Raw genomic sequence first — 70,255 nt, 5'->3', positions numbered from 1 at the left:
CCTTTGCACACACTGTGCCCTCTGCCTGCAAGCTGTTCCTTCCAAAAGCCATGTGGCAGCTCCCTCTCCTCCTCTGTGTCTTTGCTTCAATGTCTCCTTGGTGAAACCCGCATCTGCGTTGTAACGAAAAGCTGAAGCCCTCCTCAGAACTAACAGCCACTTCCTCTTCTAACCTCCAGACAAGAGAGCCTGGGACTCCCTCCACAGTGCTCCAAGGATGAGAGTCTAGGATATCCTGGCCTGCCCACGACCTTGTCCTCAGCCTGGCCTTTCCCCAGCTCGCTCTGCCCCTCCCCGCAGGAGCTCAGAAATTCGCCTGGCGCACAGATGCCAGACGGGAAAATTAATTGGGCCTTGCTGGGGCTGCTCTCTCCGCTCCCCCTTCAATAACAGCCGTAAAGCGGGATTTATGCGGCCGCGCTGGCTCCCGATGGAAACTGGGAGGAGGGGCAAAACATTCTAGAAAAGTCAATCCCTCGCCCAGGGAGCGGCTGGCGGCTGAGGCTCCGGGACCAGAGCCATCTCCCTGCTGCCCTTCCCTGGGTTGGGTGGGCAGGGAGGGAGGACATCGCCCCGGCTCTCACACTCTCTGGTTGGGAATCACATTATCTAATTATAGCTCACATATGGGCCGGGCGTGGAGTGGCTCACGCCTGTAATCCCAGCACTTTGGGAGGCTGAGGTAGGCAGATCTCTTGAGGCCAGGAGTTCGAGACCAGCCTGGGCAACATGGTGAGACCCCCGTCTCTACTAAAAATACAAAAACTAGTCGGGCGTGCTGGTGGGCACCTGTAATCCCAGCTACTGGGGAGGCTGAGGCAGGAGAATCACTGAAGCCTGGAAGGTGGAAGTTGCAGTGAGCTGAGATTGCCCTACTGCACTACAGCCTAGGCGACAGAGCAAGACTCTGTCACAAAAAAATGAAATAAACAAAAATTACATCCCCCATGTAGAAGCGCCTATTGTGTCAGGCCCTGTCCCAGGTGTTTTTGGAACATCAACAGACTTAAAATTAGGAGGTAGGAGTTATTTTTATGTCCCTTTTACCAACAGGGAAACAGTGACACAGAGACATCAAGCAACTTGCTAAAGGTGGCACAGCAAGAAAGCGGCAGAGCTGGGATTTGAACCTTGGGCTGTTAGATTCACAGCTGACATTCTCAACCACGTAAGCACGGCCCAGTGTGGCTTTTCTATCTCTGGCCTCTGCGCTGCAACCCCTCGAGGCTCCCAGAGTTGGGACGGTTGGGCTGAGAGTACGAGGAGGTGAGGGGTGCAGTTTGGATTTGAGCTCCGTGGTGGTGGATGTTCTCTCTTGCGTCTAACAGTGTTGTTACTGAGGGCCTCCTCTTTTTCTACTCTGGGTAAGAAAGGAAGGGACATCTGGGTGTCCCCAGCTTCCAGACTTGGCTATTTCTTTTCTTCTGAGCCAGTTGCTGCGGTTACAGTTGTCCCTGGCGTAGGGATTTGTGGGAACTAGTAAGTCAAAGGAATGACACAGGCAGTTGGGAAAAACACAGTCACATCCTGATTTAACTGAGGGCTGCTGGCTACAGAGGATTTAACCGACGGCTTGGGAGCTGTTGCACGGAGCCTGCTTGAAAGTCTTGCATCTGCTGATCCCTCTGGTGTCCGTCGCTTTTCCTTTCCTTTCCCTCTTCAGTAGCGGCTCTTCCGGGCATCCCTGGGGAGGTCATGTACGATCTGAATTCAAGTCCCAACTCTGCTGTGTGACCTTGGGGAAGCGTCTTCCCTTCTCTGGGCTCAGCATTCTCATTGGAAACCCGGGGCTAAATAGCAGTGGGGTGTGCAGGCGCATGGGGCAGGCATAGACAGCAGAAAGTCCACCCCGGACTGAACACTCGGTGGGCTTTTAACTATTTTTCTTACTGTTTTATTGTCGCTCTCTGACTGCAGAGGGAGGGGGTGGGGTGGGGGTGGGGAGGCTGCCATCTCTCCCTGGAGCCATTTCCGCAATCCCCGGACCCAATCCAGGCGCCGCAGGGACAGGTTTGATGGACATGTTTTTTGCACGGAAAAAAAGCTGGAGGAATTGTATTTTGCCAAAAGTGTCAGCCGGAGAGAAAATATTTCCTGCATCTCCGGCGAGTGTTGACGGGCAGCAGCCAGCGTGCTGCTGGGGGGTGGGCGGGTAGGGGGCTGCACGTATCCTGGGCTGCTGCCCCCACCTCGGTCCCAGCTGCCTCCTCAGCCTCCGAGGCACCCCCTGCAACCCTTCCCCCACCCCTCCTGTCCAGCCCCCTGCCTAGCTTCTCCCTTGGAACTCCTCCCTCAGACCCCCCAACTGCTCTCTCTCTCTCTTTCTCTCCCCTGTAAATATGGAATGAGTAAATGATATTGGAGCTGTGATTTGCAAAATGAGGCGTTTGCCTGGATGAAGGGGTGAGCAGGAGATACCACCCATGCCAAGGCCCTGGGGCAGGACCAGGCCTGGCGTGTTGGAGGAACAGCAAGGAGTGTGGCTGGAGCAGAGTGAGGGGGGGAGAGAGGGAGGAGGGCAGGGCAGGGAGGGTACAGGGCAGGGTGTGCCCGGCTTTGTGGGCTGTGGGGAGGACTTTGGGTTTTATTCAAGGGGTAGTAGGGAGCCCCGAGGGGATTTGAGCAGGGGAGGGACATGATTTACTTTGGGAATAAACAGATCCCTCTGTCTGGGGACATGGGTTCGAGGGGGGCAGAGGGATGGCCTGGAGGCCGAGGAAGAGAGCCCTGTACCCCTCCTTGGCTCAGGGCACTGGCAAAGGGCCAGAGGACTCAGAACCAACTCTATCGGCGACCCCGTGGGGACAGGGGGAGGTGTCTGCAGAATCGCTTGAAATTCAAAAGAAACCAGTTTCGGTGGCTCCACGCCTGAAATCCCAGCACTCTGGGCGGCCGAGGTGGGTGAATCAACTGGGTTCAGGAGTTTGAGACCAGTCTGGCCAACATGGCAAAACCCTGTCTCTACTAAAAAACCCCACAAAAATTAGCTGGGCGTGGTGGTGGTGGTGGGGCGGGGGGGTGCCTGTAGTCCCAGCTACTCGGGGGGCTGAGGCAGGAGACTCGCGCGGACCTGGAAGGCAGAGATTGCATGAGCTGAGATTGTGCCACTGCACTCCAGCTTGGGCAACAGAGCGAGACTCCGTCTCAAAAAAAAGATTCAAAATAGACCAGACTGGGGCCTCAGTGAGGGAGGGTTTTAGAGCAGCAGAGAGATGCGTCCAGTGGCCTTCACTTCAGCGCTGACAGAGAAATAACCAGAAAGGACCAGAAACCCCTCACTGGGGGCGGCAGGCTGTCTCCCCGAAAAGGAAGGCTATGCAGCCATGAGGAAGGGTGAGGTCAGGTGTGGGAGTAATGAGGACTCACATCCTGGACACGGGGATGGGGGCCAGAAGAGAGAGCAGGAGGACACCAGAGGAGAACATTCTAGAAGCATCCACACCAGGACGTCAAGGGGTGTTACCCCTGGGAACGGGACTGTGGCAGGGGGGTAATTTTGCTTCACTTTATTCTTTAAAATATTTTTGGTAGAGATGGGGTCTTGCTATGTTGCCCAGGCTGGTCTTGAACTCCTGGCCTCAAGTGATCCTTTCCCCTTGGCCTTCCAAAGTGCTTGGGTTACAGATATGAGCCTCTTCTCTCTCTCTCTCTCTCTCTCTCTCTCTCTCTCTCTCTCTCTCTCTCTCTCTTTTTTGAGTTGGAGTCTCACTCTGTCGCCAGGTTGGAATGCAGTGGTGTGATCTCGGTCTCTGCAACCTCCACCTTCCGGGTTCAAGTGAGTCTCCTGCCTCAGGCTCTCGAGTAGCTGGCATTGCAGGCACCACCATGCCCAGCTAATTTTTGTATTTTTTAGTAGAGACGGGGTTTCACCTTGTTAGCCAAGTGGTCTCGATCTCTTGACCTCATGATCCCCATGCCTCAGCCTCCCAAAGTGCTGGGATTACAGGCGAGGGCCACTGCGCCCGGCCCCACCTCTTACATAAGGGCACCAGTAGTTAGATTTCGGGCCACGCTACCTCCAGGATAATTTCATCTCAAGGTCTTAACTGATGACATCTGCAAAGATGCTATTTCTTTTTTCCCTTTTTCTTTTTGGAGACAGGGTCTTGCTCTGTCGCCCAGGTTGGAGGGCAGTGTGGCACAATCATAGCTCACTGCAGCCTCAGTCTCCCCGGCTCAAGCAAACCTCCCACCTCAGCCTCCCCAGTAGCTGGGACTACAGGTACATGGCACCATGCCAGGCGAATTTTTGTAGTTTTTGTAGAGACAGGGTTTCACCATGTTGGCCCAGTCTGGCAGAGACGCTCTTTCTAAACACGGTGGCATTCTGAGATTTTGGATGGATGTGAATTCGCTGGGGCAGAGGAACGCGCTTTTCAACCCACTATGCCACGGAACAGAACAGTCCAAGGATTCTGTCCTAAGTGTTGGGATGTGGCCACCTTTGGGCGTCACCGTTCTGTCTGCCCTACCACCCTGTCCATCTGACTTTGTGCCTCCCCTGCTCAAAGCCCAGCCATGACTTGCTATTTCCTTAGGTCAAGACTGAAACTCTAGAGCTCTGGCCAGGCACAGTGGTTCACGTCTGTAACCCCAGCACTTTAGGAGGCTGAGGCAGGAGAATCGCTTGAGGCCAGGAGTTCAAGGCCAGCCTGGGCAATATAGCGAGACCCCATTTCTACAAAATAATAATAATATAAATAAAATAATAATAAAACCTCTCACTGTGGTCCTCAGCGTTCTGGGGTGTCCAGAGCCCACTATCAGGTCCTTCTCCCCTGCTGCTCTCCCCAGCTCACTCCACTCACATTGTCCGCCTGGTGTTCTTCAAACAGGCGAAGCTGTTTAGAAGCAACTCAGCCTGGAATGCTGAGCATCCAGCCTTCTTGCTCCAGATCAACTCCAGGCCGCTCTCACTCAACTGGAACTCCAAGCTCACGTCTTTAGAGTAGCCCAGACCACCTGGGCTGAAGCAGCCCACCCTCCTCCACCTTCACTCTGTAAACACCTGCGCCAGGTTCTGTCCCTCCTCTGTCTTCAGCCCTCCAAGGCTCCCACCTCCCTCAGAGTCAAAGCCCACAAAGCCCTGTCTCCAGCCCACAAAGCCCTGCGCCACTTGGCCTGTCCCCTCCCTGCCCTCTCTTCCTTCACCTCTCCCCTTCCTTTCTCTGCTCCAGCCATATGGGCCTCCTCGCTGTTCCTCCAACACGCCAGGCACGGTTCTGCCCCAGGACCTTTGCACAGGCTGTGCCCTCCGTTTCCAGTGCTCTTCTCCAGCCACCACACAGCTCCCTCCCAGCCTCTTTCAGTGTGGTGTGTGTGTGTGTGTGTGTGTATGTGTGTGTGTGTGTGTGTGGTGGAGTTTCACTCTTGTTGCCCAGGCTGGAGTGCAATGGCACCATGTCAGCACACTGCAACTTCCACCTCCTGGGTTCACATAATTCTCCTGCCTCAGCCTCCCGAGTAGCTGGGATCACAGGTGTGCGCCACCACATCTGGCTAATTTTTTGCATTTTTAGTAGAGACGGGGTTTCGCCACATTGGCCAGGCTGTTCTCAAACTCCTGACCTCAGGTGATCTGCCCACCTCGACCTCCAAAAGTGCTAGGATGACAGGCATGGGCCACTGTGCCCAGCCCCTCCCCGCCTCTTTCAAGTATGGGCTGAGATGTCACCTGTTCAGGGAGGCCTCCCTTGCACCTCCCACCTCAGTTTATAACTTTCGCTCCCTTCCAGGGAATCTGACAGCCCCGCCCCTTCTTCTCTGACAGCCCCGCCCCTTCTTCTCTGACAACCCCGCCCCTTCTTCTCTGACAACCCCGCCCCTTCTTCTCTGACAGCCCCGCCCCTTCTTCTCTGACAGCCCCGCCCCTTCTTCTCTGACAGCCCCGCCCCTTCTCTGACAACCCCGCCCCTTCTTCTCTGACAGCCCCGCCCCTTCCTCTCTGACAGCCCCGCCCCTTCTCTGACAGCCCCACCCCTTCTTCTCTGACAGCCCCGCCCCTTCTTCTCTGACAGCCCCGCCCCTTCTTCTCTAACTTGTGTTCATTACCCAGCAGGCTGCATAACTTTTTCTTTTTGAGACAGAATCTTGCTCTGTCACCCAGGCTGGAGTGCAGTGGCACAATATTAGATCACTGCAGCCTCCGTCTCCGGGGTTCAAGGGATTCTCCTGCCTCGGTCTCCCGAGTAGCTGGAATTACAGGCATGCACCATCATATCCAGCTAATTTTTGCATTTTTGTTTCTTTGAGACAGTATCTGGCTCCGTTGCCCAGGCTAGAGCACAGTGTGCGATTTCGGCTCACTGCAACCTCTATCTTCCAGGTTCAAGTGATTCTCATGCCTCAGCTTCCCGAGCAGCTGAGATTACAGGTGCCCACCATGACACCTGGCTATGTTTTGTATTTTTAGTAGAGACAGCGTTTCACCACGTTGGTCAGACTGGTCTCGAACTCCTGACCTCAAGTGATCCACCCACCTCGGCCGCCCAAAGTGCTGGGATTACAGGTGTGAGCCACCGCACCTGGCCTTAATTTTTGTATTTTTAGTAGAGACGGGGTTTTGCCTGTTGACCAGGCTGGTCTCGAACTTGTGACCTTAGGTGATCTGCCCACCTTGGCCTCCCAAAGTGCTGGGATTACAGGTGTGAGCCACTAATAACTATTTGTAATGGTAACTGCTCACAGCTCATCTTCCCCACTGCATGAAAGCCCAAGAGGGTAAGGGCCAGGTCCTAGCTAAGCCTGCAGCCCCAGCCCCGGTCTCACCAGCAGGAGGGAATCCTGCAGCGTTTCCATCCATCCTGGAGCCTCTGTTTTCACGTCTGCCTAATGGGTCATGTGCCACCTGTCCTGGGGTCACTGAGTGTCTTCAGCCATCCCCCAAGACTGCAGAAGCGCCCAGCCAGCTGGGTCCTGGCACACAGCAAGTGTCTGTCTCTCACCCCCTCTGACCATCACTCAGACCCGGTGTGGGAGGTGACAGCCCTGCAGATGCCACTGGCTTGGGCGGCACTGCTGGGGCCAAGACGCTGTCACATTTGGTAAATTGCAGGCACCAAGGACAGGCAGGGACGTGACTGGAAATATCTGGAGTTCCAGAGACCCAGGACTGAGCCGGGAAGTAGATGCCTGAGAACCAACTCTGCCCCTCTCTGGACCTCAGTTTCCTCACTGGCAAACAGAAAAGGTCTCAAGATCACTGAGGCATCTTGGAATTCCTTTGCCCACATCCTGGTATGGAGTCCCTCACTAAGCCCTTTCATGGCTTTGAGCCTCCATATATAAAATGCAAGGATAAAAAAACAAGAAATAAGGTCTGAGCACAGGCAGTGACCTTTCTTGAACTCAGGGATCAGTGCTCAAAAAATGGTAATAACTCCCCCCCAACCCCCGCCCTGCCTCGGCTAGGCACAGGAGCTCGTGCCTGTAATCCCAGCACTTTGGGAGGCTGAGGCGAGCATATCACCTGAGGCCAGGAGTTCAAGACTAGCCTGGCCAACATGGCAAAACCTCATCTCTTCTAAACATACAAAAAAAATTATCTGGGCGTGGTGGCACATGCCTGTAATCCCAGCTACTCCAGAGGCTGAGGCAGGAGAATCACTTGAACCCAGGAGGTGGCGATTGCAGTGAGCGGAGTTCATGTCACTGCACTCCAGCCTGGGTGACAAGAGTGAAACTCCATCTCTTAAAAAAAAAGAAACAAAAAAAGCCCTTGTGATAGCTAATTGAACACCTGCTGTATACCTGGCTCTACTCGGAGAACTTGGTAAGAATCTTGGATCTGGCCGGGCGCGGTGGCTCAAGCCTGTAATCCCAGCACTTTGGGAGGCCGAGGCGGGTGGATCACGAGGTCAACAGATCGAGACCATCCTGGTCAACATGGTGAAACCCCGTCTCTACTAAAAATTACAAAAAATTAGCTGGGCATGGTGGCGCGTGCCTGTAATCCCAGCTACTCAGGAGGCTGAGGCAGGAGAATTGCCTGAACCCAGGGGGCGGAGGTTGCGGTGAGCCGAGATTGCGCCATTGCACTCCAGCCTGGGTAACAAGAGCGAAACTCCGTCTCAAAAAAAAAAAAAAAAAAAAAAAAGAATCTTGGATCTGCTGTCTGTCCTACAGTAGCACAATGACGGGATACTATTAATATTCTTACCCCCATTTTGCAGATGAGAAAATTGAGGCCCAGAGAGGTAAATACACTCACCCAAGGTCACACAGTCAAGAAGTTTCCGAGGCTGAATGGGACCTGGGTCTCTTATCCCAAGACTGGCTATAAACTCCCACACTGTCAAATGAATAGATGAGTGCCTGTTAATCTTTTGGGAATGGAGAGTGTGCTGGCCACTTTCCCTAATGACACAGGGGCTTCAGATTTCCCCCAAGAACTGGGTGGTGGTCCCAGACCTCCTATCACCCACAGCTTCCTCCCTACACAGCCACCCCCTTGCAAAGATGCAGCTGTGGACCCTGACGCCTTCCTCTCGCTGGGGCAAAAGCTCCCCTCCTCCCCGAGACCCCCTCAGGCAGGTGAAAGAGACTCGAAGGGAGAGGTGGCATCTCCCCATGTGTCCACCTGCAGCCTCCTTCAGAGAAATGCAAAATCGAAGGGAATGAGAGAGCCGGCCACAGGCTGTGTGAGCCTGCGCGAGCATATGTGAGCGTGAGCACGGATCTATGAAAGATTTAGGTGGCGCCTGGTGTGTTATGGCCATAATTAATCTTGTGCCTCGTTGTCGGAGCCAATGACGTTCAGAAATTACTTTTTGTGGCCTGGGTGAGGCAAAAGCTGAGGGACCCAGACTCCTTTTTACCCAGGGATTGGGGTAGCAGGGTACGGATGTGGGGGAGGGTGATTGGGGAAGGGGGAGCTGGCCAGGCGTGGTGGCTCACCCCTGTAGTGCCAGCACCTTGGGAGGCCGAGGCGGGCAGATCACTTGAGGTCAGGAGTTCGAGACCATCCTGGCCAACATGGTGAAACCCCATCTCTATTAAAAATACAAAAGATTGGCTGGGCATGGTAGTGGGCGCCTATAATCCCAGCTACTCGGGAGGCTGAGACAGGAGAATTGCTTGAATCTGGGAGGCAGAGGTTGCAGTGATCGGAGATTTCTCCACTGCACTCCAGTCTGGGTGACAGAGCAAGACACCATCTCAAAATAATAATAATAATAAAATTAAAATTAGCCAGGTGTGGCGGTGTGTGCCTGTAATCCCAGTTACTTGGGAGGCTGAGGTGGGAGAATTGCTTGAACCTGTGAGGCAGAGGTTGCAGTGAGCCGAGATCACGCCACTGCACTCCAGCCTGGTCGACAGAGTGAGATTCTGTCTCAAACAAATGAACAAAAAGAGCCGGGTGTGGTGGCTCACGCCTGTCATCCCAGCACTTCATGCAGGTAGATCACTATGTCAAGAGATCGAGGCCATCCTGGCCAACATGGTGAAACCCTGTCTCTACTAAAAATACAAAAATTAGCCAGGCGCGGTGGCAGGTGCCTGTAGTCTCAGCTACTCAGGAGGCTGAGGCAGGAGAATCACTTGAACCCAGGAGGTGGAGTTTGCAGTGAGCCCATATCACGCCACTGCACTCCAGCCTGGCAACAGAGCGGAACTCGGCCTCCATTAAAAACAGAAAGAAGGGGGAGCTTCTCCTCCCCCCGACGTTGGTCCCTGCCTCCGTTAATGTCATGAAGTCCCCAGCCCGTGGGTGCCCTGTGCGCAATGGGTGCCAGGCTAAGTGTTTTTGGAGGAAGAGCTCGTTTCATTGAGCGTTTATAGTTTTACTGAGCTGTAACTGGCATTTGAGAAAGTGAAAATATTTAAAGTGAGGGTTTTTTTGTTGTGGTGGTTTTGTTCTGTGTTTTGAGACAGGGTCTTGCTCTGCTGCCCAGGCTGTAGTGCTGTGGCGCGATCACGGCTCAGGGCAGCCCTGACTTCCTGGGTCTAAGTGGTCCTCACGCCTCAGCCTCTTGAGCGGCTGAGACCACAGGCACGCACCACCATGCCTGGCTAATTAAAAAATACATAGATTTTTTTGTAGAGATAGTGTTTTCTGTTGCATTGCTCAGGCTGGTTTGGAGCTTCTGACCTCAAGCAATCCTCCCACCTCGGCCTCCCAAAATGCTGGGATTACAGGCGTGGCCTCTAAACTCCTTTTTTTTTTCTTTTCTGAGACAGTCTTGCTCTGTCACTCAGGCTGGAGTGTAGCGGCGCGGTCTCAGCTCACTGCAACCTCCGCCTCCCGGGTTCAGGCGATTCTCCCGCCTCAGCCTCTCAAGTAACTGGGACTACAGGCGTGGGCGACCATGCCCGGCTAATTTTGTATTTTTAGTAGAGATGGGGTTTCACCATATTGGCCAGGCTGGTCTTGAACTCCTGACCTTGCGATCTGCCTGCCTCGGCCTCCCAAAGTGTTGGGGTTACAGATGTGAGCTGCCATGCCCGGCCGGCCTCTCAACTTTTTGACAGCTCTGTTTATAGATGAGAAAAATGCGGCCCAGGACGGTTGTGACCATGAGGTCATGAACCATCTGAGGGGGTGGATTATCTGTACGCATGTATCCATAGAGCCATCAGCGGCTTTATGTGAATATGCCCATCCCTAACACAATGAATACATTTCTCGCCTTGTAACCCCTTCTCCTCCCCCCTCCCCCCTCCCTCCCCCTTCCCTCCCCTCCCCCTCCCCTCCCCCTCCCTCCCCTTCCCCGTCCCCTCCAACCCTTTCCAGGCACCTGCTGGTCTGTTTAGAGTCCCTATCCGATGAGTCTGCATTTTCGAGATGTCACCAGTGAGTAGTCTTTCACGTCTGACTTTTCTTTCTCAGCATACTGATTTCAAGGCTCAGCCCTGCTGTTGGGTGGATCAGTGCTCTCTCCCTCCGTGTGGCCGAGGAGAATCCTGTGGTCTGGATGGACCACTGCTTTTTGTCCCTTTAGCTGGGCATAGGCACTTGGGTTGTTTCCAGCTCGGGGCTGGTACGCATGAAGCTGCCGTGCACAAGTCTGTGTGAGTCTCGGTGTGGACTCGGGCATTTCTCTTGGGTGAATAAATACCCAGGAGCGGCGTGGCTGGGTCCTAGCAAGTGTGTGTTGCACTTTTTCAGCAGGTAAGGGCTGTGCACTTTAAACACCGTGATAGGCCACGTGGGGTGGCTCACACCTGTAATCCCAGCACTTTGGGAGGCCAAGGAGGGCGGATCACCTGAGGTCAGGCGTTGGAGACCAGCCTGGCCAACATGGTGAAACCCCGTTTCTACTAAACGCACAAAAATTCAATGGGTGCGCCGTAATCCCAGCGACTCTGGAGGCTGAGGCAGGAGAGTCACTTGAATCTGGGAGGTGGAAGTTGCAATGAGCTAAGATGGCGCTCCAGCCTGGGCGACAGAGCGAGACCCCCTCTCAATAATTAACAAACAAATAAACAACACACACCATGACAGCGTGGAGCACCTTGCTTCCTCCTTTAGACGGCGCAGTGACTATGGGCATAGCACTTCTCAGAGGGGGAAACTGAGGACAGACCATGAGGGTGAGGAGCAGGGACTTGAGCCCAGGACTGTCCAAGCCCAGAGAGGTGAATACACTCACCCAAGGTCACATAGTCAAGAAGTTTCAGAGGCTGAACTGGACCTGGGTCTCCCTGAGCCCAAGACTCGGCTGGAAACCCCCACACTTTCAAATGAACAGCTGAGTGTCTGTTAATCTTTTGGGAAAGGAGAGGGTGCTGGCCACTTTCCCTAAGGATGCGGGGGACTCCAGGTTTCTCCATGAGTGGAGTCGTGGCCCCAGGCCCCCTACCACCAACAACTTCCTCCCTACACAGTTGCCCCCTTGCAAAGGTGCAGCCATGGACACTGACACCTTCCTCTTGCTGGGAGGAAGCCTCCCCTCCTCCCCAGACCTCCTCCTCAGACCTCCTCACCTCCTCCGTCCAGCAGGTGAGCTGGAAGCATTTGTGGGCACCTGGATACCTTTGGCTTCTGTCTTTCTCTTTTTTTGACATGGAGTCTTGCTCTGTCACCCAGCCTGGAGTGCAGTGGCACCATCTCAGCTCTCTGCAAACTCCGCCTCCTGAGTTCAAGTCATTCTCCTGCCTCAGCCTCCCAAATATGGGATTACTGGCATGTACCACCATGCCCAGCTCATTTTAATATTTTAATTTTAATTTTATTTCATTTTTGAGACAGAGTTTCGCTCTTGTTACCGAGACAGGAGTGCAATGGCGCGATCTCGGCTCACCGCAACCTCTGCCTCCCGGGTTCAAATGATTCTCCTGCCTCAGCCTCCCGAGTAGCTGGGATTACAAGTGTGCACACCACCACGCCTGGCGAGTCTTTTGTATTTTTAGTAGAGACGGGGTTTCTCCATGTTGGTCAGGCTGGTCTCAAATTTGAACCTCAGGTGATTCGCCCGCCTCGGCCTCCCAAAGTGTTGGGAGTGAGCCACCATGCCTGGCTAATTTTCGTATTTTTAGTAGAGACGACATTTCACTGTTGTTGGCCAGGCTGGTCTCGAACTCCTGACCTCAGGTGATCCGCCTGCCTTGGCTTCCTCCCAAAGTGCTGGGATTACAGGCGTGAGCCACTGCGCCTGGCCCTCAGATACGTGAAGAGGCATGAATGCTTGCCGTTGTGTTACAGTTGCAGTCACGGGCGCTGCAGGTTCGTAGCCTGAGAGTCCTAGGTTACACAGCAGAGGTTGCCCAGGCTGAAGTGCAGTTGGCATAATTACAGTCACTGCAGCCTCAAACTCCTGGCCTCAAGCAGTCCTCCCACCTCAGCCTCATGGGGTACAAGTAGATGGGACCACAGTAGATGGGACCACAGGCATGTGCCACCATGCCCAGCTAGTTTTTTTTTTTTTTTTCTTTTTTTGAGATAAAGTCTCGCTCTGTTGCCCAAGCTGGAGTGCAGTGGCACAATCTCGGCTCACTGCAATCTCCGCCTCTCGGGTTCAAGCAATTCTCCTGTCTCAGATTCCTGAGTAGCCGGGCCATCACGCCCAGCTAATTTTTGTATTTTTAGTAGAGATGGGGTTTCACTGTGTTGGTCAGGCTGGTCTTGAACTCCTGACCTTAGGTGACCCACTCTTCTCAGCCTCCCAAAGTGCTGGGATTACAGGCATGAGCCACTGTACCTGGCCTGCCCAGCTAATTTTAAAACTCTTTTGTAGAGATGAGATCTTGCTATGTTGCCCAGGCTGTTCTTGAACTCCTGAGCTCAAGTGATCCTCCTGCCTCGGCCTCCCAAAGTATTGGGATGACAGGCATTGGTCACTGTGTGTAGCCTTTTTTGTTTTTCTTGAAACAGGATCTTGCTCTGTCTCCTGGGTTGGAGCGCAGTGGCGTGATCGCGGCTCACTGCAGCCTCAAACTCCCAGGCTCAAGCTGTCCTCCCAGCTCAGCCTCCCAAGTAGCTGGGACTCCAGATGTATGCTGCCACAGCTGGCTAAATCTTTAATTTTTTGTAGAGACGGTGTCTTGCTATGTTGCCCAGGCTGGTCTTGAACTCCTGGGCTCAGGCAATCCTCCCTCCTCCACCTCCCAAAGTGCTGGGATTCCAGGCTGAGCCACCGCGCCCAGCCCGTCTTTACTTTCTGGGCACTGTGTGTTTCCACAGTGTTGACTGTCTGCCTGGCACAGTCGTCTACACCCACTTCACATGTCTTAATGTCTCTAAACTTTTCAACACCATCTCCATTCACAGATGGGAAAACTGAGGCACAGGCGTTTCTGGCCACTCAGCCAGGAAGCATCTGAGGAGGGTGGGGACGGGCTTACAGCAGCAGCCTGGCCCACTCACGGAGCTCAGAGTCCCCGGCACGGGTTGTGGCTCAAGCATGCTGGTTCGACAGCCCCAGCTGTCACAGTTGAGGCAGCAGTAATCCTGGGGTGGGGAGCAGGACACTGGCCTGGTGCTGGGGTCTCAGGACTGCCAGCCCCCCGGTTCCCTACTGTCCCAGAGCTTGCAACCAGGGCCCCCGCAAACGGTGAGCCCCGCAGCCTGGGAGTGGCCTCAGCGGGTGCTGGCTCAGAAGCGAACAGATGCTCGCTATTTTAAACCCACTGTTAACTCATTAAGACAGCTGTTTGCCATCCCCAAAGTCGGCGGAATTAGAAGTAAATTCATTCCAGAATTAAACACACACATACACACACGCACACTCCACCACCATTTGGAGGCAAAACTTGTTAGCATTTAGGCAAGCTGTGTCTCTGAGCCTGGGGACGGGGCTCAGCTTCCGCCTGACAAGTTACATCACAGCCCAGCGGTTGCCAGCTGGGCCTGTGGCCAAAATGCCCCCGTGGGCCCAGATTCTCACGTCTGCCCAGGTCTCCGCCATCAGAGTCCAGCTGCCAAGTGCGTGTCCTCGCGGAGTTCCCTCCGACCCCTCAGACCCAGCAGGGCCCAGAAGAAGCTGGGGGTCTGCCCCTGAATCTGCTTCTCCTCCTGGGTGACCATCTCTACCTACCACTCACATCAGAGTCCAGGTGCCCCCTCCTCTTTCTCCCCTCCCCTTACCCCTCACATCGGAATGGGCAGGACTTTCTGTTGAAGCTACTTGCAGACAGCTTTGCCCCACCCCAACTGCTACTGCACTGGTCCGAGCTTCCGTCACCTCCAGCCTGAACACCTGGCCCAGACACCTTCCCGGGTTCCTAACTTTTACTCTCACCCGCAAGTAGCTGTTTTCTCTTAATAGAGAGATCTTTTTAGAGCCAAAATCGGACCGTGTCACTTTCTTAATTGACGTTGTCTAGCGCAGGGGTTTCATTAGGACTTTCTGGGATGAGTGGAATGTTTCAGACCCACGCCAGCCAACATGGCCACCTCCATGCAGCTATAGAGTGCTTGCAATGTGGCCAGTGTGAGTGAGGACCTGAATTTTAGATTTATTTCATTTGAATGACTATAATTCACATGGAGCTGGCAGCTCCTGTATTCCGGATCTGAGGCATTGGCCACCTGCTCAGATGATACCTGGGTCCTCCCTGCTTCCTGGAAGTGCAGGCTGGGATCCCAGCTCTGTCTGTCTGAGCCTGCTCTGACATTGCCCATGGCAGGCCAGAAGTGTGGCAGAATTCACAGTACTCCTCCCAGCCACCCCCAACCAATGGTGCTCTGGCTTTTGCATAAATACCCCGGCTCCCTCCTCCTTGGGGTGGGGCAATTCTTTTTTTGTTGTTGTTGAGACGGAATCTCAGTCTCACTCTCAGTCTCACGAGGCTGGAGTGCAGTGGTGCAACCTCGGCTCACTGCAACCTCTGCCTCCCGAGTTCAAGTGATTCTCTTGCCTCAGCCTCCCCAGTAGCTGGGATTACAGGCGCTTGCCACCACTCCTGGCTTATTTTTGTATTTTTAGTAGAGATAGGGCCTCACCATATGACCAGGCTGGTTTTGAACTCCTGACCTCAAATGATCTGCCCTCCCTCGCCCCCCAAAGTGCTGGAATTACAGGTGTGAGCCACCGCGCCTGGTCATGTGGGGCAATTCTGAGTCTCACAGTCAACGCAGGCTCCCGGAACCCCCCAGGGGCTGAACTCCACCTGTCCCTGGCTCACGAATGCAGCGATTTGCGGCTTCTCTTCCGTCTTGGACCTTCCCACACCCCTCCTGGGGTTTCCTGGGATCATCTCCCACATCCGCCACGTGTCTCAAAATCTTGTCTCGGGGGCCGCTTTGGGGGAACTAAAATAGAACAGACTCAGCATTGCACAGGCAAGATCACGCAAACTGGTCGTCGTGGCTCACAGGGCTCTTTACCCTCAGCCCCTTACCTCTTCGCTCCTGCCATCCACACCAGCCACGCTCTCTTCTCCTCCTCCTCGAACACACCAGCCCCTCCTGCCACGGGACATGTGCCCATGACGTCCCCACCCCCTGCAACTCTGACCTTCTCCCATCCTGTCTCCTCACTCTTCACGCCTCGGTTTAAATGCCCCCTTACTCACAGAGGACATTCCCAACCACACTGCCTGCTGGCCACCGACTCCCTCTCTCTGTCTCTCTTTTTGTTAGAGACAGGGTCTCGCTCTGTTGCCCAGGCTGGAGAGCAGTGGTGTGATCATAGCTCACTGCAGCCTCCAGCTTCTGGCTTCAAGTGATCCTCTGGCCTCAGCCTCCTGAGTAGCTGGGTCTACAGGCATGCACCACCACACCCAGCTAATTTTTTTTTTTTTTATAGAGATGGGGTCTTGCTATGATGCCCGGGCTGGTCTCCAACTCTTGGTCTCAAGTAATCCTCCTGCCTTGGTCTCCCAAAGTGCTGGGATTACAGGTGAGAGCCACCACACCCAGAGCCAACCTTGAGTGTCTTGAAGGGCACTGGCTGGGTGTTTTTCAGAAGGTCACTCAATTCAGGGTTTTCTGGTGTCCAATCATGATTAGACGGAGATTCTGCATGTCTGCCCAGATCCCACTGAGATGATGCTGTGGTCCCCTCAGAACCTCAGATCAGGAGGCACACAATGTCACTGTGTCTCGTCGCTGGGGGCATTCATTTTCATCCCTTGGCTAAGGTGGTCTTTGTTAGATCCCCCCCACCTGCCGCCGGAAAGTTATCTTTATTCTTTTCCAATGAGTGAATATCGTGAGAGAGGTACTTTGAGACTGTGCAAATATCCCGTTTCTCCCTCAACTTTCACCCAGTAGTTCTAGCATTCTTCGATCGATCCTGCCTCTCACATGCTTGATCTTATCTGCTTCTGATTTCTCTCCCGGGACTCATCGCTATTTGAAACATTCTTGCTCAGTTGTTCAAACGTAGGTCAACGTTTGCCTCTTCCACTGGATACAGTTCATGAAGGTGGGGGCTGGCTTTGCCGTGATCACTTCCGTGTCCCAGAGCCCAGCACAGGGTCTGGCACATAGAAGGCACTTGGCAAATAGGTGATAAATCAACAAATGAAATGAGACACCAATCAACAAGTCCCAGGTACTCAGGAAGTCTGATTGGTTGTCATCCCAAGAAAGAAGTGTGTTCTGGGAGCAGAGATGCTATGACACACCACGTAGAGGAATGCTCATCCACGGATGAATCCCTGGAGAAAACACTGGTGCTCCCATCTCCCAACACCTCCCTTGGTTCTGCTGAAAGTCTGGATATGGAGCTGACACCACATGGATGTTGCTCTTTGAAATCTATGTCCAGGCTGTGCAGAGTGGCTCACACCTGCAATCCTAGCACTTTGGGAGGCCGAGGCAGGAGGACTGCTTGGGGCCAGGAGCTTGAGACCAGTCTGGGCAACATAGCAAGACCCCATCACTACAAGAAATAGAAAAAATTAGCCAGGCATGGTGACACACGCTTGTAGTCCCAGCTACTTGGGAGGCTGAGGTGGGAGGATCACTTGAGTCCAGGAGGTCAAGGTTGCAGTGAGCTATGATTGTGTCACTGTACTTCAACCTGGGCAACAGAGCAAGACTCCATCTGTTAAAAAAAAACCCAAAAAACAAAGAGAAGAAGTCTATGCCTAATAAAGCTACAGACAGTGATCAAGAAAAGGGTATTGGCATAAGGATTGACAAATAGATCCATGAAACAGAATATAGAACACAGAAAAAGACACTCCCACATATACACACATGGTCATTTGCTTTTAGATGATCCAATGATGAAAGGCAAGTATTTTCATCAAAAGCCTCTGGAACAACTGGCTACCTGTGTGAGGAAATAAAGAGCCCTAACCCCTACCTCACACCATACACAAAAATCAATTCAAGATGTATCACAGACTAAACATGAATGCTTGAATTATAAAGATTTTAGAGGAAAACAAAACAATATTTTTGTGGCTTCAGGGTAGGCAAAAGTTTCTTTGGACACAGAGAGCAAGAACCCTGAAAGAAAACAAATTGGTCAATTTCACCATAGGACAATTAAAATCTGATTAGCAAAACACCCCAGTGAAGAAAATCTAATCCCAGTGGGAGTGGAGGCGGGGTCTTTGTGTGTGAGGACTAGTCCCCAAAGTTGTGTGTGTGTGTGTGTTTTGTTGTTGTATTTGAGATAGGGTCTCACTCTCTTGCTCAGGCTGGAATGCAGTGGTGCAGTCGTAGGTCACTGCAGCCTCAAACTCCTGGGGTCAAGTGGCCCTCCCACCTCAGCCTCCCGAGTAGCTGGTACTACAGGCATGCACCACCACACCTGGTTAATTTTATTGTTTGTTTTCTTGGTAGAGACTGGGTCTAGATATGTTGCCCAGGCTGGTCTCAAACTTCTGGGCTCAAGTGATCCTCCTGCCTCGGCCTCCCAAAGTGCTGGGATTACAGGAGTGAGCCACCATGCCCAGCCACCAAATTTGTTTACTCACGAGCTACTCAGACAAGACTTAGGGAAATGCTAGCCCACTGAAGTCAGGTGACATGAATTTGAGTCTTGTCTTTGACCCCCAATGCACTGGGCAAGCATGGACTGGGCCCACCTCTCTCAGGGTTATATTTCTCTGCCCATTCATGAAAAGGTACAGTGCAATAATGTCTGACCACCCCCACCACCAATGTGTTCTGCCCGTGGGTTCTCTCTCTCTCTTCTTCCAACCCCTAGTCAGCAGGAGTCCCGGGCAGAATGTGGGCTGCCGGACAAGGCAGTATAGTGCTTGTCAACCCAAGACATATCACCCTGTTCAGACAGATCTTCCTTCCCAGCAATGTTTTCTGTCTCTGAGAGTTTAACTATCCTGGCATAAAACCTGGGACCTTGGAGCAGGACAGGAGAAAAGACAAAAGAAGCAAGCTGACCTCGGACAGCAAATCTGTTTAATTTGCAGTCAGACATCTGGCCTGGCAGGAGCCAAGCTGGGACACAGCCAGTGAGATGGGAGGTTTGGGGAGCCGGGCATGGGGAAGGGCAGACGCTGAGACCTAATGCAGCTTCTCCTTAGCTGTGGCACTTGGGCAGGGGTGGTCCCCTCTCTGCATGCCAGCTTCCTGGGAGAAATAGGGAAATTCACCCTGAAGCTCAAAAGGTGATAGGAGGGCCCACGGGCAACTGTGTGCAGAAAATGTTTGTGGGCTGCCTTGGGTCACTGTCATTTGACAGCTGAGGAAGCTGAGATGCTGAGAGGGTGATGTGGTCTGGCTCTGTGTCCCCACCCAAATCTCATCTTGAATTGTAATCCGAATTGTAAACCCCACATTATTGGGCAAGGGACCTTATAGGATGTGATTAGATTATGGGGGTGTTTCCCCCATGCTGTTCTTGTGAGAAAGATTTCTCATGAGATCTGATGGTTTTAAAAGGAGCTTTCCCCTTCTTAGCTCTTCGCTTCTGACTCCAGCGACCTTGTGAAGAAGGACGTGTTTGCTTTCCCTTCTGCCATGATTGTAAGTTTCCTGAGGCCTCCCCAGCCATGCAGAACTGTGAATCAATTAAAACTCTTTCCTTTATAAATCACCCAGTCTCAGGTATTTCTCTATAGCAGTGTGAGTGTGGACTAAATGGGGGAAAGCAAGGCACCTCAGCTCACTGCAACCTCCACCTGCCGGGTTCAGGCAATTCTCCTGCCTCAGCCTCCAAAGTAGCTGGGATTACAGGCGTCCACCACCACGCCTAGCTAAGTTTTGTATTTTTTTTAGTTGAGATGGGGGTTTTCCTATGTTGCCCAGGCTGGTCTCGAACTTCTGACTTCAAGTGTTCTGCCCATTTCGGCATCCCAAAGTGTTGGGATTACAGATGGCGGACGGTGACCCTGGCACTGCTCTGGAGGAGGCCTCTTTTTAATCCGTTTTGGAAAAATCCCAGGGCTGGCTCTCATTGGCCCAGCTTGGTTCACATGTCCCATCCTGAACCAATCAATGTGGCTTAGAGGATGCAATGCTATCATTGGCCAGGCCTGGGTCATGTGACTACCCCAAACCAGGAAGAAGCTCTCTTCTCCCCACTCCTTGCGGCTGCCTGTATTCGAAATGGAAGATACGTGGCTTTCCACAGGTGTACCATGCTGCTGGCTCCAAACAGATGTCTGCCATAGGTAGGTAGCACTGTTATCCTCATTTACAGAGGAGCAAGTCAACGTTCTGAGGGGTCAGTAGCAGAGCTGAGAATCTGAACCTGGGACTTTTTTTTTTTTTTTTTAGATAGAGTTTCTCTGTGTCACCCAAGCTAAGCTGGAATGCACCTGGGCTCAGGTGATCCTCCCACCTCAGCCTCCCAACTGGCTGGGATTACAGTCAGGCACCACCAGGCCTGGCTAATTTTTAAAAATATGTTTGTAGGCCAGGTAGGGTGGCTCACGCCTGTAATCCCAGCACTTTGGGAGGCTGAGGCAGTTGGAACACCTGGGGTCGGGAGTCCGAGACCAGCCTGACCAGCACAGAGAAACGCTGTCTCTACTAAAAATACAAAAACTAGCTGGGTGTGGTAGCTCATGCCTGTAATCCCAGCTACTTGGGAGGCTGAGGAAGAATTGCTTGAACCCAGGAGGCAGAGGTTGTGGTGAGCTGAGATTGTGCCATTGTACTCCAGCCTGGGCAGTGAGTGAAACTCCACCTCAAAAAATATGTACATACATATATATATGTGTATATATACGTATATATACATATGTGTATACATATATATGTGTACATATACGTATATACACACACACATATATACATCACACACACACACACATACATATATATATATATTTGTAGAGATGGAGTCTCTCTATGTTGCCCCAGCTGGTCTTGAACTCCTGGGCTCATTAAATCTTCCTGCTGTAGCTTCCCAAAGTGCTAAGATTACAGGTGTGAGTCCCTGTGCCCAGCTCACACCTGGGACTCTTGACTCTTGTATTTGGGATCCTTTCTGTAGATGTGTGTGAGGTACTGCAGGAATGGTAACGTTGAGCTAGGCTGGGTGAGGCGCGTGGAGGATAGCCTGGGCAGGAACTGCCTGTGCAAAGGTGTGGAAGTGGGACCCAGCACTGTGGCAGTTGAAGAGGTGGAGGAAGCACATTAAATTTTGTATTTGCCAGCTGGGCGCAGTGGCTCATGCCTGTAATCCCAGCAATTTTGGAGGCCATGCAGGAACCTGAGGTCAGGAGTTCAAGAGCAGCTTGGCCAACACGGTGAAACCCCATCTCTACTAAAAATACAAAAATTAACCAGGTGTGGTGGTGCGCACCTGGAATCCCAGCTACTCGGGAAGCTGAGGGAGGAGAATCACTTGAACATGGGAGGTGGAGGTTGCAGTGAGCCGAGATGGTTGCCAATGCCCTCCAGTCTGAGTGACGAGACTCAGTCTTAAAAATATATATATATTTGCATGAAGCGCCTCTTTAAAATCTCCCAGCAAGAATATGAGCTACATACTGTTAGGATGTCCATTTTTCATACCCATAAAGTGGAGCTCAGAGAAAGAAATGGCCATAACCATCATCTCAAAGCCAGAAACAGCAAAACCAGCTTTCAATTCAGGTATGGCCATTCCTCAAAGCTGGGCCTCCTCCTCTACCCGTGCTATGGGGATGGATGGAATCGCATCCTCTCAAAACATATGTTGAAGCCCTGGCTGGGCGCAGTGGCTCATGCCTGTAATCCCCGCACTTTGGGAGGCCGAGGCGGGTGGATCACGTGACGTCAGGAGTTCAAGACCACCCTGGCCAACACGGTGAAACCCCGTCTCTACTAAAAATACAAAAAAATTAACCGGGCGTGGTAGTGTGTGCCTGTAATCCCAGATACTTGGGAAGCTGAGGCAGAAGAATTGCTTGAACCTGGGAGGCAAAGCGAGACTCCGTCTAAAAAAAAAAAAACCAACTGTTGAAGTCCTAACCCCTGACATCTGGGAGTGCGACCTTGCTTGGACATAGGGTCTTTGCAGATGTAATCAAGTTAAGATGAGGTCATTACAACGGACCCGAATCCAGTATGACTGGTGTCTTCTTAAAAAGAGGAGGTGACAAGTTTGTGGGTGCACCACTTCCGCCTCTGCCCTCGTTGTCACATGGCTGTCTTTCCTGTGTCTCTGTCTTGGTGTCTCTTGTTTTTTTTCTTTACTTTTTTTTATTGAGACTTTAAGTCTTGCTCGGTCGCCCAGGCTGGAGTGCAGTGGCACCATCTCGGCTCACTGCAGCCTCTGGCTTTTGGGTTCAAGCGATTCTCCTGCCTCAGCCTCCAGAGCAGCTGGGATTACAGGTACACACTACCACACCTGGCTAATTTTTTTTTTTTTTGAGATGGAGTCTCACTTTGTCACCAGGCTGGAGTGCAGTGGCGTGATCTCAGCTTACTGCAACCTCCGCCTCCTGGGTTCAAGTGATTCTCCTACCTCAGCTTACCAAATAGCTGGGACTTCAGGTGCCCGCCACCACACCTGGCTAATTTTTTGTATTTAGTACAGATGAGGTTTCACCATCTTGGCCAGGATGGTCTTGATCTCCTGACCTCGTGATCCGCACGCCTTGGCCTCCCAAAGTGCTGGGATTACAGGCGTGAGCTACCGTGCCAGGCACATCTGCGTTTTGCATGTGACCCTCATATTCACGCTGTTCCAGGGGAAGTCATAGAAGTGGCCTCGGCCTTCTTCCTCCCATGGCGTCACCTAGTAGCTATTTCTTTTTTATTTTTTTTTTGAGACGGAGTTTCGCTCTTGTTACCCAGGCTGGGGTGCAATGGCACGATCTCGGCTCACCGCAACCTCCGCCTCCTGGGTTCAGGCAATTCTCCTGCCTCAGCCTCCCGAGTAGCTGGGATTACAGGCACGCGCCACCATGCCCAGCTAATTTTTTGTATTTTTAGTAGAGACGGGGTTTCACCATGTTGACCAGGATGGTCTCGATCTCTTGACCTCGTGATCCACCCGCCTCGGGCTCCCAAAGTGCTGGCATTACAGGCTTGAGCCACGTGCCCGGCCCTAGTAGTTATTTCTTATTGGTGCACGGCCAAGCAGCCCCCTCACTGCCCAGAACACCCACTTGCTTCCTTGCATTTTTTTTTTTTTGAGACAGGGTCTCACTCTGTTGCCCAGGCTGGAGTGCAGTGGTGTGCTCTTGGCCCACCACAACCTCCGCCTGCCAGGTTCAAGCCATTCTCCTGCCTCAGCCTCCTGAGTAGCTGGGATTACAGGCACGCGCCACCACACCTAGCTAATTTTTTATTTTTAGTAGAGAGGGAGTTTCACCACATTGGTCAGGCTGGTCTTGAACTCCCGACCTTGTGATCTGCCTACCTCAGCCTCCCAAAGTACAGGCAGGACCCACCGTGCCCAGCCAAATTTTTTTTGTTTGAGACAGGGCCTCACTCTGTGACCCAGGCTGTAGTGCAGTGGCATGATCATAGTTCACTACAGCCTTGACCTTCCAGGCTCAAGCAGGCCTCCCTCCTCAGCCCCCAACTATCTGGAACTACAGGCATGCATCACCACACCTGGCTAATTTTTTAAAAGAATTTTTTTTGGCCGGGCGCGGTGGCTCACGCCTATAATCCCAGCACTTTGGGAGGCCAAGGCGGGTGGATCACGCGGTCAAGAGATCGAGACCATCCTGGTCAACATGGTGAAACCCCGTCTCTACTAAAAGTACAAAAATTAGCTGGGCGTGGTGGCGCACACCTGTAGTCCCAGCTACTCAGGAGGCTGAAGCAGGAGAATTGCTTGAACCCAGGAGGCGGAGGTTGTGGTGAGCCGAGATTGCGCCATTGCACTCCAGCCTGGGTAACAAGAGCGAAACGCCACTGAAAAAAAAAAAGATTTTTTTTTTGTTGGATAACATTGAAAGGAATAAGAAAAAGAAAAGAAAAAAAAAAAGGATTTTTTTTGCAGAGCTGGGGTCTTGCTATGGTGCCCAGGCTGGTCTCAAACCTCTAACCTTGAGCAAACCTCCCACCTTAGCCTCCCATCCCATCATGCTTGGGATTGCATGAGACATCAGAGAAAACAGAGTAAAAGGGGTTGGAAAACTCTGTGGCACCTTTGCAACTTTTCTGGAAATGTAAACCAGTTCCAAAGGAACACGTATTTTAGCAGAGATGGACTTTCACCAAGTTAGTCAGGATGGTCTCGATCTCCTGACCTCGTGATCCGCCTGCCTCAGCCTCCCAGAGTGGTGGGATTACAGGCGTGAGCCACCACCGAGACTAGGGTAAAATATTTATTTCAAAAGAAAAAACGTGGCCGGGCACGGTGGCTCACGCCTGTAATCCCAGCACTTTGAGACGACGAGGCCGGTGAATCACGAGGTCAAGAGATCAAGACCATCCTGGCCAACATGGTGAAACCCCATCTCTACTAAAATACAAAAATTAGCTGGGCGTGGCGGCACGCACCTGTAATCCCAGCTACTTGGGAAGCTGAGGCAGGAGAGTTGCTTGAGCCTGGGAGGTGGAGGTTGCAGTGAGCCATGATCGCACCACTGCTCTCCAGCTTGGCGCCTGGCCACAGACCGAGACTCTGTCTCAAAAAAAAAGAAAAAAAATGTGAATGAAAAATAAGGCTATCTGATCCAGGACCAGCAGCCCATGTGCCTGGGGCTGGAACCAAAGCATGGATGCCCTGTCTCGGAAGCCACTCTGGCACCATGGTCACAGCCGCCCCGAAAAGGTCCTCCGGCCGTCACCTCCCCTCACTCACCCGCAGAAAGGGGCATCGGTCTCAGGCTCGGTGGGATGGGTATCTCCCGACCCCAGTCAGAGGCAGATGGCTGGACAGCAGAAAGGCCAAGAATACACTTTCAAATCCACTTTATTCTGTTCAGACCAGAAACATTCCTCGTTGCCCCCACCCCCTGCCCTAGATCTTTACCAACCGGGGGCCTCAGGAGGGTCCGGGGAGACAGTGGCATCCTCTGCCCCCAGGGACGTGGCACTGCAGTGGCAGTAGGGGCAGGTGCGGGCCAGCAGCTCCAGCCTCCGGGAGCGCAGCCGAGCTTGGATGGCCCAGATCGGGGGCCGGTGCCCTGGCAGGGAGGGGTCCTCATCGCTGATGCTCTCGGTGGTGGAGTCAAAGCTGTCTTCTGTGCCAGCCACCGACTGTTTGCAGACGGGGCAGGAGCGCCGGGGGGCTTGGGAGAACCAGGGGTCGATGCACCTGCAGTGGTAGGTGTGTGAGCAGGGGAGGATCTTGAGCTGGTCGCCCTCCTCGTACTCATCCAGGCAGATGGCACACAGGTCGTTTTGCCGCGTGAAGGCGCGGACCTGGGCCTTCTGACAGGTGGACGTCTTCACTGCCCGCCTGCGCCTCCAGCGGGCCTGGACCCAGAGCCACAGGCGGTTCAGGACGAAGAAGACAGACACGACCAGGGCCAGGGTGCGGCCCAGCGCCCAGGACATGGTCAGCACAGGGTGGCAGTCCAGGTCGCAGCAGGGCGGGTCATTGGGCAGGAGCAGCACGTGGGCCGACACGTCACAGCGCAGGATGACTCGCAGGTCCTCCGAGGTGGCCTCGCCCACGAACACCGAGGGGATGGCGATCTGGCCCCTCAGGTCCTCGTAGATGTGCGTCATGCGCACGAGGTCGTCCGAGTGGACGTTGTGCACGATGACTGCCTTGAAGCCGGCGCGCTGGGCGTTCAGCACCTTGAGGTCGAAGGTGCAGTCGTAGCGGCGAATCAGCGCAATGGCACTCAGGGAGCAGTTGCCCCGTTGCGGGGCCTCGATGGGCTGGCACGCGTTGGCCGGCTTGGCCTCCATCAGGTAGCCCCGAATGCCCTCGGGGGCCAGGGGGCTGCCAAACAGCGCCGGCAGGTCCGCAAAGTCCACCGAGCTCGAGTTGTCTTCCAGCACGGCCCGTACCACCGCCTGCACGGGCACCTGGAACATCCACAAGACCAGCAAGGCCTTGGCTGCCACCAGGGCCGGGCCGGGCCGTGGCCACCCCATGGCCGCCCGCGTCGCCGGCGGCATGCCTCTAGGTACCCCTGGGGACAGCCGGCAGGGGGCCTTTGGGCATCTCCAGGGCCTCCCGGGGAGCCTGTGGCCAGGACGCCCGGGCAGTTGAGTTAGAGGGACCACGTGGCTCAGAGGTGGGGACGTGACCACTGCAACCCTGGTGGCTCTAGGCATGAGGTGGTGTGGACAGCAGCCCAGCGCACTTCGTGTCTTTGAAGGCCAGTTTCAGGAGATGCTGGCACAGGTGGCCTTTCTGGCAGATGACACGGAGACCAGGTGCCCCCTGGGCTCTAGATGCTCCCAGCTTCTGTGACATCATCCTGGTGCATTCTATCCCAGGAGCTGCCAGCTCCCTGGGCCTGTGGCCAATGCATCATTCCTAGGTCTGTGGTTTGCGGGTAAAAAAACTTCCTTTTTGAGACAGAGTTTTGCTCTTGTCACCCAGGCTGGAGTGCAATGGTGCGATCTTGGCTCGCTGTGACCTCCGCCTCCCAGGTTCAAGCGATTCTCCTGCCTCAGCCTCCCAAGTAGCTGGGATTACAGGCGCGCACCACCATGCCCAGCTAGTTTTTATACTTTTTAGTAGAGACGGGGTTTCACCATGTTGGCCAGGCTGGTCTGAAACTCCTGACCTCGGGTGATCTGCCCCCCTTGGCCTCTCAGAGTGCTGGGATTACAGGCGTGAGCCGCACGCGCGGCCAAGAAAACTTCTTGAAGGCTCAGGGCATTCTTGGACCCAAGGAGGCCCAGGGGTGGCACAAAAGGGCTGGTGCCCCCAACGGTGCAGATTCAGCCCATACTGTGCTAAGACTCTACCAGCGTCATCTCCTGGAGGTTCCTAGCAATGCACTGAGGAAGGTGACAATGTTATCCTCGTCTGAGACTCTCAAAGGGACACAGACTTATGGCCACCCCCCGCCTACAATGAGGTCAGTGCCTAAAACCCAAATTCCTAACTGCCTCTCACCATCCCTCACTCTACTCCAGACACACAGGCTGCCTCACTATACCTCCAACACTCCAGGTGGGATCCTGCCCCAGGGCCTTTGCACGAGCTGTGCCACCCGCCTGGAAAGCCCTTTCTCTCCATAGCTGGCTCTTTGTCCGGACTCAGGTCTGAGTCCATACATCCTCAGAGCCCAGCTGGACTTGATTTAGAGGGAGGGTGAAGTGCCGGGGTCAGGGTGGGGCTGGTGGGGGTCAGTGGTTTCAAGTCCTCACTGCCAGGTTGGCCTCCAGGCTTGCACCAGCTTCATTCTCTCTCTCTGAAGGCTGAGGCAGGCAGATCAGTTGAGGCCGGGAGCACATGCCTCATGCCCGGCTGATTTTTGTTTCTTAGTAGAGACGAGATTTCACCATGTTGCCCAAGCTTGTCTTGAACTCCTGACCTCAAGTGATCGACCCACCTCAACCTCCCAAAGTACTGGGATTATAGGCATTAGCCACCGTACCCAGCCCCTGGTGGCACTCCTGCCCCTTGTGGCACTCCTGCCTCTGCTCCGTCTAATGCCACAAACAGAGGCCACACTATCCAGAGGCCACTGCCTTGGCCACTGTGGACGGTCCTTGAAGGCCAGTGCTACCAAGCAGAGGCAGTTTTTTCAGTCCAGCAGGCCTGAGAGGAGGCGGGGGTGGAAAACTAGAAGCAGAAAGGGACAAATGTAGTGGTCAGGCTCAGGTTGGCTGTGGTATGCAAGACCCAACCGCAGCGGCGCAGGCATACAGGCCTGAATGTGAAATGTGAGTGGTCAGTCCTGGGGTGGCATGGACATGCTATGGCATCTGCAGCCCAGACTCCTTCCATCCACAGTATCCTCAGGGAGTGGCCTCCTCCTCGTGGGACAAGGCAGCTGTGTAAGCTCCAGCCATCACATCTGCCTCCCAGGCAATGAGGAGGAAAGAGTGAGGAAGGGTTTGCCTTGTCCCTTTGAGGACACTTCTTGGAAATCCCACGTACCACTTCTGCTCACACTGCATTGGCCAGAATTAGTCATGTGGCCACACCTGGCAGAAAGATTGCTGGGAAATGTAGTCTTTATTCTGAATGACCGACTGTGCAGCTGAAAACCAGGGATTCTATTACTATGGAGGAGGAGAGAACAGATGTTGGAGGTGTCCAGCACCACCTGTCACTTGGACACACTTGAGTAACCTGGCTTTCAACTGCTGCCCAATACATGTTTGCTGAATGAATGAATGAATGAATGAGTCCTCATGCCTTCTTCGATCGTGAGTGAGCTCACTGTCCCTGAGAATAGAGATCACCTTTCCTTGGGGCCCTTCTGTGCATCAGGCCCCAGGCCATGTGGCTTCACTCCATTCAATCACTCCGAGCCTCAGTTTCCCCTTCTGTAAAAAGGAGGCAGCATCAGCACCTGCACCATGGGGTTTGCTGAGTGTGGACAGCACTAAGCACAGTGCCTGCCACCTCCCAAGTCCTCTGTCTGCATTCGTTGATGGCCTAAGTGACCTGCCCACGGCCCAGTCATAATATTGGGTGATCACAGCTACTCTGGAGGCTGAAGTGGGAGCATCACTAGAGCCTGGGAGTTCGAGGCTGCAGTGAGCTCTGATCATGCCGCTGCACTCCAGCAGTGCGCAACCGAGCAAGACTCCGTCTCTAAAAATAAAATAAATATTGAGTGGTCAAACTGTGATGGGGAAAACTCAGGTACTGTGCCAACCCAAAGGGAGGTGCTTGGCTCATTCTAGAGAATCTGGAAGGCTTCCTGGAGGTGGTGTCTTCCAGACTGAGATCAGACGGACTGAGTAGTGGATAGTGCTATGAACAGGAAATTCGATCCTAGCAGCTAAAACAGCATGGGCAAACGCCCTGCCTGAGTAGCCCGGTCTGGCATCCAGTAGGTGCTTAATAAGCGAACACAGAACTCCCTGCCACCACTCAGGGCCTGCCCCCTCTGAAAAAGGGTCTCAGCTTCATCTCAGCTTCCTCAGTCCCCCAACAGCCAGGCCTGGGCCCTTCTCCAGCCGCCTCCACGAAAGCGAAGTGGTGCCAAGGACTGGCAGCTTAACGAGGCTGGCCCGTGCCAGCCCCACCGGCCCCCGCCTTGGCTGCCGTTCTTCGTGAGAAGCTGCCGAGGCCCCCTCCTGCCCAGCCAGGTGGTGCCCCGTCTGTGTTTGTCTAAGGGGGAGCGTGGCCAAATGGGGAAACTGAGCCCCAGAAGAGTGAGGCACTCAGGAATGGCCAGGGCCACCAGCCCTGCTACTGAGCAATGCAGCCTGCTGAACCGGTGACCATGCTTTGCAGGAAACTTCACTGACCCTCTGCATCCAGGGCCAGGTTCCTGTGTACACCCCATCTTCTGGGGGGCGGGGACTGAGTCTGTGACAGGGACCTGACTCACCAGGACTAGAAAGCTGCAAAGTGGCTGAGCTGGGATTCGAACCCCGGCTCCATGAATATTCCATAATACTCACTGAGTATTTAGGGTTCCCCACTTAGTGCCCGCATCTGCCCTGGAAAACACAGGGGACTCTTAAGAGTTCTAGGGCCCCTGCCCAGCCCTCAAGGAGCCCCAGGATTTGGGGAAAGATGGACCCAGACAGCCAGGGCAGAGAGAACTCAGAGAATGGGGTTCAGGGCAGGCTTCCTGGAGGAGGGGGCATTCAAGTGAACTTGAAGGACAAGTAGGAACTTGGCAAGTAAAGTGGAAGTTGCGGGAAGAGCACACCTGGGGGTGCCCGGTGTACGGTCTGCGCAAAGGGACAGGCGGTGCAGTCGATTCTGAGCGTTTTGGAGAATTGCAAAATAAGTCCTTAGGGCTCAGATGAGGGAGGGCTGGGATGTTTAAGGACTTATTAATTACCAAGCGAAGGCATTTGCTTGTGTCTTCACTGATTTGCCAGTTCTGCCGTTCAGCAAGCTTTCCCTGACGCGGAACCCTGGCTGGGCAGGGCTAGGTTCCAGGACATCTGCAAATGAGGACTGGGGCTTTTGCCCACACGAGGACTCAGGGAGTCCCAGGGCTGGTGCCTGCTGGATTAAACCTCCCCACACTCCTGCAACGGAGGTATGTTAATTTCACTTTCCAGATGAGGAACAGAGAGGGGATTCGACTTGCCTGAAGCCACACAGCACACCAGGGGCGGAGCCTGGCTTCAAACTCAGGTTCACAGAGCCCCGTGTGCTTGCTCTTGCACTTGACTGCCTCATTTTTATTTATTTTGTGAGACAAGGTCTTGTTCCGTCACCCAGGCTGGAGTGCAGCGGCTCAATCTCAGCTCACTGCAACCTCCACCTCCTGGGTTCAGGTGATTCTCTTGCCTCAGCCTCCCGAGTAGCTGGGACTACAGGCATGTGCCACCAAGCCCAGCTAATTTTTGTACTGGGTTTTTTGTCATGTTGCTCAGGCTGGTCTCAAACTCCTGCCTCTTGATTCTTATGTAATGAGCACCTACTATCTGCTAGTCCTGTGCTGGGGACACTGCTGTGACCAAGAGAGACCCCCCACTCTCAGGGAGTTTATTATCTAATCAATTGCAGGGTTTTTTGTTTGTTTTTTTAATGCAACAGGGTGATGGAGTAGCAGGTTAGGGAGGAGGATGGTGAATTTAGTTAGGAGTGATCAGGGAGGGCCTCCTTGAGGAGGTGACCTGTGGGGAGAGAAGGGAAAGATTCAACCACAGGAAGACATGAAGGGAGATGTGGGGAACAGCATTCCAGGCAGAGGGAAAGGCAAGTGCGGAGGTTCTGAGGCAGGAAATGTCAAAGAAGGCAGTGTAGCCAGAGGAGACCGCGTCGGGGAGCAGAGGAGAGGAGATCATTATCGTTCGGTTTACAGGTCTACCGGTTTTGAAAAACTCGAGATCATGAAACCCCACCACAATCAAGATACAGAACATCTCCCCAAAAAGTTTCCCTCTGTCCCTTTGTGCTCTGCCAGGAATGCTTTAGTGGACAAGACCCCTGTCTTGGCCTGGCATGGTGGCTCAGCCTATAACCTCAGCCCTGTGGGAGGCTGAGGCAGGAGGGGCGCTTGAGTCCACGAATTTCAAGACCAGCCTGGACAACATGGTAAGACCCTGTCTTTTCCCAGAAAAAAAGCCAGGCGCAGTGGTGTGCACCTGTGGTTGCAGCTACTTGAGAGGCTGGGGCAGGAGGATTGCTTGAGCCCAAGAGGTGGAGGCTGCAGTGAGCCATGTTCACACCACCGCACTCCAGCCTGGGCAACACAGCAAGACTCTGTCTCAAAAAAAACAGGCTGGGCAGGGTTGGGGGGCTCACACCTGTAAATCCCAGCACTTTGGGAGGCCAAGGTGGGTTGGATCACCTGAGGTCAGGAGTTCGAGACCAACTTGGCAATAGGGTGAAACCCCATTTCTACTAAAAATCCAAAAATTAGCTGGGCGTGCTGGTGTGCACCTGTAGTCCCAGATACTCGGCAGGCTCAGACGGAGAACTGCTTGAACCCAGGAGGCGGAGGTTGCAGTGAGCCAAGATCACGCCACTGCACCCTAGCCTGGGTGACAGAGCGAGACTCTGTTCAAAAAGAGAAGCAAACAACCCCCCACCACGCGCGCACACACACACACACACACACACACACACTGGTCTCTGCCCCAGTGGAGGAAAAGACACCCACGGTGCCCTGAGCCACTTCCGGAATGTCCTTATAAATGGGAGCACCCAGTGGGTGGCCTTTTGTGTCTGGCGTCTGTCTTTCATGCTGCAGAGTGCATTTGAGAATCACCCACATTGTTGTGTCTCCGGCTCTGTTTCCTGTGGCTGCCGCGTGCGTGCGTGCCTCTCCGCCGCGTGGAGGTGACCCGGTTTGTTTATGCAAACGCACCTGCTGGCTGGCTTCCAGTTTGGGGACATTAGGGACAGAGCTGTTAGAAACATCCAGGTAGGGGCATTTGCACGGACGCGTGTTTCCAGGCCTCTTGGGCGAGTTCCCAGGAGCGGGACTGTTGGGGGGCTGGCGTTGGCACACGTCTGTGTAACTTCGCAAGGAGTTAAGGGGCCATACCGTGTTGCCTTCCCACGGGCAGCGTGGGAGAACTTGGGTTGCTCGCCATCCTCACCCGCTCTTGGTATTGTCAGCTGAAAGCATTTTAGCCATTTGAACGAGTGTGAAGTGATGATTTCTCTCCGCGGTTTGGATCTGTGTTTCTCCAGTGACTCATGGCACTGAGCATCTCTGCACGTGCTTTTCTAGCCATCTGTGTGTCTTCTCTGGTGAAGTGGCAGTTCAAGCCTTTTGCCACGGGGAGCTGATTAATGCTTTGAAAGGCTTTGTGTGATGCGGGGAGTGACGGGTGGAGAGGTGCGGGGAGGGAGAGGGGAGGAAGTGACTTGCTTCATCCAGGCGAGAGCTGCCGGGTGGGCGTGGAGGGGTGAAAGTGGGCCAACTCTGGAGGCAGAGCCCTTGGCTGACATGTGGAGGGGCCAGAAACGAGGCATGTCCCAGTGACAGCTGAGAAGACGGATCCCAGAGAGGGTAAGCAACTTGCCCAATATTGCACAGCAGGGCAGTGGTAGAGCCAGGATTCAAACTCATCTCTGAGGACGCCCCCACCCCAGGACTGCCCCAACTGTGTGAGGGTATCAGAGCTCCGAGGAGTCCCTCCCAGGGGCTTGAAATGTTGAACAGCAGCAGCTCCCTCTTTTTTTTTTTTTTTTTTTGAGGCAGAGTCTTGCTCTGTTGCCCAGGCTGGAGAGCAGTGGCACAATCTCGGCTCACTGCAACCTCCGCCTTCCAGGTTCAAGCGATTCTCCTGCCTCAGCCGCCCAAGTAGCTGGGACTACAGGCGTGTGCCACCACACCCGGCTAATTCTTTGTATTTTTAGTAGAGACAGTTTTCACCATGTTGACCAGGCTGGTCTCGATCTTCTGACCTCAAATGATCCGCCTGACTCAGCCTCCCACAGTGCTGGGATTACAGGTGTGAGCCACCACACCCGGCCGGCAACTCCCATCTTTTCAAGTGCTCAGGCCAGAAACTTAGGATTCTAGCCCAGCTTCCCTCTCCCTTTCTCCCTCCCCGTCTCGTGGAATCCCTCGGCAGGTCCCCTGGGCTCTGTTCTGAAAATCAATCCTGAATCCATGCAGTTACTGTGAACCCCTGTCTCCGACACTGTGACACTCATATGGACCAGCCCAATCCCCGCTGCCCCGGGCTTCCGGATCCCACCCTCACTCCACCACAGTCTGTTCCCTCCACAAAAGCCAGAGCGCATCTGTGAGCACCTGACCCAGGTGCCATCCCTCTGCCTACAACCCTCCATGGCTCCCACCTCCCTTGCCTCAAAGCCCAAGTCCTCCCTGTGGCCCACAGTGCCCTGCACGACCTGCCCCATGCCTTTCCTGCCCTCCCTTCTTCTCCCTCTCCCTGTCACTCTGCTCCCACCACACAGGCCTCCTCAACGATCCTCCAACATGCCCAGCATGGTCCTGCCTCAGGGCCTTTGCACGGGCTGGGCCTCTGCCTGGAACGTTGTTTCCACACAGGGCTTCCTCTCTCACTTCCTGTGATTCTCAGATCAAATGTCACTGCCTCATTGAGGTCACCCCGGCACCCCGTTTAAGCTGCAACTACCCCACCCTGGAGAATCTCACTTCTCTTCCTTGCTGAATTTTTCCTCCCTGGATTCACAACTTTCTGATGTAATGTTTTGCATTTGTAAATTACCTGTTCCCACCAATAGACTGTGAACATCACAACCTTCCCCAGAACGCCCGGAACACTTGTCACCCAGCAGGTGCCCAGCGGCTACTCAGCGAATGAATGAGCGAGTGAATGAAACGCTGGCCAGGAACCCCGCCACGCTCCTCAACTCCCCACCACAAGCCTGTAAATGCTGAGGGAGGAGGATCACTTGAGTGCAGGAGTTCGAGACCAGCCTGGGCAACATGGTGAGACCCCTGTCTCTACAAAAAAAAAAAAGAAAGAAAAAACTCAAAAAACAAAAAAAGGCTGGGCGCAGCAGCTCACACTTGTAATCCCGGCACTTTGGGAGGCAGAGGTGGGTGGATCACGAGAGGTTGGGAGTTTGAGACCAGCCTGACCAACATAGAGAAACTCCATCTCTACTAAAAATACAAAATTAGCTGGGCGTGGTGGTGGGTGCCTGTAATCCCAGCTACTTGGGAGGCTGAGGCGGAAGAATCGCTTGAACCCAGGAGGCGGAGGTCATGGTGAGCTGAGATGGCACCACAGCACTCCAGCCTGGGCAACTGAGCAAGACTCTGTCTCAAAAAAAAAAAAAAACCACGCATGGATGGTGGTATGCACCTGTGGTCCCAGCTACTTGAGAGGCTGAGGCACGAGGATCGCTTGTGCCACAGGACGGCCGACTTGCGCAGGGCCACGTACCCCGAAAGGCACAGGGCTGGTCGGACCCACTCAGAAATCAGCCTCTGCTTTGGTGACAAGGTACCTGCTGCTGTCCAGCTCAGAGCCAGCAAGGGCTGTTGACGCCCTCAGTGCCTGCTGTGCTCGTGCTCCGGGGTCTGAGCGGGGCTCTGCCTGCCGGACGGGAGACACACGTGGAGAAGTACAGGGCTACCGCGACACGGAGGCCCAAGCACCTCTCTCCCCACACGGAATCCAGTGGAGGCTCCCTCCTGCCCTTTGCCATGGCTTCCGGGGGGAAATGGAGGCAGGGTGTGGAAGGGAATCCCAGTGTGGGCCGAGGAGGCCACCTTCAGAATGGAGCCCCTGACCACGCGCTTGCATGCCCGTGGTGACGGGGAGCTCGTTCCTGCACCTGAGGCATTCTTCTCTGTTTTTAAAACATATCTTCATAGATATTTATTTATTTATTTTTGAGACATGGTCTCGCTCTGTCACCCAGGCTGCATTGCACTGGTGTGATCTCGGCTCACTGCAACCTCTGCCTCCTGGGTTCAAGCGATGCTCCCACCTCAACCTCCCGAGTAGCTGGGACTACAGGCGCCCACCACCACGCCTAATTCTTTTTGTTTTATATTTTTAGTAGAGATGGGTTTAGCCATGTTGGTCACACTGGTCTCGAACTCCTGGCTTCCCAAAGTGCTGGGATTGCAGGTGTGAGCCACTGCACCTGGCCCGTGTTTGTTTTCTGTTTCTTTCTTTCTTTTTTTTTTTTTTTTTTGAGACGGAGTTTCGCTCTTGTTACCTGGGCTGGAGTGCAATGGCGCGATCTTGGCTCACCGCAGCCTCCGCCTCCTGGGTTCAGGCAATTCTCCTGCCTCAGCCTCCCAAGTAGCTGGGATTACAGGCACGCGTCACCATGCCCAGCTAATTTTTTGTATCTTTAGTAGAGATGGGGTTTCACCATGTTGACCAGGATGGTCTTGATCTCTTGACCTTGTGATCCACCCGCCTCAGCCTCCCAAAGTGCTGAGATTACAGGCATGAGCCACTGCGCCCGGCCTCTTTTTTTTTTTTTTTTTAAGATGGAGTCCCACTCTATCATCCAGGCTGGAGTGCAGATCCACGATCTCAGCTCACTGCAACATCCCCCTCCTGGAGTCAAGCGATTCTCCTGCCCCAGCCTCCTGAGTACTGGGACTACACGTGTGCACCACCGTGCTTGGCTAATTTTTTTTTTTTGTCTCATTCTGTTACCCAGGCTGGAGTGCAGTGGTGCAATCTTGGTTCACTGCTACCTCTGCCTCCTGGGTTCAAGCAATTCTCTTGCCTCAGCCTCCTGAGTAGCTGAGATTATAGGTGGGAGTCACCACGCCCAGCTAATTTTTGTAGTTTTAGTTGAGATGGGGTTTCACCATCTTGGTCAGGCTGGTCTTGAACTCCTGACCTTATGATCCACCTGCCTCAGCCTCCCAGAGTGCTGGGGTTACAGGCTTGAGCCACCACGCCCGGCCTGGCTCACTTTTCAATGGCTCTGACTTTGAACTCCACTGGCTTCTACCTTGCAATGTGTGAGTCACAGCTCCAGCTGTTTATCCACACGAGCGCTGACTACCTTCTGCCTCAGGCCTGTGCTGGGCACCCAGTCCCTGCCTGCCTGAGGTTTCCAGTCCAGTGGGGAAATCGGGGTGTGACCAGGCAGGGGCAGGGTGATTAGGGCTGTGAGGGAGGACGCGCAGGTTCTGCAGGCAGCCGGGGAGGCAATTGCCTCAGGCTGGAGGGTCAGGGAAGGCTTCCCAGGGAGGAGGCTTCCGTATCAAAGCTCGTAAATAAAACCCAAGCAATTGGGCAGGGTTGGGAAGGGTGTCGCAGGTGGAAGGAACAGCGTATGCCAGGGCCCAGGGCTGCAGAAGGCACAGGAGTTCTCAATCTTATCCAATACTTCACCACTCTCAATACACATATTGGCCGGGCACGGTGGCTCATGCCTGTAATTCCAGCACTTTGGGAGGCCGAGGCAGGTGGATCACGAGGTCAAGAGATCGAGACCATCCTGGCCAACATGGTGAAACCTTATCTCTATTAAAAATACAAAAATTAGCTGGGTGTGGTGGTGTGAGCCTGTAGTCCCAGCTACTCAGGAGGCTGAGATAGGAGAATCACTTGAACCCGGAAGGTGGAGGTTGCAGAGAGCCGAGATCGCGCCACTGTGCTCCAACCTGGCGACAGAGCGAGACTGTCCAAAAAAAAAAAACAAAAAAAACACATACATGCTTCTCATTGTAACAGAGATCTCTTCCGTAGCTTGAAAATACTTGGGCTCAATTATTCTAGAAAGATAAATGACAGGCCGGGCACGGTGGCTCACACCTGTGATCCTAGCACCCTGGGAGGCCGAGATGGGCGGATCGCCTGAGTTCAGGGGTTGGAGACCAGCCTGGGCAACATGGTGAAATCCCATCTCTGCTGAAATAGAAAAAATCAGTAGGGTGTGGTGGCGGGCACCTGTAATACCAGCCACTCAGGAGGCTGAGGCACAAGAATTGCTTGAACCCGGGAGGCAGAGGTTGCAAGGTTGCAGTGAGCTGAGATAGTGCCACTGCACTGCAGCCCGGGTGACAGAGTAAAACTCTGTTTCAAAAAAAAGAAGAAAGGAAGAGAGAAAGAAAGAAAAATGGCAGTAAGTCTACTCCAATCAACCCCATTTTCCAGATGAGGAAACTGAGCCCAGAGAGCTGAAGTGACTTGCCCCAGGGCAGACAGCAGGGACAAAGCTAAGATTCAAAGTCATCTCTGCAAAGCAGTGGTTCATGCCTATAATCCCAAACTCGGTTTTGTAATCTTGGTTTCAGGAGGCTGAGGCGGGAGAAACGCTTGAAGCCAGGAGTTTGAGACCAAGCCTGGGCAACACAGACCCCCATCTCTACAAATAATTTAACAATCAGCCGGGCATGGTGACGCACACCTGTCCTCCCAGCTACTTGGGAGGCTGAGGCTGGAGGATTGCCTGAGCCCAGGGGGTTGAGGCTGTAGTGAGCTATGATTGCACCACTGCACTCCAGCCTGGGTAACAGAGGGAGACTCTCTACAATAGAAAAAAAACAGCGCACACCTCCAGAGGCTGTTGCTATTTCTATATCATTCGCATGAAGAATGGTCAGAATGAAGGACTTCATGGTGGAATGGGGACAGAGTGATCCGTCCCTCTGAGGCCAGGCTGCTCAGTGTGTCCTTCACCCCCGGCTCCATCCCAGTTCCTTCTCCCAACCTTCTTTAGTAGGTGCCAACCCTCTCTAATATGGGCTAAGGATAGTGCTCTTCACCTCCTCTGTCCCACACCCTCTGCTCCTCGTGATACAACCAACGAGAGGCAGATTCCCAGAAACTGTTATTACCACTCCCAGCGGCCAGTGGAGGAGGCTGGCTGCCAAAGATCTCAGCCCTGACAGTGTGAAGAAGGCCATGATTCATCACCTGGTCCTTCCTCCTCCCTCCTCCTCTGTCCCTGCCTCCTCCCCACACCCTGTCTTCTTCCTAGCCCACCCCTCACAGCCTCCCAGCCAAGCCCAGGAGGGGAGGACGTTTTTAGGAACAGATGGCTGCCTTCCTTGCCCAGCACTCTTGCCAGTTAATTAACGCCGCTTGTAATTAAACTTCCCACAAATTAGCTGTCAGCTACGCTAAAGGGAAGCGTCCCTCTCAAATGCCACCTTGACTTACTGAATTGTGAGCCTTGTCGACAAAATAATTAAAGGCAGGAGGAGGCAACCAAAATTTGGAGCCCCTTTTTTTTCCTTCCCCTAATATCTCTATTGGTGTCCACAGCCAAATGCTCCCAGGCAGGACTGGGGAATACGGAGTTATTTATTTATTTACTTTTTTGTGGGTTCGTGACTACTCCCTTCCATTGCAGAAGGAATCTTTGCTGAGCACCTACTGTGTGCCAGCCACGGTGCTGGAGTCTCTGCCTTCTTGAAACTCACGTCCTTGACTCAGTTTTTTTCTTTCTTTTTTTTTTTTTTGAGATGGAGTCTTGCTCTGTCGTCCAGGCTGGAGTGCAATGGCGCGATCTCAGCTCACCGCAACCTCTGCCTCCTGAGTTCAAGCGATTCTCCTGCCTCAGCCTCCTGAGTAGCTGGGATTACAGGCCCCCGCCACCACGCCTGGCTAATTTTTTGTGTTTTTTAATAGAGATGGGGGTTTCGCCATGTTGGCCAGGCTGGTCTTGAACTCCTGGCCTCAAGTGAGCCACCCGCTTCGGCCTCCCAAAGTGCTGGGATTACAGGCGTGTGCCACCGCGTCCGGCCAACACATGGTTTTCGTTTTTTTTGTTTGTTTTTGAGATGGAGTCTTGTTCTGTCACCGATGCTGGAGTGCGGCAGCGCCATCTCTGCTCACTGCAGCCTCCACCTCCCGGGCTCAAGTGATTCTCCTGCCTCAGCCTCCAGAGTAGCTGGGATTACAGGCGTGCGCCACCACGCCAGGCTAGTTCTTGTATTTTTAGTAGCGACTTGGTTTCACCATGTTGGCCAGGATGGTCTCGATCTCCTGACCTCGTGATCCGCCCGCCTCCGCCTCCCAAAGTGCTGGGATTACAGGCGTGAGCCACCGCACCTGGCCCATCCAACATATTTTAAAAGAAGAGAAGTAAATGAAGTGATTGCAGCTGGGAAAAGAGCATTTCGGCCCGTGCAAATGCCCTGCGGTAGGACTGCACCTGGGGGTTACTGGAGAAACAGCCAGGAGGGACATGCGGCTGGAGCAGTGGGACTGAGGGGGACGAGGGGAGGCGGGGAGGCGGGAGGCCGGGGAGGCGGGGAGGAGGGGAGGCCGGGGAGGACGGGAGGCCGGGGAGGACGGGAGGCCGGGAGGAGGGGAGGGCAGGGAGGAGGGGAGACAGGGAGGAGGGGAGGACGGGGAGGAGGGTTGGGTAGGGAGGAGGGGAGGCGGGGAGGAGGGGAGGGCAGGGAGGAGGGGAGGTAGGGAGGAGGGGAGGGCAGGGAGGAGGGGAGGGCAGAGAGGTGGGGAGACGGGGAGGAGGGGAGGCCAGGGAGGAGGGGTGGGTAGGGAGGAGGGGAGGCGGGGAGGAGGGGAGACGGGGAGGAGGGAGGCGGGGAGGGGAGGGCAGGGAGGCATGGAGGGCAGGGGCCGGGGAGGAGGGGAGGCCGGGGAAGAGGGGAGGTGGAGGGGAGGAGGGAAGATGGAGGGGAGGCGGGGAGGAGGGGAGGAGAGAGACAGGGAAGGGATGGGGCAGGTCATGCAGGGCTTTGTGGGCTTCAGTGAGGACTTGGGCTTTGACCCAGAGGAAGGTGGGAGCCATGGAAGGCTGTAGGCAGAGGAGGGCTGGACATGATTCATGTGCTCACCTGCATCCTCTGGCTGCTTCAGAGAGGACTAGGGAGATGGGGGTGGCAGGGGCCAGGGTGGAGGTTCCTGGCCTGCTCTGGGAGGGCAGTGATGGGGCTGGACCACGATGGAGTCAGAGGAGCGAGAGAAGTGGGTGGATGTGGGATAGACTCTGCGGGCAGAGGTGTCGGGTTGGCTGATAGGTTGTGTGGAGTGGCCTGGAGGAGGGAGAAACAGAGTTTCAAGCCTGGGAAACAGAAGAAAGGGACAGCTGATCCACAAAGATGTCAGATTTCCACAGAGCGAAGCGCTTTCCAAAGAGCAAATTCTCCTGCCTCAGATGGGCCAGCTGGCAGGGCCCAGGGAGGGCGGCTGGCAGGAGGGAGCCCTCCCCGCCCCGTCTGCCCTGCCCCCACCCCAGCATCAAAGATGAGTGTGAAGGTTGAGGGGAGGGGGTCCTGATGGCTGCAGGGCCAAGTGCCCAGCACAGCTCAGGGGAGACGAGACTGAGACCCGAGATTGCCCCCTGGATTCCGGCCGCCTGCAAAGCCAGCAGCCAGACCTGGCATCATGGGGCGGGGGAGCCTCACCAGGTGGGTGAGAAAGTCAGTGTGGACGTCTGTGCTCGTCCACCTACCGGGATGCCTGGGAGCCCTGAGGGGCAGATGGCCAGCCCTCCAAGCACCTCAGGGCCTTTGCACAAGCTGCACTTGCTGCCTGAAGCACTGTCTCCTCCCTCCCGCCCTCCCTCCCTTTCTTCCTCCCCTCCCTCCCTCCCTGCCTCCCTCCCTCCCTCCTTCCTCCCTTCCTCCTTTTTTTTTTTTGAGATGGAGTCTCGCTCTGTCACCCGGGCTGGAGTACAGGGGTGTGATCTTCGCTCACTGCAACCGCCGCTTTCCAGGTTCAAGCGATTCTTCTGCCTCAGCCTCCCAAGTAGCTGGGAATACAGATGCCCACCACCACGCCCTACTAATTTTTGTATTTTAGTAGAGACGGGGTTTCACCTTGTTGGTCAGGCTGGTCTCCATCTCCTGACCTTATCAGTACCCCTTCCTTATCCTTCAGGTCTTTGCTCAGGCATCACTTCCTCCAGGAAGCCACCCTGATGACCCAGCCTGAGGCAGGTGCTCCCTCCGGGCCCCACGGTGCCTGTGACTCTGCCATCATGGCCTTGGTGTAAATGCCCTGCCTCCTCCTTCCCTTACAGGACTGTTAACCTGTGAGGGCCAGGTCTGCCCTGATCACCAGTGCTTACAAGAATTTGGCCGGGTGCGGTGGCCCAGGCCTGTCATCCCAGCATTTTGGGAGGCTGAGGAGGGTGGATCACTTGAGGCCAGAAGTTCGAGACCAGTCTGGGCAACATGGTGAAACCCTGTCTCTACTCAAAAAAATACAAAAATTAGCTGGGCGTGGTGGTGCGAGCCTGTAATTCCAGCTACTCAGGAGGCTGAGGCATGAGAACTGCGTAAGCCTGGGAGGCGGAGGTTGCAGTGAGTGGAGATTGCAGCAGTGCACTGCGGCCTGGGCAGCAGGAAAGGAAAGGAAGTGAAAGGAAGTGGAGGGGAAGGGGAGGGAAGGGGAGGGAAGGGGAAGGGGAAGGGGAGAGAAGGAAAGGGGGAGGGGAGGGAAGGGGAAGGGGAAGGGGAGAGAAGGAAAGGGGGAGGGGAGGGAAGGGGAAGGGGAAGGGGAGAGAAGGAAAGGGGGAGGGGAGGGAAGGGGAAGAGGAAGGGGAAGAAGGGGAAGGGGAAGGGAAGAGAAGGAAAGGGGGAGGGGAGGGGAAGGGAGGGGAGGGGAAGGGGAAGGGGAAAGGATTTATGCACACAGTAGGCCCAATAAATAATAATTGAGCTCACCTGAAACCCTTGGGCCAGGTGCATTTCAGAACTCAGAACGTTCGGATTTTAGGATGCTGGTTAGATGCACTCAGCATAGATTATTTAACACCCCAGCAGGCCCCGGGGTAACCCATCCCCACCCCAATCAAACACTGCCAAGCATGAGAATATTCATGGTTAATGGCATAAATAAAGGGGATGAATAACCAAATATCAGGTCGGGCGCGGTGGCTCAAGCCTGTCATCCCCGCACTTTTGGAGGCTGAGGAGGGCAGATCCCTTGAGGTCAGAAGTTTGAAACCAGCCTGGCCAACATGGTGTAACCCTGTCTCTACTAAAAATACAAACAGTGATAATAATCAGCCGGGCGTGGTGATGCACGCCCGTAATCCCAGCTAATGCAGGAGAATCACTTGAACCCAGGAGATGGAGGCTGCAGTGAGCCGAGACTGCGCCACTGAACACCAGCCTGGGCGACAGAACAGGACTCTGTCTCAACAGTAAAGAGCTGGGCGCGGTGGCTCACACCTGTAATCCCAGCACTTTGGGAGGGTGAGGCGGGTGGATCACCTGCGATCAGGAGTTCGAGACCAGCCTGGGCAACATGGTGAAACCCCGTCTCTACTAAAAATACAAAAATTAGCCAGGTGTCATGGTGCACACCTGTAATCCCAGCTACTCGGGAGGCTGAGACAGGAGAATCGCTTGAACCTGGGAGGTGGAGGCTGCAGTGAGTCGAGATCATGCCCCCGCACTCCAGCCTGGGTGAGACAGAGTAAGAATCTATCTCAAAAACAAACAGAAACACAGGTCCTGAGGGAGCTTCCTGGGTGATAAAAAAAATTGCTGTACATCTGGAAGAAGCTGGTGGTTACGTATTTGTCAAAGCCCATCGGACCGTATCCTTAAATTACACCTCCGTAAGGCCGATCCAAAGGGAAAATACACGAACGCCAAAAATCCACGCTCACGGGCCCGCTCCTCCACGGCTGCTGGGAATGCAAAATGGCTCAGCCACTCTGGGGACCGTTTGGCAGTTCCTGAAAAGGTGAAACACACACGGTAGGACCCAGGCATCCACTGCCGGGTGTCTCCGCCCCAAATGCCCCTCCGCTGGCGGTTCAGGAAACGGACAGCAGGTCACCCAGACGCTGGAACACGACTCAGCCATCAAAAAGGACAGACTGTGGAAACACGCGCCCGCCAGGATGAATCTCAGATGCGTCCATGCTGAGTGGAAGGTGCCGGATTCGAAATACCCGTTTTAAAAAAGGCGGAGGAAACAGTGGTGACTGATGGAGAGCAGAAAGATACACCTGGGAGGAGAGGGGGCAGTTAATGACAGGGGTCTCAGAGAGCTAACGGGTGCTGGAATCCTCTTCTCCAGTCCAGGGCTAGGGGTTCTCCCCAGGAGCAAACTTTAAGGGAGCACCAAAAATTCCACGACCGACAACAAAAACTCGGCAATGAAGCTAAACAGCATCTGACCTGCTCCCTCTTTTTCTTTTCCAGATGGAGTGTCACCCTGTCACCCAGGCTGGATTGGGTACAACCTCCACCTCCCGTATTCAAGCGATTGTCTTGCCTCAGCCGCTTGAGTAGCTGGGATTACAAGCATGTGCCACCACGCCCGGATATTTTTTGTATTTTTAGTAGAGGCGGGATTTCACTATGTTGTCTAGGCTGGTCTCAAACTCCTGACCCCAGGTGATACACCTGCCTCGGCCTCCCAAAGTGCTGGGATTACAGGCCTGAGCCACTGTGCTGTACCTTTCTTTTTCTTTTCTTCTTTCTTTTCTTTCTCTCTCTTTCTCCCTCTTTCTCCCTCCCTTCCTTTCTTCCTTCTCTTTTTCTTTATTTTTTTATTTTTCTTTTTTGGTTGAGTCTTGCTCTGTGGCCCAGGCTGGCATGCGGTGACATGATCTTGGCTCACTGCAACCTCTGCCTTCCAGGTTCCAGCAATTCTCCTGCCTCAGCTTTCCAGGTAGCTGGGATTATTGGTGTGTGCCACCATGACTGGCTAATTTTTGTATTTTTAATAGAGATGGAGTTTCATCATGTTGGCCAGGCTGGTCTTGAACTCCTGATCTCCAGTGATCCACTGGCCTCACTTTTTTTTTTTTTTTTAAACAGATTGAGTCTTGCTCTGTTGCTCAGGCTGAAGTGCAGTGGTGCAACCACGGCTCACTGCAGCCTCCATTTCCTGGGCTCAAGTGATGCTCCCACCTCAGCTTCCTGAGTAGCTGAGATCACAGGCATGTGCCACCATGCCCGGATAATTTATTTCATATTTTGTAGAGATGGTGTCTTGCTATGTTGCCCAGGTTGGCTTCAAACTCCTGGGTCAAGCAATCCTCCTGCCTTGAACTCTCAAAGGGATTTTTGGTTATAGGTATGAGCCACCATGCACGGCTGACTGCAATCTTTTGATACAACTCAAAATTAATGCAAATGCAAATAAAGTATCGCGATGGCCCATCAAAGACAGGATCAAGAAAATGTGGTACATAAACACACACTATGGAATACTATGCAGGCATAAAAAGGAATGGGATCATGTTTTTTGCAGGGTCATGGAAGAGAGAGGTGGGGGCGGGGAGAGGACTTTGCATACCGTCGAATTCTCGCGAGAGTGCTGTCTGAGCTGTCGAATTCTCGCGAGACCGGTGTCTGCGTGTCGGGACGTGCGGACGTCATCACTTTCCATCATGGCGCCGAAGTGCTCGGGCCAGCCCTCGGGTCTGCCGAGGACGGCTCGTGTCTGCAGTCCCTGGGAGGTTCCAGGCGCCCATGAGGCCCGGTCGAGGAGCATCTCCTGACAACGAACGATTCCTCCATCAGCCAAGTATGGCGGGCGGGACACGGTGCCCACGATCCCAGGCGATGGCATCGGGCCGGAGCTCGTGCTGCACGTGAAGGCCGTTTTCAGGCGCGCCTGAAACCACGGGTGGACTCTGACGATGAGGACATTCGCAACGCCATCATGGCCACCCGCCGGAACCGTGTGGCCCTGAAGGGCAACATCGAAACCAACCATGACCTGCCACCCTCCCACAAATCCCGAAACAACATCCTTCGCGCCGGCCTGGACCCCTGTGCCAACGTTGTCCAAGGTCAAAGCCTGCCGGGCGTGGCGACCCAGCACAAGGACACAGACATCGCCATTGTCCGGGAGAACACGGAGGGCGAGTACAGCAGCCTGGAGCGTCAGAGTGTGGCGGAAGTGGTGGAGAGCCTGAAGGTCATCGCCAAGGCCAAGTCCCTGCGCGGTGCCAAGTATGCCTTCAAGCTGGCGCAGGATAGGGGACTCAGGAGAGTGACGGCCGTGCACAAGGCCACCATGAAACTGGGCGACAGGCTCTTTCTTCCTCCCGTGCTGCAGGGAGGTGGCGGCTGGCTACCCCCAGATCACCTTCAAGAAGATGATTGTGGACACCACCACTGTGCAGCTGGTGTCGCGGCCGTAGCAGTTTGATGTCGTGATGATGCCCAGTCTCTATGGTAATATTGTCAGCAATGTCTGCGCAGGACCGGTCGGAGGCCCAGGCCTTGTGACTGGGGCCAACTGTGGCCACGTGTACGCGGTGTTTAAAACGGCTATGAGGAACACCGGCAGTATCGCCAATAAGAACATCGCCAACCTCACGGCCACCCTGCTGGCCAGCTGCACTCCCACACCACCTCCATCCGTCAGGCTGTCCTGGCGTCCGTGGACAATGAGAATGTGCACACTCCAGACATCGGGGGCCAGGGTGCAACATCGGAGACCATCCGGGACTTCATCCACCACATCCGCGTCGTCAGAGGCCGGGCTGTGGAGGCCTAGGCTGGCCCTGGGACCTTGGTTTGCTCCTCAGATCCCCCTTCTCACTCCAGCACCCCAGCCAGCCTGGTAGGCAGAGCCCACAATAAAGCAGCTTCACCTCAATAAGCAAGTTAAGAAAAAAAGAAACGCAGGCAGACAAAACAATCGTACCCAGTTTCAAGAACAACAAGTTTCATTTTTTTAATTTTTCTTGTTTAAGCCCATTCTGAACTTTGGGGGCCGAGGCACGAGGATCGCTTGAAGCCAGGAGTTTGAGACCAGCCTGGGTAACGTAGCCAGCCCTTATTTCTATTAAAAAGTTTAAAATTAGCCGGCCATGGTGGCATGCACCTGTAGTCCCAGCTACTCGGGAGGCTGAGGTGGCAGGATCACCTGAGCCCAGAAGGTTGAGGCTGCAGTGAGCTGAGATCCCACCACTGCACTTCAGCCTGGGCAACAGAGCAAGATCCTCTCAGGAAAAAAAAAAAAATCCAGTCATTATGGGGACAGAAGGGGAGGAAAAGGAAGAAATATACAAAACGAGAGGCAGTGGAGGGGGCGGTGGGGACTGAAGACATATTTATTAAATGAATAAAGCCGTGAACAAGGAGCTACAGCCTCCTGGAGGCCACAGTAAATAAACACGGGGACAGGGTCATTAACAGGGGACGTCCCCTTCAGCCTCTGCCTACCCTCCCCACTTTCCAGCCCGGCATCGACTAGGAGGGGGAAGACGTGGCTGGTGGCCTGTCACCCTTCCCTATTCTGGGAGCCCCGTGGGGACAGGGACCCAGGGCTGATTTTGCCACCGCTGCATCCCCAGTGGGTCTGGGGGCTGGCATACAGTGGGCGTTCCATACATGCGCAAGTGTCCTTGACTGCTGGGGGCATGGGGGTGTCTTTTGTCCTTTCCGCTCCTACAGGAGGATTAGGATGTCCCTGGAGGCAGGAGTCCTCCAAGTCCAGCCCCTGACCCTCCTGGGCCCGAAGAGGGGGAGGGGCAAGTGGGGGTTCCCACAGTGAGGGGGATGGGGGGACGCAGGTGCCCAGGTGCCGCCCTGGGAGGACCGCGCCCGGGTGGGAGGATGCCCGCACCCCACCCGCGCCCCGCACGGTCTCCACCGCTTACAGGGGACAAGGGAATGGGCTCCAGCCTGGCCAATGGGGACGCGGAGGGGGTGCATTACCTCATCAGGCGGCGCGGCCATTGGCTGCGGGCGTCCGATGGGCGGAACCGGAGCGCAAGCTCCCGGGAACTCCGGAGCGGGTGGCAGGGGTCAGCCCGGAGGATCCTGTGGGACGGGGGAAGGGGAGGAGAGGGGAGGGAAAGCGAGGGGGGAGTGCAGGAAATAGGGAATTTGCAATATCTGCGGGGCTGTGAGTGGGTCTTTGGAAGAATGTCCCTGTCCCCCAACTCCACGCTGCCCCCTACTCCGAGTCGTCCCCCTCCCACGAGGGTCCCCTGGCCTGGGCATCTTGGTGGGGGAGGCGGAGGGGGTGGGAAGAGCAGAAGGGGAATGAGAGGGTGACCCCCCCACAGAAATTAGCAGCTCCCTTACCAAGGGCTTTTTACCACCCCTCCCCCCGCGCACACATTATCCCCCAGGCAGCATGGACAGGCGCACCCCCCTCCCCCACTCAGAACACACCTCCGTTTGTGGAACTGCCTGAGACCGCAGCATTCCTCCCACAGAATTCCAGGGCACGCACGTGATCCTCAGACATCCTTGTAGCACCCACAAGTGGTGAGGGGGGCGGGGAGGGCCCCATGTGTTTGAGCCTCAGTTTCCTACTGTGTGAAATGGGGTAGATAAAAGCCTCCACGTCGCGGGGCTGCTGTGAAGAGCCATTCAGTCAGTCAACAACCATGTCCCCATACGGGGTGCTGGGGACGCCGGTGGGCACCGCCGAGGCACGCCCAGACTCACGGGAAGGTCTGGTGGGGGAAGACAGAGGTAGATGGGTAGATACAGCAGGTTATTTCAAAAGACCATACATGCAAAATAAAAGAAAAATGAGCCGAGATCGCACCATTGCACTCCAGCCTGGGTAACAAGAGCGAAACTCCGTCTCAAAAAAAAAAAAGGAAAAACGAAGAAAATAAAAACAAGGGGATCAGGTGGAGAGTGAGTTGAATGTTACTTTAGACCATCAATCAAGGAGGGCTTTCCTGAGGAGGTGATGTTTAGAGAGAATAAAAAGAAGCTGTTCGAAGGGCCGGGCGCGGTGGCTCACACCTGTAATCCCAGCTCTTTGGGAGGCTGAGGCGGATGGATCACGAGGTCAGGAGTTTGAGACCAGCCGGGCCAACATGGTGAAACCTCAACTCTACTAAAAATACAAAATTTAGCCAGGTGTGGTGGCACATGCATAGCTGTAATCCCAGCTACTCAGGAGGCTAAGGCAGGAGAATCGCTTGAACCTGGGAGGCGGAGGTTGCAGTGAGCTGAGATTGCGCCACTGTACTCCAGCCTGGGTGACAGAGTGTGACTCCATCTCAAAAATAAATAAAAATAAAAACAAGGGGATGAGGTGGAAAGTGAATTGGATGTCACTTTAGACCATCAATCAAGGAGGGCTTTCCTGAGGAGGTGATGCTTAAGAAGAATAAAAAGAAGCTGTGGGAAGAACTGGGAGAAGAGTTCCGGGTGGAGGGAACCAGCCTGTGCAAAGGTCCCCAGGCACAGTGCTGAGCCTGGCGCAAGGGTGAGGAGGCCTGTGTGGCTGGAGTGGAGTGAGGAGGGGGAGAGGAGGGGAGCAGAGGGTGGGGAGGGATGGGGCAGGTCGTGCAAGGCCTTTTAGAGCTTACTAGCAACTTGGGCTTTGACCCCCAGGGACATGGGAGCCATGGAGGACTGCGGGTAGAGGAGGGCTGGACGCTCAGTCACAGAAGGTTCTCAGGAGCTGTCTGGCTGCTTGCTGTGGGGTGCAGGCGTGGGATCCAGGGACCAGGACGGAGGTGACCCTGCTCATCTAGATGAGCAATGAGGGCAGATCAAGGCTGGAATCAGGAGGAGTGTGGAGAGGACAAGACCAAGGTCTGTTTGGAGCTGACAGATTTCATTCCAGAAGTATTGGGTTGTGGGGGAGGTGAATTGGTTCCTGCACAGGACTGGACCCACAGTGGCTGAAGGGTGAACAGTAGTGGGATAGTTGGGTGGTCTTTCCCTCCCCCCACCAACCTCAGGCCTCTACACTCAAGGCCAAATGAATGAGTGAGTCACCTCCAGCTGAGAGTGGCTGGGAGCCGTATACACTAGGCGCTGACTCAAGCCTCCCACTCTGGCGCCTGTACTCCTGAGTCATGCACACCCCCTGCTCCTCACTGTCTCAAAGCCAGAGGGCCAGTGTACCCCCCCAAGCAAGGTTAGTAACACAGGAAACCTCTCAGCATCTTGCCCTCCTGCCTGAGAACCGGGACTCTGCAGTCCCAGCGTCAGCCCCACCTGGTATTGAAATCTCCCCCAGGGTCCCCTGGGTGGTTAGTGTGACCTTATTTTGCATGCCTCCAGGACCAGGAAGCTCTTTTTGAGGAAGAAAAATATCATAGGAGTGACCCCCAGATGTTTTAAACTATCACCCTGGACTGTGTCCACCTGTTGTCATCCTCCGTGACTTCCTATCGCCCTCAGGACAGAGTCCCGTCTCCTCAGTGTGGCTTATAAGGCCCTGAGTGGTCTGGGCTCTGCTGACTTCCCCAGCTCCCCCTCCCCCCATCCCCACCCAACTCCCTACCCAGTCACGCTCATGGTTGTAAGCGTAATTCCTTCTCAACCTTTGCACAAGCTGTTCTCTCTCTTTGGAAGGCTTTTCTTCCTTCCTTTTTTGCTTGCTTGCCTCAAAGGATACATGTAAGCACGGTTTAGATGTCAGCCCTTCTAGGAAGGCTTCCCCCGTCCCGAGGGTGAGTTAAGGAACCGTGATCTCTCTCGGAGCCATTGTCATCTCCCCTAACTAGCCTTGCACACTGGAACTCCCACTCGCCAGCTGCTGTCTTCTGGGCTGGTAGCTGTTTGCAGGGCTTGGAAATTCACCAGCCAGGGGTTTTGGTGGGAAAGTTCTATTCTCTCCAGAACTGTCCCTCTGGCTGTCCCTGAGGACATCATTAGTTTAAAACCACCTCCTCTGATCTGCTCCCCACAGGCCACCCCCCTCTCCCCACACAGGGCGGAGGGGTGGGGGTTCCCTTTGAAGAGTGATTGACTAACAGCCATTACATTAATGGGCAGAAGCCCAGAGTTTTCATTTCTGCTGCATCTACAAACTACATGTTCATTAAGGACACGTTGGCCTGGGAGGGCTCCTGGCTTCCTGCCTCCCGGCCGCTCTCTCCCTCCCCTTCTCTGGCCTTTTGCTCCCCTCCCCCTCCTCCCCCCTCCCCCTCCTCCCCCCTCCTCCTCCTCCCCCCTCCTCCTCCCCCTCCCCCTCCTCCCCCCCTCCTCCTCCCCCTCCCCCTCCTCCCCCTTCCCCTCCTCCCCTTCCCCTCCTCCCCTTCCCCCTCCTTTCCCCTCCCCTTCCCCTCCTCCCCTCCTCCTCCCCCTCCTTCCCCCTCCCCCCTCCCTCTTTGGCCCCACTTTTTCTTTCCATTTTCCTCATTCCTCCCGCCTTTCTGCTTTGAAACTCCTTTTCCTCCTCCTTTTTTTCTCTCTGCCTCTTCCTGTCTCTCTGCCTCTGTCTCCGTCTCTGTCTATCTGTTTCCTCTGTGTCTTCAATATCTGTTTATCTGTCTGTCTCTCTCTGTCCCTCTCTGAGTCCTCCCTCTCTTTTAAAGATATATTAAAGTGCTCTTTTAATTTGAGAAATTGTGACATGGACATAGGCCCATTTGGCTACCACCAGAGCTAGATGTAGAATATTCCAACCCTCAGAAGCTTCCTTGGTGCCTCCGTGCAATTAGACCCTCTCAAGGATAACTGTCCTTTTTATTTATTTATTTACTCATTTTTGAGGCAGAGTCTCGCTCTGTTACCCAAGCTGGAGTGCAGTGGCTCCATCTCGGCTCATTGCAACCTTCACCTCCTAGGTTCAAGCGATTCTCCTGTCTCAGCCTCCCGAGTAGCTGGGATGACTGGCAAGCTCTACCACGCCCGGCTCATTTTTTTGTAGTTTTGGTAGAGACAGGGTTTCACCATGTTGCCCAGGCTGGTCTCAAACCCCTGACTTCAAGCGATCCACTCACCTTGGCCTCCCGTAGTGCTGGGGTGTTTCGCAGGGCGCCCTGATGATCTCTGCCACTGTCTGACCTGACTGCAGGGCTCTGATGCCTGGGCCCCAGCTCCAATCAGGTGGGTGATACTGTGGGGAAGCAGCAGAGGACCTTTCTTCCTGCCTGCAAAGTTCAAGGCCAAAGGGGCCTTCCCGGGACAGAGAGCAGGTTAGATCATGATCTGCCTTTGGTCCTCTGGTGTCGTGGATTTGTCGGAGCGCTCTGATTAAATGGGACACAGAACGGATACGTTCAGTCACTTGTCCCAGCAAATTCCGGTTTCAGTCCCACCTCCGCTTTGCTGAGGCCTGTCCACCTACTGGACCATCCTGCCCCTTGCTTCCCTGCTTCCCCAAAGCCTCCCAGTTCCGAAGGCAGGACTTGAGCCTCGTGCGTCTTTCTTCTCTCCCTGCAGTAACCTAGCACAGGGCTGGGTCTCTGATTGGACAAAAAGATCAAGAATGGGCTGCGTACGGTGGCTCACGCCTGTCACCTTAACACTGGGAGGCCAAGGCGGGTGGGTCACCTCAGGTCAGGAGTTCGTGACCAGCCTGGCCAACATGGTGCAAACCCATTTCTACTAAAAATAACAAAAATTATCCAGGTGTGGTGGCACGCACCTGCAACCCCAGCTACTTGGGAGGCTAAGGCAGGAGAATTGCTTGAACCTGGGAGGCAGAGGTTGCGATGAGCCGAGATGGCGCCACTGCACTCCAGCCTGGGTGACAGAGCCTGGGCAACATAACAAGACCCCGTCTCTACAAAAAATTTAAAAATTTGGGCTGAGTACAGTAAGCTAATGCCCAGCACTTTGGAGGCCGAGGCAGGTGGATTGACTTGAGGCCAGAAGTTCTTCTCAAAAAGGCTTCTCAAAAAACAAACAAAATAACAATGGCGAACCTTTGTCACCATCATCCCTGCCTCACCGAGCATTCACCAAGTGCCAAGCTTTGTGCTGAGGATTTAACCTGAATCTTCCTGTATAATCCAGTCCATGGTTCACAAGGGTCTTCCGAAATAAGCCCAGTCATTGCCCCATTTTCCAGATGAGGAGGTTGAAGCTCTGAAGGGTGCGGTGCTTGGCGGAAGGTCATGCAGCCAGGGAGTGGCAAAGCTGGGATTCGAACCCATCTCTGGGCTGCCCCAGACCTCCGACACTGGAGGCGAATGACAGCATAAGCTCCATCCCTCCTCTCCCCTCCCTGTGGCTGGAACTGGGTATGTGTACACCAAATGCAGGCTGTCAGCAGCTCCTCTGGCCTCTGATAAATCGAGAGAATTAAAATCCATTTAGAGGGAAATCTCTAAATAGGTCTGCGTTGTGTTTTGTATGGTTTTTTTTTTTTTTTTTTTTTTTTGCCTTTTTTCCCGCCTTTCCCCTGCTGTCTCCAATGGGTAATGTAATTCTAGGAGCAGAACTGATTCTGACTTAATTGGATTTGAAGGCAGGTGTTATATCTGCACCTTGTAAGCGAACGCACGTGGAGGAACGGCTGCGGGGACGGAGTGTTTTTACCCAGTTTCTCCTTAATCTTTGTACCGAGGAAGTGGCATCGATTCCCCATTTGGGATTTCTCGTTAGGGGCCACCCCAGGCTGGGCCCTAAGGGGTGGCGGGTTTGGAGGCATCAGGCCACGAGGACTTGGAGGTGAATTGGGGTGCTTGGGCATCGAGAGAACGGGTGCAGGAGCTCAGCCGCCTGCTCCATCTTTCTTTATTTTTTAGCTCCGTCTTTCATCTTCCATTTCGATCTCCTCTCCCCTCCCCTCCGCCTTTTTAGCCCCGCCTCCAAACCACGTCCAAACCACGCCCCCAAGCACGCCCCCAACCTCCCACTTCTCACCCTGGCCTTTGGCCTTATCCTAGTCTGAGCCCCCAATATCTCCTGAACTTACTGCATCCTGGATCTCCCACAGAAACCAACGTGATTGCACTTTTTTTTCTTTTTTCTTGAGACAGAGTCTTGCTCTGTTGCCCAGGCTGGAGTGCAGTGGTGTGATCTCTGCTCACTGCAACCTCCGCCTCCCAGGTTCCAGCGAGCCTCCTGCCTCAGCCTCCTAAGTAGCTGGGATGCAGGCACCCGCCACCATGTGGCTAATTTGTATATTTTTAGTAGAGACGGGTTTTGTCTACGTTGGCCAGGCTGATCTCAAACCCCTGACCTCAGGTGTTCCACCCACAACAGCCTCCCAATGTGGTGGGATTACAGGCGTGAACCACCTCGCCTGGCCTGTTCATTTCTCTCTTTTTTAATAAAAGTTGTGGTAAAATACACATAACATGAAATTCACCATCTTAACCATTTTGATGTTTATGTTTTTTAGAGACAGAGTCTTGCTCTGTTGCCCAGGCTGGAGTGCAGTGGTGCAATCATAGCTCACTGCAGCCTCGAACTCCTGGGCTCAAGCGATCCTCCCACCTCGGCCTCCCGAGTAGCTGGGATTATAGGTGTGTGTCACCACTCCCAGCTAATTTTTTTTTTTTTTTTTGAGACAAAGTCTTGCTCTGTTGTGTAGACTGGAGTGCAGTTGTGCAGTCTCAGCTCACTGCAACTTCTGCCTCTGGGGTTCAAGTGATTCTTGTGCCTCAGGCTCCTGAGCAGCTGGGATTACAGGCGTGTAATCTTTTGTATTTTTAGCAGAAATGGGGTTTTGCCATGTTGGCCAGGCTGATCTCGAACTCCTGGCCTCAAGTCGATCCACCTGCCTCTGCCTCCGAAGTGCTGGGCATTAGCTTACTGTACCCGGCCCAAATTTTTAAAGTTTTTGTAGAAACAGGGTCTTGCTCTGTTGCCCAGGCTAGCCATTTTAACCATTTGAAGTGTACAATTCAGTGGTGTTAAGGACGTTCACAGTGTTGTGTGACCATTGCCACTATTTCCAAAAAAAATTTTTTTTTTTCTGAGTCTTGCTTTGCCTCCCAGGCTGGAGTGCAGTGGTGCGATCTTGGCTCACTGCAACCTCTGCCTCCCAGAGTCAAGTGATTCTCCTTCCTCAGCCTCCCGTTAACTGAGACTACAGGCGCGTGCCACCACGCCCGGCTAATTTTTTGTATTTTTAGTAGAGACGGGGTTTCATGGTGTTAGCCAGGATGGTCTCGATCTCCTGACCTCATGATGCACCTGCCTTGGCCTCCCAAAGTGCTGGGATTAACAGGCATGAGCCACTGCACCCGGCCATCCAAAAAGTATTTTATTAGCCCAAAAAGAAACCCTCTAACCATTAAGAAATACCTCCCCATTGCCCTTGGCAACCTTGATTCTCCATCCTGTCTGCAGAAATCTGCCTACTCTAGGGAGCTCATAAAAGTGGAGTCATACGGTATTTGTCCTTCTGCAGACGAGGCTTCCTCCATTGAGCGTAGTGTTTTCAAGGTTCATCCACCCTTGTAGCCTGCGTCAGAACTTGATTCCTTCTTCTCTTTTAGACAGAACCACACTCTGTTGCCCAGGTTGGAGTGCCGTGGCACGATCTCGGCTCACTGGCAAGGCTGCCTCCCAGGTTTGAGAGATTCTCCTGCCTCAGCCTCTCGAGTAATTGGGATTATAGGTGCCTGCCACCACGCACAGCTAATTTTTTTGTATTTTTAGTTGAGACGGGGTTTCATCATTTTGACTAGGCTGGTCTGGAACTCCTGACCTCAGGCGATCCACCCACCTCTGCCTCCCAAAGTGAAGGTATTACAGGCAGGAGCCACCGAGCCCAGCCCATTTCTTTCTTTTTATCTTTTATCCTTTTTTTCTGGAAACAGTGTTTCACTCTGTCACCCAGGCTGGAGTGCAGTGGCGCAGTCACAGCTCACTGCAGCCTCAGCCTCCCAGGCTCAAGTGATCCTCTGGTCTCCACCTCGCGAGTAACTGGGACTACAGGCGCACACCACCATGCCCAGATAAGGTTTTTATTGTTCGTATTTTTGTGGAGACAGGGTCTCATTATGTTGCCTAGACTGGTCTTGAATTTCTGTGGTCAAGAGATCCTCCTACCTTGACCTCCGAAAGTGCTGGGGTCACAGGCGTGTGTCACCACACTCAACCAGAACTTTTTTTTTTTTGAGATGGACTCTCACTCTGTTGCCAGGCTGGAGCGCAGTGGCATGATCTCAGCTCACTAAAACCTCTGCCTCCCGGGTTCAAGCGATTCTCCTGCCTCAGCCTCCCGAGTAACTGGGACTACAGGTGCATGCCACCATGCCCAGCTAATTTTTGTATTTTTAGTAGAGACGGGGTTTCACCTTGTTGGCCAGGATGATCTCCATCTCCTGACCTCGTGATCTGCCTGCCTTGGTGTCTCCCAAAGTGCTGGGATTACAGGGGTGAGCCACTGCGCCCGGCCACCTTCATTTCTTTTTAAGGCTCAGTCATATTCCACGGTGTGGATGGGCTACACTGCTCAGCCATTCATTCGCTGTGGACACCGGGTCTTTTCTGCCTTTGGCCACTGTGAACCATGCTCTGTGAACATGGGTGTTAGAGGGTCTGGGTGAGTCCCTGCTTGGCATCTTTGAGTCATATGATCATTCTAGGCCAAAATGATTTCTTTTTTGTTTTTAGCAAATGCCATTCATTCTCCTGCTCTAAATCCTTCTGTGGCTCCATATTGTCTCCAGAAAAGTAGAAACCCTGTCCCGTGGGCTCAAAGCACTGCCACCTTCTCCCTCTGCAGCTCTCCTGCGCCGCCTCTTCCCCACCCACTCCATCCTCCAGCCACCCCAAGTAATCTTCACCTGCTTTCAGGCCTCCCGGAAAACACTCTTTCCCATTTGTTTTGCTTTGTTTTATTTACTTATTTATTTTGAGACAGAGTCTCGCTCTGTTGCCCAGGCTGGAGGGCAATGGCTCGATCTCAGCTCACTGCAAACTCCACCTCCGGGGTTCAAACACTGCTCCTGCCTCTGCCTCTCGAGTAGCTGGGATTACAGGCATGTGCTACCACGCCCAGCTAAATTTTTATATGTTTAGTAGAGACGGGGTTTCACCATATTGACCAGGCTGGTCTCGAACACCTGACCTCAGGTGATCCGCCCACCTTGGCCTTCCAAAGTGCTGGGATTACAGGTGTGAGCCCCTGCGCCCAGCCTGTTTGTTTGTTTTAGAGACAGGGACTTGCTGTGTCTCCCAGGCTGGAGTGCAGTCCTGCGATCATAGCTCACTGCAGACTTGACCTCCTGGCCTCAAGCGATTCTCCCATCCCAGCGTGTGCAGTAGCTGGGCCCACAGGTGTGCACCACCACACCCAGGTAATTTTTTTTTTTTTGTTGCTATTTTGAGAGTCCTCAGTATATATATATTTTTTAATAGAGATGGGGTCTTGCTGTGTTGCCCAGGCTGTTCTCAAACTCCTGAGCTCAAGTGATCCTCCTGCCTCAGCCTCCCAAAGTGTTGAGATTACAAGTTTCAGCCACAGTGCCCAACTTCTTCCCTACTTATTATTTTGGTTGACTCCTTCTCAGCTTTCAGCTCAGCTTTCCCTGCCTCCAGGAAGCCCTCCCTGATCTCCCAGTCTGGGTCAGACACCTTCTCTGGGCCTCCAGAACTGCCTGAATCTCCCCCATCATGGCTGATGGTGGGCCACTAGTGACTTGTATGTCTCTGCAACTGGGAGAGTGGGGCTGAGTTGGTCTCAATCACCATGGTGTCCCCAGCAGGATCCCACACACAGTAGGTACTCAATAAGTGCTTACAAAATGCTGGCATTATTCTTTTTTGGTTTTTGGGTTTTTTTTGAGATGGAGTTCTGTTCTTGTCGACCAGGCTGGAGTACAAGGCTCGATCTCGGCTTACTGCAACCTCTGCCTCCTGGTTCAAGCGATTCTCCTGCCTCAGCCTCCCAAGTAGCTGGGATTACTAATTTTGTATTTTTTTTAGTAGAGATGGGGTTTCTCCATGTTGGTCAGGCCAGTCTCAAACTCCCAACCTCAGGTGATCCGCCTGCCTTGGCCTCCCAAAGTGCTAGAATTACAGGTGTGAGCCACTGCACCCGGCCAGTGCTACCATGATTCTTTCTCTCCCCCCATCCCCCACGCCAGACCCCGTGCCCTTGAGAGATGAGACACAGCCACTTCCACACCAACGTCTTCCGTCTCATGGCAGACCACAAACAGTATCTCAGGCTGTCGATTAGAAATGGATCCAATCAATGTGCTTGTTTTTCATTCCATCCTGCGTCTGTGATGGATGGGCGGGGAGGAGTGCCGTTAAGCCGGCAGAATTTTCTATACGTTCCAGGCTCTGGGTAGACTTCCTTCAGAAAGCTATCTGGCCAGATCTCAAAATGAGAAAGTCATTAAACACACACTCACTCACACACACACACACACACACACACACACATTGCAGGAACGCATCCCATTCTCGGGGAAGAAAAACTAAAAGCAATTAACATACAACTGCACATGTGGCCGTCTTTGCATGGAGGCTGTGAGGTCCACAGCTGACAGGGAGCAAAGGGGAATGTCTTTCTTTTTCCCCCAAACACATCAAAGCTCTCTCTGGAAGCAGCAGCCACTGAATTATAGTCATTTTCAGTACAGTGTCTTAAGTTGGATACCCTGGAAGTGGCTCCTGAAACAAGGATTTGGGGGTAAGTTGTTTATGTGGGAAGAGATCCAGGAAGCCCCAGGAGAGTGGGGAGGTGAGACAAGGAAGGAAAGAACCAACACTTATGAGCAGGTGACCGCCATGAGCAATTGGGCTCAATCCCACTGGATACCCTTGGGAGATGGCATATAGCAAGCACTTGTGTTTTTCTTCCCACAGGGGTGAGGGAGCTGGGGTATTTATCCACCGGCGCCTGTCCGTCACTAGCGTAGGGCTGCTTCCTGAGACATCAATTCTCTGTCACTTCCAGCCTGGCCCTCACCCAGGTGACTGCAGGATGCTGTCGGCAGGTGCTGAAATGTGGGTGCAGTAGGTACACCCATAGTGTCTGCCATACACAGTAGCATTCACAAAGCCTCTATTTCTGATCACCATTCATTCATTCAAAAATATTTATTGGCTGGGAGAGGTGGCTCACGCCTGTAATCCCAGCACTATGGGAGGCCGAGGTGGGTGGATCACGAGGTCAAGAGATTGAGGCCATCCTGGACAACATGGTGAAACCCCGTCTCTAGTGAAAATACAAAAATTAGCTGGGCATGGTGGCGCGTGCCTGTAGTCCAAGCTATTCGGGAGGTTGAGGCAGGAGAATGGCTTGAACTCGGGAGGCGGGAGCCGAGATTGTGCCATGCACTCCAGCCTGGCAGCAGAGCGAAACTCCGTCTCAAACAAAACAAAATATATATACATATATATAAAGCTCACACTAGGTGCTGGGGCCTGTCCTGGGGGCTGGAAACTGGTGAACAAGATAGACCCAGCCCTTGCCCTTCAGGAACTCAAAGACCCATAAGCAGGCAGTTACAGCGTAGAGTGTGAGCCTGTGATGAGGGAAGCCTAGGCAGCTGAGGTAGCTCAGAGACGACTCCTTTTTCAGTGTTGTAGAGCGGGGTCAGGTGAAGCTTCCTGGAGGGATGACATTTAAAGATGAGCAGGTATTAGGTGAACAAGCAGAAGCAGGCCTGGAGCAAGGAAGAATGAAGTAGCTAGACCATGCGGAATTTTGAAAATAAAGTTTAGACTTTCTCTTGAGGGCACTGGGGAACTACGGAGAGTTATGGAGCGGGAAAGGGAAAGGGTCAGACTTGCACTTAAGATCGATCCTCCTGGCTGCTGTGTGGATGCTAGGAGCCCATCAAGAAGGCTGCTGTAGGGGCTGATGGTGTCTACTGAAAAAGGCAGGTGGGGGTACCAAGTGGGGCTGCCATGGAAATGGTAAGGGTGAAATCAACAGGACTTGGTGAGTGTGAAATTAGCAGGGCGGGGTGTTGATAAAGGGAGATAGGGAGGCTTGGTCACAACTTTTCAGGAAAAAGAGTGGGGCCATCAGGGAGGGGGGGTACAGGAGGAGGCGCTGGAGGGGGGATAAAAGGGATGCATTGGGGGTTGGGTAGGATGCACCTGGTGGACCCCCAAGAGGAGGCATACAGGAGGAACTGGAGAGAGGTCTGGGGCCAAGTCTGGGTGGAGACAGAGGTCGGAGCATCTTCAGGATGAGTAAAGCTGCAGAAACAAGTTCCTAAATTTGGATCGTCCAGGAAATAGGCCAGTTTCCACTGCAGGGTATTACAACCATAGCAACAGTAAATAACACATTTCTTCTTTGCCTCCCAGTGGCAACTCTCAGAAGCCCAGTTCTCTCACTCTGTGCCCTGGTTCCAGCAACCCCAGTGGGCCCCTAAGTGGTGATGCTTGGAAACCCATCCAGGGTCGCCCTCGGCCTCCTTCAGTCACATGACCATGCTGAGCTAATCAGGAGACCAGCAGAAAAGGGCTTCTGTGATTGGCTGGAGCTGGAGGTGGAACCAATTCAACCACAGGGTTGGAAAGGAGGAAAATGTGCATTGGTTAGGGTAACACTCCCTGCTGTTAAACCAGCAAGCCTCCATGACTTGACCCCACAGGAGTTTGCTGGTCATGTAAACAGCAAACAGGTTTTCCTTTGTTTCCACCTAGTAACTCAAAGATCAGTACCTCCTCCATCTTTAAATTGTAGGTTGCAGAAAGAGGCTGGGCCAGAACGGAAGTCATAGACACCTCACTTCCGTTCACCTTCCATTGGCTCAATTCAGTCACATGACTTCCCCAATTGCAAGGGATGCTGGGAAATAGCTTGCTGTGTGCCCTGAAGAACGAGGAAGAGAGCAGCCAGGCAGTGGTGAAACCAGGTTGCTTCTGTGCTTCTAAAGGTGGGGGGTAGAATGCAGGTCAGGGAATACCCACAAATATCTACCAAGATGACCCTTATCACTAAAAATGTGGAGAAAAATTATCTGATCTGTCTCACGTTGTTGCTCAGATGGATGGAGAGTGTCCTCACAGGTTCAGAAGGCTCAAGGGGTTGGTGATCAGGTATGTCTTGTCACCACTGTGTTTCCGTACCCTAGAACTGCCTGGCATAGGGTAGTTGCTGGATATATATTTACTGAATAGATGAGTGGATGGCTGGGTGGAAAGATGGAGGGGTTGATGGATAGAGGGTTGGGTAGATGGATGTGTGGTAGGATGATAGTAGATACATGAATGGGTGATTGGGTGGTGGATGGATAGATAGATGGATGGACAGTTGGATGGATCTTTGGGTGGATGGTGGGGGGATGAATGGGTGGATGGGTTATGGGTGAATCGTGTTTGGATGGATGGGCAGATAGATGGGTGGTAGATGCATAGTGGATGCAGGGATGTGTGATTGGGTGGTGAATGAGTGGATAGATGGGTGGTTGGACGGATGTTTGGGTGAATGGCAGATAGATGAATGGATGGATGAATGGATGGAGGGGTAGTGGGTAGGTGGATGGATGGATGATGGGTGTGTGGGTGGATGGATAGATGGGTGTGTGGGTGCATCGTTGGGTCAACGAATGGATGGTAAATGGATGAGTGGATAGGTGGATGGACAGGTAGGTCTATTTATAAGTGAGACCATCTCTTCTCCATCTTTGGTCTGCACCGAAACGGGTGCATGCACGGATAGCATGAGCCCTCAAATCGATCCCTGGCTATAAGTCTAGAACTCTAAGGTATTGGGACAATCTTCCTACCCTTCAGGTAGACAGACCCCAGCCTCATGGCCGTGAAATGGTTTTAGGTGACACATCAAACAGTCTTAACACCACGGAATCTTATAGAGAGAGAGCTCTTCCTTTGCACATCTCTTGCAAGAAGAAAGTCTTAATCAGTCTTTAACATCGTCTCTGACATGTGAAATATCCTTTTTGGACAGAGAGATCAGGCTCCAGCTCAGAGCTCAGAGGCCACTATCTTTAGTTAGAAATTAGTAATGTGATTTTATTCTCATTGAATTAGTTTCTACTTATGGTCAGTGATTCTGGCTTTTCATTTGCAGTCATGATAAACAATTTCCTTCTAAATAGATGTAAGATTTTGAGAAGTGGGTCCGTTAGACTATTATTCAGGGAATAGTAGAGGTAGTGGAAAGGTGATGTAAGATGGACTGAGATGTGGGCAGCTGCTGTGTGAGCTGGGGCACATCATTTCACATCTCTCATCCTCAGTTTTCTCATCTGAAAAATGCTTTCTATAATTCTGATCTCCTCAAATAGTTCTGGTGGTCATGGTGTCTCATATCTGTAATCCCAGTGCTTTGGGAGGCTAAGCTGGCAGGATCGGTTGAGGCCAGGAGTTTCAGACTAGACTGTGCAGGATAGCAAGACCCTGTCTCTGCAAAAATAAAGATAATTAGCCTGGGCATGGTGGCACATGCCTGTAAGCCAGCTACCCGTGAGGCTGACGCAGGAAGATGGCTTGAGCCAGGAGTTTCAGGCTGCAGTGAGGTGTGATGGCAGCATTGCACCGCAGCCTGGGCGACAGAGCAAGACTCTGCCTCTAAACAACCATAACACACCAAATAGTTTTGGTGACCAGGGGAGATAGCACAGCTGTGTGCCCCTCAGAAAAGTCTCTCCCCATTCCGGGTCTTATTTTTTGTCTGTCAGCCTTGGAAAACAAAGTGGATACGCATGAAAGGCTTTCCCTGAAGTGAGGGAGGATTGATTATGAATAGGAGACCACCTTTTTAACCTATTCTCAGGAAAGGCTCTGGGGTCTGTCACTCATGCTGTTATTTCTTTTCCCAGGGAGTATTTGCAGAGCAAGTGTGTGTACTCTTGATGGCATGAGACGCACTGTCACCCAGGACAGTATTTGAGGCACTTAGTAGAGTGTGTTGGGGAAAGATTTTTGTGGGGGGTTTCTAGGAGCTTAATACTTGGAGACAGAGCTCTGGGGATTCTGCCCAGGAGAAAACTTAAGGCCACCCTGGAATGATCCAGGTGTGAGTGTGTCCGTGTGAGTGTGTGTGTCTGTGCGATTGTGTGTGTCCGTGTGTGTGTGTCTGTGTGAGTGTGTATCTCAGTGACCACAGGGTTTGAGCACCTTGACCTCTCTCGAGTCCTGGCTGCCTCCTCTCCTCCCGTCCCCCACCCCTCTAGCCAGGCCCGGTGTGTTTTCCCTCGATGACATTTGAAATCTTTTAATAGTTGTCACATTAGCATACATTTGCATACCTTATGCTAATCAGGCTATTTATTTTTGAAAAAGCACTGTGACTTGTGGGGCCCTTTCTCAAAGGGGGAACTCAGAGTTTTTCCTGGAGACCGTCTACCTCCCTTGGGGGGGGTGTCAGATGGGGAACTGCATTCTGCCACAAACTGGAGTGGGGTGACCTTCATAGACACACCCCAGGGGAGAGAGACATGTCACCAGCCTGGACTTTGCTGGGTGCCTGGGTGATGGATACTGTTCTTTTTTTCTTTTTTCTTTTCTTTCTTTCTTTCTTTTTTTTTTTTTTGAGACAGAGTTTCACTCTTGTCGCCCAGGCTGGAGTGCAATGGCACCGTCTCAGCTCACTGCAACCTCCACCTCCTGGGTTCAAGCGGTTCTCCTGCCTCAGCCTCCCAAATAGCTGGGATTGTAGGCAACCATGTCTGGCTAATTTTTGTATTTTTAGTAGAAACGAGGTTTCGCCATGTTGGCCAAGATGGTCTTGAACTCCTGACCTCAGGTGATCTGCCCGCCTCGGCCTCCCACAGTGCTGGAATGGCAGGTATGAGCCAGAGTAGGCAGTCAAGGAAGGATAAACATGGGCTCTGTGTTCCCACCCAAGGATGTGGCTTCAGCATTTGTCCCTTTCTCTTCGGTCACATCTTTTGGCTCTGCTGGCTTTCCCTCTTACAGGAAAGAAGTAAACTTCCACATCCCACTTCAGCTACCAACCATATCCTTGCTTCTATTTTTTTTTTTTTTTTTTGAACGGACTCTTTCTCTGTTGCCCAGGCTGGAGTACGGTGGCGCGATCTTGGTCCCGGGTTCAAGTGGTTCTTCTGCCTCAGCCTCCCGAGTAGCTGGGATTGTAGGCACCACGTCCAGCTAATTTCTGTATTTTTAGTAGAGACAGGGTTTCACCGTGTTGGTCAGGCTGGTCTCGAACTCCTGACCTCAGGTGATCCATCCACCTCAGCCTCCCAAAGTACTAAGATTACAGGAATGAGCCACCGTGTCCGGCCTCCTTGCCTCTTTTTATGGCCAAACTCCTTGAGATCGAGTCGTCCACACTGGCTGTCTGCGCTTCTGTTCTCTCTCCTGCGCCTTCTTCAGTCAGCCCAGCCTCTCACACCTCGCGCCACTGAAACTGCCCTTGTCAAAGTGTTACCAAAGGGGTCCCAATCCAGAGCCCAAGAGAGGGTTCTTGGATCTCCCACGAGAAAAGATTCAAGGCGAATCCATGAAGCAAAAGCAAGTTTATTAAGAAAGTAAAGGAGCAGGGGCAAGGGTATGGTCGGTGGCCAAAGGGGGATGTGAACGTTTACTTTGCTTTTTTCCCGTAAGAGGGAAAGCCAGCAGAGCCAGAAGGTACAACTGAAGAGAAAGGGACAAATGCTGAAGCCACATCCTTGGGTGGGGACGCAGAGCCCGTGTTTATTGCTATTCCGGTTGGGCACGGTGGCTCACACCTGTAATCCCAGCACTTAGGGAGGCGGAAGTGGGTGGATAATGAGGTCAGGAGATCGAGGCCAGCCTGGCTAACACAGTGAAACTCTCTCTACTAAAATAATAAAAAATAAAAAAAATAAGCCAGGCCCGGTGCTGGGCACCTGTAGTCCCAGCTCCTCGGGAGGCTGGGGCAGGAGAATCGCTTGAACCCATGAGGCAGAGGTTGCAGTGAGCCGAGATCGCACCACTGCACTCCAGCCTGGCGACGGAGTGAGACTCCGTCTCAAAAAAAAAATAACGGCTACTTCATAGACAGAGCAGTGCTGAGGGCTGCTGGTTGCCCATTTTTATGGTTATTTCTTGATGATATGCTAAACAATGGTGGATTATTCATGCCTCTCCCTTTTAGACCATAGCAGGTACTTCCAGATGTTGCCATGGCATCTGTAAACTGTCCTGGCGCTGGTGAGAGTGTAGCAGTGACAGTGACCAGAGGTCACTCTCGTCACCATCTTGGTTTCAGTGGGTTTTGACTGTCTTATCAGCAAGGTCTTTATAACCTGTATCTTGTGCCGACCTCCTGTCTCTTCCTGTGACTTGGAAGGCCTCAGTGTCTGGGAATGCAACCTACTAGGTCTCAGCCTCATTTTACCCAGTCCCTGTCCAAGATGGAGTGGCTCTGGTTCAAACGCTTCTGGCAGAAGTCACGGTTAACCTGCGCCATCCTCCGCCTCGTCCCTCTGGACAGCGTCTGACCGGCTGACGTCTGAGGTGCCCTGCCCCTCCTGGAAACACTGGCTTCCTTTCTACCTCTCGGGGTCCTTCTTTTGTCTCTCTCTATTCATGGCTGGTCAAGGGCTGGGTTTTCCGCCTCTTTACTCCCCTCCTCACACCCAGGTTGGCCTGATTCACTCTTGGGGCTCTAAACATCTACACCCACTGATGCCCGCAGTCCTGTCTAGCCTGGGCCTCCAGCAGCTCCGAACTTGGCCTTGTTGGGCATTTCATACTCAACACCGCCATGTGGGGGTGCACTGGACCCCGAAACTGCCCCTTTTGCATCTCCACATCTCAGCCGAGGTCAGCTCTTGTAGCAGCTGCTCAGATGGAATCTTGGGGTCTCCCTGCCTCCTCTTCCTCCTCACAAGCCTCAGCACTCTACCTTGGAGAGCTCCATGAAGCCCTCTCCTCTCCCTCTGATTCCACACAGAAGGCTTCTTTCACCCTCCCTGCCTTTACCCCTTGTAACCCCCCATGCCCGTGCTATTCACCCCTTTGTGTATCTTCAACACACCAGGCAAGAGCCAGCCTCAGGGTCTTTGCTCTGGCTGTCCCCTATACCTGTTTTACTTCCTGTATCCCCAGCACACAGTAGGTGCTCAATGAACACGTCGGGGTTTATTAAATGCATAATTCCACAAACCTGCATTCCTTTGGTGCATGCCAGAATATATATGCATAGGGAAAAAATTTCTGGAAGCACATATCCCACCCACCCACCCCCGCAGCGCTGGTGGTGGTTTTTTTGCTGAGATAACAGATCTCAACATTTTGAAATATTTGCCACAAAGAATGTAACTTCGTTGGGCATGAAAAAGAACAAACAAAAAACTCAGTGCCATTTCAGTGCAGCGACCCAGCAGCCGTGTTACCCCTGACAAGTGGCGTTCCTTCTCTGGGCCTCAATTTCCTCAGCTCAGAAAGCAGGGATTATCCTAGCACCGTCTCCAGCAAAGCCCTCCAGAGCCCTGCCTCCAAGCCTCGAGGAAAGAGTTAAATCCCGGTCTGAGGCGGTGATATTTGCAATGCATGAAGTTTAAACATTTTCAATAAAGAAGAACAAACCCAGGCCGATGCGCTTTCTGATTTATAGTAATTGCAAACCAGCAGCCGTTAATATAATTGTCCGGTGGAGGGGGGGTGACGGGGGGCTTCACGCGGGGCCCAATCAGCCCCGGGTGGGACGTGGCCCCAGTCAGGTTAAGCAAATACATTACTTTAATAACCTGGGGAGGCGGCTGGAGCCATTAGCTAGAGGGGGAGAATAAATATTATCCCAAGAAGCTCCAGAATCCGCGGTTTTATCACCGAGAATTGTCCCCCGTGCTATTTACTTTCAATTTAGATTTTCGGGAAAGTGGCTCTTGGCACATTTTATATATGAAGGAGGATGACTGGAATTGAGAAATGACCTGATTTTACCATCAGAGGGAAAAAAGAGCCACAGCTTTTCTGGGGTCGAGTGAGCTCTCGGCGGTATCCCACTGAGTCCCACTCTTAAGATCAAAGCACAGAGACACACAGGCTCACACACATTGTGCAGGCGCTGGGGTTTGACCTGAGTCTGCTCCAGAGGCCCAGGGAGTATGGGGACAAACGTCCAGGGATGTGGCCTCATTTGATGACAGCAGACTTGGGAGATCTTCTGGTCTCGTTAGTTCGTTTGCCGGTGGGGGGAGACTGAGGCTGAGAGTGAGGCTGTCGTGGGCTGTTTGACTCGACTCACCCGATTCTTCCTGTCCACTGTATCTTCTCTCACTCAAGAACCCTCATTGCCTCCCTAGGGTCCCCGGAATCAGACCCACTTCTGCTATTTTGTACACTCAATGCAATTCAAAAGGGATCACGTGGGCCGAGAGAGGTGACTCACGCCTGTAATCCCAGCACTTTGGGAGGCTGAGGCAGGTGGATCACTTGAAGTCAGGAGTTGGAGACCAGCCTGGCCAACATGGCGAAAACCCATCTCTACCAAAAGCACAAAAATCAGCCAGGTGTGGTGGCACACGCCTGTAATCCCAGCTACTCAGGAGGCTGAGGCAAGAGAATCACTTGAACCCATGAGGCAGAGTTTGCAGTGAGCTGAGATCACACCACTGTGCTCCAGTCTGGGTGACAGTGTGAAACTGTCTCAAAAAAAAAATAAAATAAAATAAAATCACAGGTCTACATGTAAAATGTAGAAGAAAACATAAGAAAAAAATCTTCAAGACACGAGGGTAAGATAAGCAAAGAGTTCTTAGGCACGACACCCAAGGATGGGTCATAAAGAAAGAAACTGATGAATTGGACTTCATCCAAATGAATAATTTCTGCTCCGGGGAAAGGACCAGGCCATTAGGGTGAAAAGAAGCTATGGTTTCGAAGAGCTCACTTGCAAATCACATATCCAGCATAGAATTTGTACCTAGAATATATAAAGAACTCTGGGCCGGGCACAGTGGCTCATGCCTGTAATCCCAGCACTTTGGGAGGCCAAGGTGGGCGGATCATCTGAGGTCAGGAAGTCAAGACCAACCTGGCCGACATGGTGAAACCCGTCTCTACTAAAAACACAAAATTAGCTGGGTGTGGTGGCACACAGCTTGTGATCCCAGCCACCTTGGAGGCCAATCCAGGAGAATTGCTTGAACCCGGGAGGCGGAGGTTGCAGTGAGCTGAGATCACAGCGCTGCGCTCCAGTCTCTGCTACAGAGTGAGACTCCATCTCAAAAAAAAAAGAAATCTGAAAGATCAACAGTGGAAAAAAATAAAAAAAAAACACCCAACAAACAACCCAGTTAAAAAAATGGACAGAGACAGACACAGACGTGTCAGTGAAGAGGAGATGCAGATGGCAGATGGGCACATGAAGGGATATCCAACAGTATTGGCCACCAGGGACCTGCAAATCCGGACCACAATGAGGCAACCCTACACACCCATTAAAAAGGCTTAAAAAAAAAAACAAAAAAAACCGATCGCATCAAATGCTGGCAAGGATGAACACGGAATGGGTCGGTGAGTCCGGCACTGCTGCTGGGAACGTGAAATGCTGTACGGCACCGCGGAGAAAGCGCGTGGCAGGATTTCATTGTTTTACAGAACAAAGTTTGCACTTACCACAAGACCCTGCAATTGCATTCTGGGGCATTTATATCCCAGGGAAATGAAAACTTAGACTTCTGTTCACATACAAACCCAAGCCAGGCGCGGTGGCTCACGCCTGTAACCCCAGCACTTTGGGAGGCCGAGGTGGGTGGATCACAGGGTCAGAAGATGGAGACCATCCTGGCCAACATGGTGAAACTCTGTCTCCACTAAAAAAAAAAAAAAAAAATTAACCGGGCGTGGTTGCACATGCCTGTAATCCCAGCTGCTGGGGAGGCTGAGGCAGCAGAATCGCTTGAACTGGGGAGGCGGAGGTTGCAGTGAGCCGAGATCCTGCCACTGCACTCCAGCCTGGGTGACAGAGCGAGACCCTGTCCCAAAAAGAAAAAAACAAAACAAAACGAAACAATCTGGAAGTGAATGTCCAGAGCAGCCTCTTTCCAAAACGGCCAAACGCCAGAAAGAATCTAAATTGCCCTCAACAGTTGAACAGTTAAATCAATCGTGCTCCATCCATACTGTGGAATTCTACTTAGCAATGAACAGGGAAGATCTGTTGAGAAACACAGCAACTCAGGCCGGCTCTCACGGGAGCCGTGCTGAAATGTCAAGAGCCAGTCTTAAAAGGTTACAGAGGAACGGGGTTGTGGGGAGGTGGGGATGGTTTATGGATACCCGCCCCCCACAAAAAAAAGATGAATGAATAAGAACTAGTAAGATTGCACAATGGGGAGACTACATCAATAATACATGTATTTTTTGAGACAGGATCTCACTCTGTCCCCCAGGCTGGAGTGCACTGACATGATCTCCACTCATTGCAGCCTCCACCTCCCAGGCTCCAGTGATCCTCCCATCTCAGCCTCCCGAGTAGCTGAGACTGCAGGCATGCACCACCATGCTTGGCTAAGTTTTGTCATCTTTTTTTTTTGGTAGAGAAGGAGTTTTGCCACATTTTCCAGGCTGGTCTCGAACTCCTGGGCTCAAGTGACCTCCTCACCTCGGCTTCCCAGAGTGTTGGGATTCCAGGCATGAGCCACTGTGTCCAGCCATTCAAGAATAACTTAATCGTACATTTAAAAGTAACTAAAAGAGGCCGGGTGTGGTGGCTCACACCTGTAATCCCAGCACTTTGGGAGGCAGAGGTGGGTGGATCACTTGAGCCCAGGAGTTCAAGACCAGCCTAGACAACATTGTGAAACCCCGCCTCTACTAAAAATACAAAAATAAGCTAGACATGGTGGCGGGCATCTGTAATCCCAGCCACCCGGGAAGCTGAGGCAGGAGCTTGAGCCTGAAAGGGGGAGGGTGTAGTGAGCCCAGATCGCACCACTGCTCTCCAGCCTGACAACAGAGCGAGACTCCATCTCAGAATAAAGTTAAGTAACACAAAATCAAATAACTAAAAGAGTATAACTGGATTGCTGCTAACAAAAGGTAAATGCTTCAGGGGCGGATACCCAGTTTTCTGTGATGTGATTGTTACACGCTGCCTGTACCAAAATATCTCATGCACCCCATGCACGTATACACCTATGATATACCCACACAATTAGAAATACATAACAAAAGAAGAAATGAAAAACTCAGGTCGGCGCGGTGGCTCACGCCTGTAACCCCAGCACTTTGGGAGGCCAAGGTGGGCCGATCACAAGGTCAAGAGATCGAGACCATCCTGGCCAATATGGTGAAACCCCATCTCTACTAAAAAATACAAAAATTAGCTGGGCATGGTGGCGGGCACCTGTAATCCCAGCTACTCTGGAGGCTGAGGCGGGAAGAATCACTGGAACCTGGGAGGTGGAGGTTGCATGGAGTCGAGATTTGATTTCGCCACTGCACTCCAGGCGGGAGACAGAGCAGGACTCCGTCTCCAAAAAAAAAAAAAAAGAAATGAAAAACTTGAAAAAAGATTACAGAGCGTGCAGGTCCACTCCTACAGGCTTCCTGAATTCACAGAATTCTGAGATGAACAAAATAGGTAAGTGGTTTTCAGGGAGGAGGACGAGAGAGATGACTGACTTAAATTAAAAAAAAAAAAAAAAAGCAGCTCAGAAAATCCTTGTAATTGATTGTGTCCTGTGTCCTGATTGGGAATCTACACATGTAAATGTTGCATGGACACACACACACACACACACACACACACACACACAAATGGGTGCACACAAACCAGCCAAGTCTGAATACGGTTGATGGATTGTGTTAACGTTGGTTTCCCGTTGATGATATCGTCAGATGTCACCATTGGGGGAAGCCAGGTAAAGGCATAAGAGATCCCTCTGTATGCACTTTTCACTTTTTAAAAACATCTTTATTGAAATAATTCCCGTATCATACCATTCACCCATTTGAAGTCTGTGATTCGGTGGTTTTAGTATATTCGCGGAGTGGAGCTGCTGTGCACCTGTCATCACAGTATCCGTTTAGAATGTTGCATTTTATATTTTACTGAGACAGAGCCTCATTCTGTTGCCAAGGCTGGAGTTCAGTGGCACGATCTCGGCTCACTGCAACCTCCACCTCCCGGGTTCAAGTGATTCTCTCACCTCAGCCTCCTCAGTAGCTGGAACTACAGGCGCTTGCCACCATACCCCGCTAATTTTTGTGTTTTTAGTAGAAATGGGGTTTCACCATGTTGGCTATGCTGATCTCAAACTCCCGACCACAAGTGATCTTCCTGCCTTGGCATCTCCCCAAGTACTGGAATTACAGGCATGCATGGGCCATTGGGTCCAACCTAGACTATTCTAGTCACCCTAAAAGAAACCGATTAGGGCCAGGTGCAGTGGCTCACACCTGTGATCCCAGCACTTTGGGAGGCCGAGTTGGGCAGGTTATGAAGTCAAGAGATCCAGACCATCCTGGCCAACATGGTGAAGCCGTTCTCTACTAAAAGTACAAAAATGAGCCAGGAGTGGTGGCAGTCCAGCCTGGCAACAGAGCAAGACTCCGTCTCATAAATAAAAAAATAAGAAGAAACCAGTTAGGGCCAGGTGCGGTGGCTCACGCCAGTAATCCCAGGACTTTGGGAGGACGAGGCGGGTGGATCACTTGAGGTCAGGAGTTCAAGACCAGCCTGGCCAACATGGCAAAACCCCATCTCTACTAAAAAATACAAAATTAGCCGGGCGTGGTGGTGAGCACCTGTAATCCAGCTACTTTGGAGGCTGAGGCAGGAGAATCGCTTGAACCCAGGAAGCGGAGGTTGCAGTCAGCAGAAATCGTGCCACTGCACTCCAGCCTGGACAACACAGTGCGACTCTGACTCAAACAAAACAAACAGTAAACCAATTAGAATCGCTCCCCATCTCTTCCCCAGCCCCTGGCCACCACTTTCCGTCTCGGGATTTGTCCATTCTGGAAATTCCGTAGGAGCAAGATCATACAGTATGTGGCCTCTGCGTCTCGTTTATTTCACGCAACACGACATGTTTCAGGTGCACCCGCGTTGTACAGTCTGCACCAGGACTTCACTCCTTTTCGTGACCAAATGTATTCCATTGTGTGGACGGACACT

At 53.0% G+C, this 70,255-nt stretch overlaps 1 protein-coding gene, 1 long non-coding RNA gene and 1 pseudogene across 3 annotated transcripts; 1 reads left to right on the top strand and 2 right to left on the bottom strand.

Moving 5' to 3' along the window:
* Positions 1 to 24,633: 24,633 nt before the first annotated feature.
* Positions 24,634 to 26,078, bottom strand: ZNRF4 (zinc and ring finger 4). Its single transcript, XM_002761653.6, has one exon. It carries the CDS (start codon positions 25,985 to 25,987, stop codon positions 24,725 to 24,727), a length of 1,263 nt encoding a protein of 420 aa, XP_002761699.1. The 5' UTR covers positions 25,988 to 26,078; the 3' UTR covers positions 24,634 to 24,724.
* A 5,399-nt stretch (positions 26,079 to 31,477) lies between these two features.
* On the top strand, positions 31,478 to 45,445 carry LOC100393992 (isocitrate dehydrogenase [NAD] subunit gamma, mitochondrial pseudogene; annotated as a pseudogene). Its single transcript, XR_013531151.1, has 2 exons — positions 31,478 to 33,690; positions 42,823 to 45,445. The product of XR_013531151.1 is annotated as an isocitrate dehydrogenase [NAD] subunit gamma, mitochondrial pseudogene (transcript).
* A 223-nt stretch (positions 45,446 to 45,668) lies between these two features.
* LOC118150257 (uncharacterized) lies at positions 45,669 to 51,048 on the bottom strand. Its single transcript, XR_004738303.3, has 4 exons — positions 50,295 to 51,048; positions 46,765 to 47,051; positions 46,303 to 46,407; positions 45,669 to 46,032 (listed from the first exon to the last, which is right to left on the bottom strand). It is a non-coding gene; the product is annotated as an uncharacterized LOC118150257 (long non-coding RNA).
* Positions 51,049 to 70,255: the final 19,207 nt, after the last annotated feature.

The sequence above is a fragment of the Callithrix jacchus genome, chromosome 22 (assembly GCF_049354715.1).
Source record: "Callithrix jacchus isolate 240 chromosome 22, calJac240_pri, whole genome shotgun sequence".
NCBI lineage: Eukaryota > Metazoa > Chordata > Mammalia > Primates > Cebidae > Callithrix > Callithrix jacchus.
Note: the sequence above shows the minus strand (reverse complement) of the source record. Positions and strands in the feature narration are given on the sequence as shown.

Coding starts and splice junctions, on each gene's coding strand:
- ZNRF4 (XM_002761653.6), bottom strand. CDS start 25,987: ATGCCTAGAGCCACCAGGGTTGCAGTGGTCACGTCCCCACCTCTGAGC.